General features: G+C 41.4%; 4 protein-coding genes across 5 annotated transcripts in view; 2 read left to right on the forward strand and 2 right to left on the reverse strand.

Annotated features, from left to right (window-relative positions):
* Positions 1-7,722: 7,722 nt before the first annotated feature.
* ctsl.1 (cathepsin L.1) lies at positions 7,723-10,543 on the reverse strand. Of its 2 annotated transcripts, none has more exons than XM_026340420.1 (9): positions 10,404-10,543; positions 10,132-10,232; positions 9,746-9,888; positions 9,428-9,625; positions 9,160-9,351; positions 8,707-8,872; positions 8,516-8,621; positions 8,100-8,203; positions 7,723-7,926 (listed from the first exon to the last, which is right to left on the reverse strand). In XM_026340420.1, exons 2-8 carry the CDS (start codon positions 10,229-10,231, stop codon positions 8,104-8,106), a joined length of 1,005 nt encoding a protein of 334 aa, XP_026196205.1. In that variant the 5' UTR covers position 10,232; positions 10,404-10,543; the 3' UTR covers positions 7,723-7,926; positions 8,100-8,103. The 2 variants fall into 2 exon arrangements, with proteins under 2 accessions (XP_026196205.1, XP_026196206.1); XM_026340421.1 differs by having other exon boundaries at positions 10,408-10,542.
* Positions 10,544-15,805: 5,262 nt separating this feature from the next.
* On the reverse strand, positions 15,806-20,742 carry vgll2b (vestigial-like family member 2b). Its single transcript, XM_026339135.1, has 4 exons — positions 20,467-20,742; positions 19,707-20,052; positions 17,459-17,905; positions 15,806-16,870 (listed from the first exon to the last, which is right to left on the reverse strand). Exons 1-4 carry the CDS (start codon positions 20,551-20,553, stop codon positions 16,827-16,829), a joined length of 924 nt encoding a protein of 307 aa, XP_026194920.1. The 5' UTR covers positions 20,554-20,742; the 3' UTR covers positions 15,806-16,826.
* A 6,228-nt stretch (positions 20,743-26,970) lies between these two features.
* On the forward strand, positions 26,971-34,850 carry ythdf2 (YTH N(6)-methyladenosine RNA binding protein 2). Its single transcript, XM_026339908.1, has 5 exons — positions 26,971-27,422; positions 28,605-28,684; positions 29,820-31,514; positions 32,987-33,052; positions 33,382-34,850. Exons 1-5 carry the CDS (start codon positions 27,374-27,376, stop codon positions 33,403-33,405), a joined length of 1,914 nt encoding a protein of 637 aa, XP_026195693.1. The 5' UTR covers positions 26,971-27,373; the 3' UTR covers positions 33,406-34,850.
* A 17,202-nt stretch (positions 34,851-52,052) lies between these two features.
* Positions 52,053-72,089, forward strand: part of si:ch1073-358c10.1 (mitochondrial peptide methionine sulfoxide reductase) — a 28,700-nt gene continuing 8,663 nt past the window's right edge. The window contains 5 exon segments of the mRNA XM_033325849.1: positions 52,053-52,112; positions 52,282-52,330; positions 59,233-59,305; positions 59,465-59,559; positions 63,121-63,225. Of these exon segments, the coding sequence (XP_033181740.1) occupies positions 52,053-52,112; positions 52,282-52,330; positions 59,233-59,305; positions 59,465-59,559; positions 63,121-63,225 (382 nt within the window).

The raw sequence follows: 72,089 nt of genomic DNA on the forward strand, positions 1-72,089 counted from the left end.
ACATAAAGCTGGAAAGGGTTATAAAGTGATGTCACAGACTTTAGAAATTCACCAGTGAACAGTTAGGACAACAATTTACAAAGAGAGACAGTTTGGGACTGTGGCTACAAGGAGTGGGCGGCCAGTCAAAATGGCCCCAAGAGCAAAACAAACACTCATTAATGAGGTAAAGATGCAACACAGAGTGACAGCTAAAGATTTCAAGGCATCGTTGGAACTGGCTAACATCTGTGTTCCTGAGTCTACACCAGGTAAAACATTGGTCTAGCAGGGCATCTATGGCAGGACACCACGATGGAAGTTGCTGCTTACTAAAAAGAAAATTGCTGCATGCCTGAAGTTTGCTAAAGAGCACATTGACACTGCACAGCAGAATTGGCAAAATGTTTTATGGACTGAAACTAAGATTAAACTATTTGGAAAGAGCTCACAGCACCACATCTGGTGTAAAAAGGGCACTGCATATCATCATGAAAACAACATCCCAACTGTATGTCTGGTGAAGGAAACATCTGCTTTGCTGCATCAGGACCTGGCCTGCTTGCAGTCATTGGGGGGAAGATAATTACCAAGGAGTGGCCAAGTCAGAGGCCAGACCTCAACACAGTGGAGATACTATGGAGCGACTTGAAGAGAACAACACAAGAGACATCCAAAGAATATGATGGAGCTAAAGCAGTTCTGCAGGAAGAATGGACTAAAATTCCTCCTGAACGATGTGCAGGTCTGATCCACAGCTACAGGAAGAGCCTGGTTGAAGTTATTGCTGCCAATTGGGGGTCAACATACTTTTTCCACTATCACTATGAGGTTTTTATGGGTGTTCTCAATAAAGTCATAAAAAATTAGAATTTGTTTGTGTTATTATTTCAGGCACGTTAGCTCATTTTTCAATTGTGCACTTAAAAATACACAAAGGAGTAGGAATCAAACCTACAGGAGGGCTGGAGTTTGATGGATTTGATTTGATATTCTAACAATACAGGACAAAACCATAATCCTGCCTAAGGTGCCAAAATGGCTGTAAACATCACTGAGACATAATGTGTCGATAAAGAAAGGTTGAATGAAGGATTGCCACATGCACAAACATGCAAAGGCATGTGAGCACAGGCAGGAAAACCTTTTCCCAGAACAATTTATTTGTAACACTTAAACCAAACTGAAGCTGAATGCCAGTTGAGAGCAGACTACAGAAGAGATCAGGCTACGGTACAGAGCTCTGTGCGCTCAGGTTGCTTGCTGCAGCTTAAAACATCACTGATGGCTGTTTCACCCTCTGACTCACTAAATTAACTCCAAATCCATTTACCAGCGTTGCAGCTTAAGCCCTCCAGTTTGGTCTTGGTCTTCAGCGGTTTCTTCTAATTGAGTTTCTAGTAATTACCACAAGGCTAATGCATTGTAAGTGCCTTCTAAATCAGGGGTAAAGATTTTGTTTCAGACTACAAGTGCAAGCAGTGATTGTATGCATTGCGATGCAAAAGAAGCTTTGTAATGCATGTGTAAAAAAAATAACATAGGTTCATCAGAGACCTTCGTGACAAGCAGCTCACATCACAGAGAGAGGATGATAGTCCCCTTTCGCTCACTTCTCCTTAATCCGTGACTTTGATTCAGAGTGCCAAACAGAGGTAACCTGGCTGACACGCTGCACAGGGTCCTTTGATCTGTGCTGGCGAATTTGACAACAATGAGTGGGCTGATGCTGGTTGGATAAATACACTTGAAGCTGAACAAATTAGCTAGTTACCTCGCACTACCCATGTCTTGACTCTGTAAAAATCGTGATGGGATTGTGTAAACAGTTCCTTTTGGCTTTCAGCTTTGTCGTGATGGTCAAGAGAGAGTGAGAGGGAGCTCACAGGAGTTACAAGTAAATACACTGCTCCCACACCCTCATGAAGTTGCCTGAGACCTTCCCTCTCTCTGAAGACTCCTTTAATTAGGCTTTAATTGCCTTATTAGCTCTTGCTATCGATGGAGGAGGGAAAGCTGTGAAAGAAAAGGGTCAAAAGAGGTGGAGAGGAGGAAAGCTAACAGGGCAGATAAACAAAGCTGGGTAAAAGGGGCAGACAAAGGACTGGAGCTGACAGATGCATCCACACACACACACACACACACACACACACACACGCACATAAACAAACAAACATGCATGCTGCAAACTCATGCACACACATACACCGTATGTACAAGGAGCTGGTTAATGCAGGTGAAAGTGAGGCCATATCCTTTGGGAAAGAGCTGTCAGGCAATATAAAACAGAAAGATAAAACGTAGTGCAGATACAAGAGTAGTCATGTATCTGCACTCAGGCAATTGACCCTTCACCTTGAACTCAGTACAACAGGGGAGATGGACCACATAGAGGACCAAGCGAGAGGTGTGGCATCAAGAAATGATGAATGGGAGAGATGTGGTTTGAAGGCGATGAGAGATGCAAAAGCAGTCCAACGAAGAGGGTAAAGAAGAAGAAGTCCAGAGTAAATATTCTTCAAACCACACTCTGGGTCTCTCAGGTATCCCTCAGTGTAGCAACAAGTCATTCAAATGAAAACTATTGAAATCAAATTAACTGAGCATATGATGTATATGGTTAGCCACACTAGCTTCTTCACTTCCCTGTCTTCCACCCTCCGTCTTACATACGTGCACCTGTCTCTTAAGATTCATACGGTTGGCAGCTAATTTCATTTTCAGTTTTTTTTTTTTTTTTTGCAATCATCATAGCTGGCATTTGTTATCTTCACAGGCCTGTGGCTAGTAATATCCATTACAACGACCATTCTGCTGTGATGGAGAACAAAAAAAGCTTAAAGACGTGAAACTTAGTGGAGTTGAAGCCTAACTCTAAACACAGTGCCGAAATAAAACTAACATCTGTTATACAGGCCCAACAAGAATAACGGCTGACATTTTTTATCACTGCTGTAGGCTTTACCAATACATCTGTTGCTATATCCAACTCTACATGGTGAAGTGATACTATAAAAGGATGCCAGTGGGAGTAAAGCTTTCACATAGGAGCATCTGCAGAGGCAATACAGCAAGTTACCTTTCCACTTTAATATCTCCTCTTCATCTGCCACCCACTGCACGCACTCATAGATGCACACAGTACATACTTTATAGCTGTAAACTGAGAAGGAGAGCTGTTGTTTGCAATCGTGCTGATTTACATATGCCTTCATGTAAGTATACTCCCGTGTGCATGCCAACGTGATTGCACACCTTTGCGCTGTAAGTGTGCATCAATGAGTGTGTTTGAACCTGGATGTGTTTGTGTATAAGTACGACCGTGCGGGTGAATCAATCCATCAGGGAAACGGAGAAGTGTTTCTTCCCTTCCTGCACGTTGTTCCCCAGCCTCATTAGAACCCATTCAGTCAATCAAGCATGAATCCCTAACACAATAACATGCAAAGTGCTTTGTCTGGGTGTAATTGGCCTTGCCAGAGCTGTTTTTCTCAAACAGTTAGCTTCACTCGTCTCTCTCAGACCGCAGCCAGGAGCCCTGTCCAAGAAATGCAGCTGGCTAGAGGAGGATGGAAAAATGAAACAAGGAGGAGAAGAAAAGAGATAAAGATAAAGAAGGAACGATTAAAAAGAGCAAGATAGATGGGCAAGTATGGATTATTGGCCTCCACTGTGGATTCCCTCCCTTTAAAATGATAAATATTTAAATCATCTTTCTTAGGGTTTTGCTTTTTTGTTCCTATGTTCTTACTCTGTGCTTCCTGTGTTGATTAGGCCAGTGTGTGTGTGCGTGTGTGTGTGTGTGTGTGTGTGTGTGTGTGTGCATGCATGCGTGCGCGGGCACATCAGTATCATGTGCGGTCATCCAGAACTCCTGTCTGTCACAATCACACGCTCCCCATTACATGACAAACCAGTTGACATCCCATTTCCCCATGCACGCATAAACACACAGCACATGCAAGGGTCTTCACACACACACACACACACACACACACACACACACAGAAAGGCATGATGGGAGATGGAGACGCAGGAACGAGGCCCTGTCTGAATTCCCAAAAGAAAAAGCTGTTTGTTTGCTGTAAGGGGTGACACGGCTGACTGACACTTTCCTCCAAACCAACCCAACAGCCAGTCTATTAAAATTGTGCACTGACATTGTTGATTAAACAGACATTCAGTTCACGGCATGTGCTTCATTACAAAGTAATGGGTTTATTGGTGCAGGGAAATGTAGTCTTGTTTGTATGTGTGGATATATGGATGTTTGTATGCACTCTGTGTGCATGTGAAGACCAAAGACATGCAAATCAAAGAAATACATCTGATTTTGAACCAGAGCTTTGCATGTCATAAAGGCAGACGGAGCACCTAGCTTGGTCATCATTAGTCAAGTGCTGCCATCTAGTGTCTATCAAAAACAGTTTCGTCTAATGTGGAGTCACATTTAGTGGAAAATTAAACTTAGCTATAGACAGAGCTTGCAACAAACTAATTATTAATGATAAATGAATAATTGGTGAAATTTCAAATGGACACCGGAGGAGACAGCAGGATCACTGTTTATTGTTGTGCCACGCTTCCCGTGTCTCTTTAATCTTTCCTGGATCTCTCAGCCTCTCACAGATCGATAGCTTTGTTTGTTACAGCAACACTTCTCAGTGTTTTCTCTTGTCCCTCTCTGCAGGAAGTGAACTGGATGTCCTATTCTGTGCCATGGTTATGCTGTGATTCAAAAAAGCCAAATTAAATTGCCTAATTGGTTTCCTTGGGAAGGGTAAAACAGATTTAAATTGATTACCGGTAATGGCCTTTTGTGGAGCCGCATTGGCTTCTGCTGTTTGAGGAGGATTTAGTAAAACCAATTAATTTGCCTCACCTCTTACGCACCCTCCTTCTGTCTCCATTTGTCTCTGTCTGGGAGCTTTTGTCATCTTTTGCTTTTTCTACTTCCTAATGCCCTCCTTCATACTCCCAAAACTGTAAAGGATGATGATGATAACGTCACTGGATAACAATCATTCAGGCATAATTGGCTGAATACCGTCATACTGCTGTGCTGATAAAATGGCGTAATGTTTTTTCCCCCCTACATCTACTGTTACAAGACTTGCCTGACAAAAGGTAATTTAAATTTCTCTTTCAATTACCGTGGCCGCGCCTGTTTGCTTCCACATGGCAGCTCTCTCTGCTGCTGCAGCTGAGGAAGGAAAAAGTAAGCTGTCAAGGTCATATTTTGTCACACAAGCTGATTAAATCCTTAATATGTTATCCCCCCCCTCTCTGTACCCCTGCATCAGTGTTTCTCCACCTCTCATCAAATATCATCACAACCAGACCTAATGTGACATTTAGAATGGGCAGATTACAAGCACTTAATGTGATTTCATTAATTACGTTGGGGCAACTATTGTGTGTGATTAAAACAGATGTCACCTACCTCATAGGGGAAGGAGAACAATCATTTTCTCACTGATGACTTCTATCAGCAAAGTCAAAGTTGACTTCTTTTTTTTTTTTGGCAAATTATAAAGTGTCTAATGCCAAATCAAGAATGTAGCATCATCTGTTACTGTGCTGGATGTTTTTCAGCTTCACTGTGTGCAGTAAAATTAAACGCAGTTGGGCTAAATAGCCCATGACAAATGAACAAAATAATTTCAAGCATTGTAAATTTATTTATAGTCGACATCATGAATTACAAATGAATGGAGCAACCTTACACTGCCCTAAGATTCAATAGAGATGTAAGAATAATGACTTAGTAAGTATTGCTGTTTAGTTGGATTATACACAAAACCCTTGAGCATTGCAAATTACAGTTGAAAGAAAGCCAGACTTGATTACTTTACACACATTTGGCATCGGGTATTGTAAGATTGTGTTAACAGGTTATACTGTATGTTACCCTGGAAGCAATGTTAAGGCGTCACGTGAGCTTCACAATAACATTTATCTGTACTAAGGGCCACCAGGATGTTCTACAGCTTTACAGCGCGAGAGAGGGCAGAGTAGAAAGAAAACAGGCTGCTAAACACAGTTTTAAATTGCAAATAATAGTATAGTAATACAATGTAGAAACTGGGAGACACAATTAGTAAAATAATCCTCTTTAACAAAGGATTTAATAATAATAAGTTAAGGCTATGAAGAAATATGGGGATGCAAGTTGTACGTTTCTAAATTGTGATGGATAAGTCACTTTAAAATAACCAAATTTAACTAAATATGTAGTGTGAGTGAGAGGATCCCGTATCACCAACTTCTTTACAGTCTACCAGTGCACAGGTTAAGAAATTCAGGTTGTGTTCAATCATCTGCTTCATTTGATTTGTTGTCATTGCTTGTGACTCATTCTCACAATGCCGGATCACATTGTGAGCGATCCACCGTTTTAATATTCCATCAGTGGTTTTGAAGGATCAGGACAAAAAGAAAATACATTTCCCTCATTCCTCCTTTCCAGCTGTTTCATAATCACAGTTTATATGGAAACCGATTATTGAGGATTGGGTGGATCAATTATCAGGACAGGAGGATGTGACAAGAGAAGAGGATGATCTTGAGAGCAAAAGACGGTCTGTAAAACATATTGATGCTGATAAAGGTCAAAATACATAATGCTGAGATATTTCTCTAAAATCCATATTGGCTTTGTATCATATCAGACAAGAGCTTCAACCACAAACTTGTATAATTTCAGACTCGGTGTCTCTGTGTGTTGTGTTTCACTTCTACCTCTTCGTTTTCTTGTGTCTTTACCTGCAAAATGATCTGAGATAACCTTTTACAAACCACAGAATTCTAAAGAAAGTAAAACTGTATCCTGTATCCAGGAAGATAAAGTGAGGAAATGCTATCCAAGCAAACAAAAACTGCAAAGACAACAAAAAAGACCAAAGAGAAGATATTCCTTTCCCCTAATGAATTTTCCACTTTTGTAACTCCCTGCCCAAAGCTTTTATCTTTGGCCCGGGGTTTGCAAGCCCAGAAGCCACAGCAGCAGTTGATATCTGTGTCTAAACATCAGACTTTGTGAATAACAAACACGGTTGCTTTGAGTGAATAATTTATGTTAGTCGAAACCGGTAGAAGCAATGAAGCCAGATATGACATAAAGCCCCGAGATGTGAGGATGAAATATGTTATCTATAACTGCTTGTCTTCAGGCAAAGTTCTCAGCTGCTTGTTGTGCACACATTTGAATAACTATAAATAAAGCAAGTGTATTTGAGATGTTAAAAAGCCCTCTGTATGTGTATTCATGCACAGAGCACAATATATTGTTAAACAGATAGGCTTTAGAGCAGGTAAATCGTGTAAATCTACAGTGCTGAAGCTTCTTCGTGTACACTCGTCTACAGTATACCACCACAAGTGACTCAGTAAAGACAGGTTAATATCCTGTCACAGGTTGTTGACCTTCTTCTTTGCCCTGTTACCTTTCGTCGCCTTTTTCTGTGAAATGCCATCATTTCCTTTCATTTGCTGCAAGACTCATTCTGATACGACTGCAGCAACAAGTCACAGCTACTGCAGAATTTCTCACACTTATCACTGATGCCTGTTTGCATACACGTAGGCCTGTGCAAACTGTATTTGCAATTGTATGGATAAGTAACAATAACAAATTTACTACTGTGTTTATGTGAAGCACTATTTTTAAGGCACAGAACATCAGCACAGTCCCTTTTTTTATAGCAGACAGTACAGAGCAACAAAATCACAAACACATAAATGTTCTTTTTATATCTTGTTGTAAAACATTTTATTTCTTTACATTTATTTACAATCCATTAAAAAATTATGCTACTGAAAGTGCAGCAGGGAAAAAAAGACTTGAAGAAATATCAGTGGAACGTTTGTTCCCTAACTCAGTTCCTTTATGAAATTAAAGTAAATTATGTGTCATTGTTCTCCTTCTCGCTGAGGAAAGACCTGGACCTGCAAATCCAATAAACATGAACAACAACCAGTTAATAGGCAATAAGTTGCTAAATGTACCCATACAGACTTTCAGGTACATCACTCAGGAATTCAACTTGTTTTAATAGCATTTTAAATAGCTTTATGTCATAAAAGAAGGAGAAAATGAGGAATTATCAGTTTCTCCTCACCTGTTCAGACCAGGGGATAGCTGGCTGCAGTAGCAATGCCACACTGGTTGTTCTTGTTCCTGGACATCATGATGTATCCCTTATCTCCCCACCCTAGACCCCAGCTGCAAAAACAAATAATATTCTGCTGATGTTGGGAAACATAATTATTGTCTTGTCTTGTTATTGTTAACGGCACGTAGAAGTGTTATGATATCATAGAAGTCAAATAGCAATATCAATACATGTTAACAGATGGTTTAAAGTAGAGAACTTCCCAAATGAGTTTCACTGAATTTTTATTGGCCATAAATAACACAGCTTATAACTGCTGTCAGTGAAAACAGTTACTTAGCTTTTTGTCTTCTCTACTGAGTCAGTGTTAGCAGGAAAGAAGCACAAGGATTCAGGTATGAACAGCAGATATGGGCATTTACCTGTTCTTGACCAGCCAGTAGTCTTGACCTTTGTTGCTGCCATAACCCACAGCCAGCACACCGTGGTCCAGCTCTGTGCTGCTGCAATCCGGCTCATCATACAATCCTACAAAGACCCTTGTGTTAGTTAGACAGCCATGCAAGCAGCCACATGTATTACACATTACAGTATTAAAAGAGTAGTTGTCCACCTGATTCATAGAGCTGGAAAGATGGCTGAGAGGCATCAATGCCCACTGACACAGGTCCGATGGTGGCCACAGCTTCCTTCAGGGCATCTTCATCACCTTGAGTTACATCAACGTAACCTGTACATGTAGCACCAATATTGGCAGGGTTGTACCGGCACTGTCCATCCTAATTCAAAGAAAGTAAACCATGATTGAAATGGAATGACACATTTTTATCTTACTGATGTCTTGCACATTGAAGAATGGAGCATTTTATTTCAGGCTTAAGGCGGAAGTGGTTTTTGTAGGTAGTGAAATTCTGCTCTGCAAAGTTTAGTTGTACAACACATTGCGTCCACAAGATGGCAATATTGTACACCTGTCACACCAAAGGTTTTGTTTTGCAGAGATCACTGCTTTTTCCATGATGATGACTGTTTAACAGATATCAGCATACATCCACGTTCTGTTTACCTCAGCCTCATAAGGGTAGGAATCTTCTGTGTCAATTCCTCCATTGGCTTTGATGTATTCAAAGGCATAGTCCATCAAGCCTCCCATGCAGCCCATGTTACCATAGTCGCCAGAGCAGTCAACCAGCTGCTGCTCACTCAGGGACACCAGCTTTCCTGTCTTCCTGAAGTTTTGACCCTCCAGTGAGCCAGTCTAAAAGAGGCAGAAAAGAATTTAAAAACCAGAACGATTCCTGAATTAATGGAAGAACAAGTGAGGTGGTACATACTGCACTGAAGGCCCAGCAGGAGCCGCACTGCTTCTGATCCTTGACTTCAGTGACATATCCCTTGTCCCTCCAGTCCACACTGGTGGGCAGATCATTGACTTCAGGCAACCGGAAGAAGGCAGAGCCATGGCGAGGCTGAGAAGCATTGAAGGAGCCCAGACAGCCCTTGGAAATCAGGTGTTTGTACTCCTGGTTTTCCTGGCAAGACGAGGGGGCAAACTTCAACGTCAGTATCCATCATGTCATTCTTATCTGTATTCTTACAAGTTGATAGCAAAAGAATATATATAAAAACAAGATGTGTTTTTCTGTGCATACCAAGTCAGCAAAGTAGGTCATGCCAAGACGGTAAGACTTTATGCCCTGATCGGCCATAATGTTGTGCACCAGCACCAGTCTGCGGTTGCTGAGCCAGATTTGCCTACGATGAGCCTCCTCTGATGGAGAGTTATAGGATCTTCCTGCCAGTTACAGAAGAAGATAATTAAAGTCATTAAGAGAACAATGAAGAATTAAGATGATGAAAAATTGTAATTGAATCGTTTTACTTTAACATTTAAGGTCTGATTATGAGCACACAGTTCTCTTCAGATTTAAGCCTTACAGACAATATCTTTACAGACAACAGCAACATCTACTGAATTTGAGAGAATATCACAATAAGAGAAACCTAAGAAATCCATAAAGAGTTGCTGTTCTCTCACCGTATTTGAGTTTCCAGGCATGGAACTCTAGGTCTTCCAGAGTGAAGCTTGCACAGCTGGCAACAGCCAGAGCAGCAGCAGCAATCAGCAGCAGTTTCATCCTGAGCAAAGAGATTTTACGTGACTGGAGGGAAACCACACAGGTTCAGACTGAACTCTTTCACGTCACTTCTTTCATCTTTGAGTATCTAGTGCACCTACTCCACAGGAAGTGTGTGAGTGTGTGCTCACGTGTGTGTTTGTGTGTGTCTGTTTGTGCTGCATTTGCTCACCTGCCTCTTTGTCGATGTGCGCGAAGACGATAGAGGTATAAGGACCTGTTGGTGATGCCGGGCTGTGTGAGAGAGCTGTTCTTATATACTGTAGCTGACTACAGTTATGACTTGCAGAATGTCCAGTCAGGTGTCTGTCAGCAACCCATAAAGTCACAAAGAAAAAGAGAGTGTCAGTCATAAAAATAGGGGATGAGCTACGTATGATGTGAAGTTCGCATGATGCCATTCTTTTGGGAAACGTATTTACCAGTCTAAACCTACAGTCAGCAAAACCAAAATCCTCAGTGTCACGAACTACTTTTTCTAAACCACTGGAGTTTTTTTATGAGAGAATGTCCAGTGAGTGTTTTTTGGTTAGAAATCATATGCTCGCATAAAGAAGAAGCAGTTTTGTTTGTTTGTTGATGTGTGACAAACCACTGTTGGAGTTTTGTGTTTGCTCCACTGCCCTGATTCCAGTCAAACAGTGATGGGGATTCCACTCAAACAACAAAAACACAACAGACCTAAAGAAACAATAGTCCATTCGCGTGCTGATATATGCCTTCATCTTTCTGTTTGAGTTCAAGCCTTTCAGCCTGCACTATGCACACTGGAAAATCTACCTAATAGAGGTGTGTTGATTTCTTGGAAACGTAGGTGGCACTGTAGCTAACACCCACCTATTGAAAGTTTATTTGCGTGACTCACCTGAACGATTGAGTTTTATTTGATTATGTTTAACCCCTATTTTTGCCCTCACAGACGATGCCGTCACTTTATGCATTTCTTAAACGGCAACTAGAAACGAACGTGAGATCAAACTGATCTGATCTGATGAAGTGTCAGAGGTACAGATTTCCCTGCTGCTTTACTTGTGTGGCAAAAAAAGGACTGTAAAATAAAGACTAACATTTGTATCGTGTGACAAATTAAATTCATGCTGACTGTTTCCATTAACTGTTATTCATGATTTCCTTTCTGTTTCCACACGCACATCCTGTTTTCAACTTGCATATAAAGTTCAATGTGTTCCTCTCATGTTACCTTCCCTCATTGTCAGGAATTTTAATACAAACATTATTTTGCAACTCGATACACAAAGAGACACTTTGGAAATATGAACGAGCAGAACAGAACAATAAAATAACTTTCATTTCTGAAAACAATGTCAACAAGAGTGTGGATTTGTTCTTTAAACTACTTTTACCTACATGTATGCACGATATCCAATTCATTTTTCTAAGGTAGTTCACAGCTCTTGTCTGACTGTCGCTCTTCCCTTGCTTGTTATCTCTCAATCTGTCTGACAGTCACAAGGTCTTTGTGTCATGATAGTACTTCAGACCATAAAGTCGCTGTGAAACCAGGAAAAACTGAGAGCTCAGCTAAAAGGTTTACAGAATACACTAAACCTTTGCCTGTTTGTGCCCGTTTTTTTTTTTTTTTTCTTTTTGCATAAATCCAGTTTACATTGAAAATGTTTGTACACATGTCTGAGTTCCTTCCTAAACCGACTGTTAACTAACTTATGTCCTGGGTTTTGTCCAATGCAATGTGGTAAAAACCTGAACAAATTAGAAAGTAGACATGAGATTTCATTAAGTACTGATTTCTTATCTTACTATAGTAAGATAAATGTAAATGTATTCAACATGAGCCAAAACATAATTGCAGCGGTAGTTAGTCTAAAAAGGTTTACAAATCACTGTTTAGACAATTTGTAACCAGAGAAACACATGGGTAAGTGCTTCTGACCTGGCACAAGGTTTATCTGCAGAAACTACTGTAGTGACTGATAAAATGTATGAACTTCATGCTGCCGTGAATGTGCTCAAAAATACTTGATGAAATTTTGTTGAACGCTGTAAAATGGAGGCTAATAGATCTAGCTGATTCTGTAGTTGCAATAAAAACAAAACACAATGGAAATTGCAAAACTAGGAAGTCAGTTTGTACAGGAATGAGGATGATATTTCTGTGATAAACAATTTACAATGAGCAGTCAAGTGACAAGTCATGAGTCAGCACAACAATGATAATTCAACGGAAAACACTCCCAAAGTTTACAGGTCAAAGTTTGTGCACTTCTTTGAATTAGGAATGATTTAATGTAAAGGATGTTTTAGAAATAGATTTCACCCATAGGTTTACGTGTATGTAGGGATGATGTGTTGCATGATTCTGCATGGCAAAACAGAAACCAACTAACATCTGAGGGGGAAAAAAACATTGTGTCATGATATTTTATTTGTCTCTTCCAGTTTGCACATGACCGTTATTACTGCTAGGGGTTGTGATGACACATTAACTATGAGAAACGCATGACAAAGAATACCCAGTTATGCAACATTTCTCAAATTAAGGAGAAAAACAAGCCTTCATTTCCTAGTCAATGATGAGGTACAGATTGAATTTCATGATGTACAAAGAAGAGTGCAGATTTAATAAGCATGGTTTCATATATAGTAAATGTAACAATTTTACATTTGCAGAACTTATTCTTCATAAATGTGTTTTGTTTGAACATCTTGTTATGATCTCACAAATGGCATGTGAATATATTAGCATCTTTTGTCTTATGACTTTCACCAATAACCAGTCACACGACACAGTTTTATAAGACTGAATGTAGGTCAACTCAGGCCAACCCGGGGTTTTGTCTTACTGAAAGCGGTGATTCAGTTGACAGCTACAGTTAAGAGAATCAGCTGTCCCCAGGACTGTTATCACTCACTTCCCCACTTAGACATGACAGCACACAGTGGAATTAGAAAGGGTGTTTTCCAAATAAATATTACTAAAAATTAATCATACTGCACTCATGATCAGAACATTTAGATATTAAAAAATATTCCCCAGTCACCAGTCACCAGACAGTAACATGTACATTCAATTTATAGGTGGACCTCAATTTAACCCCTGTGTGGTGTTTGGTCACGTCAAATCACGCGAGAACGTCCTCTCCGCTCATTGGTCAGATGATTCTGCCGCGGGAACAGAAAAAGTAAATACAGGAAGTGAAGTGTTGTGGACTGCTGCACGTTTGTGTGACAGGAGAGAGATGATTTCACTATGAATGTTAACACATCCTGCTGTTTATTGTTGATTACGTTACATCGCCTGCAGAGTCATCAGACCTGGTGTCTGTGAGGCACTTCACCTCCTCAAGTCCTCGAATAATCAGCATGTTTTTGGTGGACAAACGAAAGAAATGGAAACATAAGCACTGCCCAAAGCCCTGAAATCATGCGATTCATAGCGTTTGGTCCCGTTTTGGTTCGGGCCTCGGGTCTTTGGGGGGTCCCGGTGCACTCGAGTGCGATTACCGTGTTCACCCCAGACAAAACGAACCGCACCAAGAGCGAAAACGAACCTGAGTTCGTTTGAATCGAACTAAACTCTGTAGATGTGAAAGCAAGACTCACTGGCCTTGGCTCATTTTCTGTAAAGAACATATATCAGAACATATTTTTGTTGACCACAAATTGAACACCCCTGGCCTAAAAAGAATTCAAAACAATAAATAATAAAAATAAATAAATAAACACTAATAGAAGTGTTGAATTTGTAGTTCCTGTGTGCCACCACTTCGCCCCCCTCCTGTCTGGGCATGCTGTTAGTGTGTGTGTGTGTGTGTGTCCGTGTGAGAAAGAGTGTGAGTTTCGGCCCCGTCATTTAGGCCAAAACAGTGTTGCAAGATTTAAGCACTGACACCTACAGAACAATGCACAAAAGCAAATGAGTACTGTTTGTCTTACTCATGGAGCCATTTTGTTCAGTAGGGCAATACTAAGTCTAATTAAACTAAGTAAGTTTATTCTCTTTAAGGAGTTCTTCCTCTCGACTGTTGCACAGTGTTTGTTGGGATTTCTACATAAATCTGTAAGAGCTTAACTTCACTATGTAAGGTATTGAGATGATTTTGCTGTGATCTGTTGCTATGTAGATTAAATTATTCAGCCAGTATTTGCTGAATAGGGAGTGCGGGAATGAGGGAGACCAACACAACTCATTTGCATTTGTCAGTCAATAAATCCACATTTTAGTTATGTTACTTGTAAGAGGTTTGTAGATTTTATTTAAAACTTTGTCTTACAAAGCAGCGTTACTACAACAACATACAACCATATATGTCTATTTATATTTTCACAACTGGAGTGATAAAAAAACTTTTTTTTCTATTTGAAGCCAGTTTTGGTATTGTTTTAAATACACCAGAAGAGGGCAGCAGTTCCTCAGGCTTTGATTACACATTTGGAGGTTCCCCTGTAGGAAATCTAGTGAGGCTGCTGTTGCTGGGATTTCTATTATTTCTCTAATATCAATGAATATATAGCTAAATAGCAGAAACATCTCTGTGTATAGTTTGATTCTGCATGTTAAATTTTAGATGAAACGACATTTGAATCAACACTCATAAACTGCAGCGTGCACAGCATTTGAGTTGACTGGTAAGAAGAGCTCCTACACATGTAATTGCATTGGTAATGCAATAAATCTATATGCAGTTCTGCTATAACAGATAAAATCAATTGATTGGTGTGATGATGACCTTCATCAATAATATTGTGACAACACTGTGTTAGTGCCACACATGCTGTTGCAATATGAGGAACATGGCTATTATTAATGCTGTGTAGAGTATACCGACATCTTCAGTAACTAAAACAATGTGACAATAGCTGTGAGCACATACTAACATTGGAGAAGATCCTGGAGGATTTTGGAAACCCTCAGGTCCAGTGACAATACATTAGTGTGAAAAGGCAGTAAAATGCTTGGCATGGGAAACCCTCGCCGGTAAACTCTTCTAATTTAATTAATTTACACATTTGCTCAGCTTAAGGCCAATCACATAGTGGTCTGGTCTGTAGCGGAGGTCACACATAACAGTCACAAAACTGTAATAGCGGCTCGGTCGGACATACTTTAAAGCATAATCTGTTTATCAGATCAATAACAGAGTAACATTTGGTGCATAGCTGGGATGACTTGCTTCTTCTCTGGTTACACATTGCTGACATTCAACACACGTTCCCACTTTATAAGTGACAAAGTGTGAATGTGAGTAAGAATTAAAATGGAAGGCCTTTTAAATAAGACAAGTTGCACAGCGTAACCTTGATCACATCTGGTTGTACTGTCTGCTGTAATAATGTCTACTGAAATATCATTGCACTCCTTAGAGACTAATCTACAAGCCCTCATATTCAGTTAGATGTTGAGGCACAGCCCTTGACGTTAATACAAGTATTTATTATCTTGTACTGTATTTCTCTATATCCATCTACTGCTAAAATTCCCCTTAAAATGGAAAAACATATTGATACCATTACTAATTATGGCATGCAAGGAAAACATTTAGGAGATGTTAGAATTTACCATAAAAATATTTATTGACATCACAATCTTCTTGGACACAAAAATGAGAAATGACACACAAAAAAAAAAACATCCCAAAAATATTCAGAATGTCTTAATTCAAAACTTCTAAAAACAGCCATAAAAGAACCAAAATGGAACATCACCATCTATATGAGAAAACACATCTTTGTGACTGTTCAGCGTTAAACTACTTGTTTAACTGAACCCGTTTTTTATGTTTTTGAAAATTCATCTTTATTTTTCACAGATGATTCCTTTGTAGATATAATATCACAAATAGCACATGGTATGGTCGTCTTTATCTCGTCCTTCTTTTAATAAAACACAATAAACTGAACAACAATCATTTCAGTTTAACACTGGCCTAACCAAACATTTTAGAAATGCACATAAACACTAATAAATAGAAACACTTTATTTCAGAGAGCATACTAACATCCAAAAAAAGGCATGATGATAGTCACAAAGCATAAACTGCCATAATTGCTGCTCCAGCTTGTCGCTGCACGTTGCATTTGTGAAATGCAGATAAGTGGATGATGACAACCACTGCACCAACAAAGAGCACGAAACAGAGATAACCAGGGACATTGGAGGGAATCCCTGTTCACCGATATTCATCCCTCTGTCCCCCAGTTCATCCCTCTGTCGCTCTGTGTACCCTGCAAAGTCAGTTGTGATCCTGTCTTTCTCAGTCCAAACAGGTCACTGTGGCTCACACCTTGCCAAAGACTGCGCTGCACCGGCAGTGACAGGAGAGGAAGTGGAAACGAAATGAGAAGGAGAGAGCGACAGCACCGATTATGGACAGTGATGCTCTGCCTCTCTCCCTCTTTCTTTCTCTCCCTCTCTCTGCTTTATCTCCATGGTGCATACACGTCAACCTGGAGCAAGGCTGTATACTGGCAGGGGGGACCAGGAGCAGAGAGAAGGGGGTGGATAGATGGGGATGAAGTGTGTATGGGGATAAAGGGACACGCTGCTTCAATAGCGGAGCAGGTCCAGGGACTAATTGGATCTGGTAATGGCTGGTCAATGTGACTAAAGGGCTCGTTAGAACCAGTATAGCTCCTTGCCTTTCTTGTGCTGCTGGAGGCCTGAGGAAAAAAAAGGACAAGGAAACAATGAGGAGGACAACAGTGAACAACCAAACACAGGTTGTCATGGAGCCTACTTCTGCCAAACATCCTGTTTAAAGGGGGGAAAAGAGAGCTTCTGTAATAATTATTATATATTGTGGATGTGTGTGTGTTTTCAGCATGTGTGGGATTGTCTGTTGAAGGGTCTGGGGTATAAAACATCACAAGTCTTTGCATGTGTGTATGTGCTACTTGCACAAGGTATTATAAGGGTTGAAGGTGGATGCAAATGTGTGTGCAAGGATGCGCAATTGTAAAAATGTACATATTATTTGACGTTTTATTAAATATCAAGAGTTACGATGCAGAAAACCTTAGGAAAAGTGTCATATTACTGACCAAGGGAGAAACTGTTGAATATTTAAAAATCAGTAGTGTACTGATTTTTAAATATGCTTTTTAAGTATAGCACAGTATAGAAAAATATTTCTCTAGCAATGATACTGCCTTCTGAGAAGCTTTTTGCTTTTTCAGATTTTCCTATCTTGTCTGTTCATGAACTGTTAAAAATCAACACTAGTTGCTATACAGATATTATTTGGGTACCTGCATCCATGTTGAGGGCCAGTGTCTGGCTGACGTCTCCTGGGGGCAGCAGGCTGGGCCATGAGGCAGTGGGCTCCAGCTTGCTCACATCATAGTGGCTTGGCAAGGTAGGGAGATGAGGTGGCCTCACCGAGGGCATCAGCAGAGGCCCGTAGTGAGGCTCCAATGCTGAGGGTGAATATAGTTCGTGCAGAGGCCTCGGGGGCCCATAGGCTGGTGCCTGGGGGTATCCCCAACTCTCTGAAGGATGAGGGTGGGAGTGAGGATGAGTGTGTGGGTGAGGATGAGCATGTGGATGAGGCAGACCTGGGTGTAGCCCTGAAGCGTATGGGTCCATGGAATAGGAGGGTGTTCCGGTCTCACAGTGGGAACGGCTTTGAGGTGAGGAGTAGTTACTGTCCCAGAACGATGGGGGGAAGCTTCGTCGGCTGCTAGGCGAAGGAGTATCTATTGGAGGGGGGAGGGAGCGAGGGGGAAGCAGGGTAAACAGCAATCATATTTAGGTTAAGTCACGTACTGTTGCACAACTGTGTTGTGAATCACTTGATTTATTGAGACAAATGGAAAGGTTGCAGCTGTGTAAGAGGAGCAACCCATGCTAAAACATAGATGTCACTCACATGACTGTTACACCCTCAGCCCAGATATCTTCCCCATTGGATCATACTGTCACACAGCTCTAACCCCAACAAGACACAAAAATAAACACAACAACGTTCTTGCAGACAGAGGGAGAGAGAGAGTGACAGAGAGAAAGGTAGAAAGAGAGGCGTCCCTACAGTATATCCTAGAATTCTATATAAGGCGCACATTCTGACCTGGAGGGAGTCCAGTGTTCTCAGAGCCTTAAATCACTTGCTGTGGTGACATCTCTCACTCTCATGTCAGCCTGGTAGGCTAATAGTCTCACAACATACTCATGCACACACACACACGCAACTCCTACCCTGTGCTACCACCCGCCACCCTTCTCTTCTGTCTCCTGCACCCCCACCTGTTGTTTTCTCTGCACCCCCCTCTCCTCGCCCTTGACAGAATGTCAGTGAGCCATTATATGTTTTTAGCAGTATACTTTTATATTTAGATATTCCTCTGAAAAAAGACACCATGCAGCACGGTGAGAGCTAGTGTTTCCCTCTGCCCCTATCACATAGTCCACAGCATGTATAAATCTGACCAGCAGACAGGCAACTAACTGAGCAACCATTGTGGGGCAGGAGCTAGAGCGAGAGTAAGAATGGCAGCCATGGAGACGTTTGAAGGGGATACGCCAGCGAGGCTGTGCGCTTACGGCCATGTATAAACATAGCATCTGTTGTGAGGCAGGAAGTGTATGTTAGAGCCAAAATGAAGGCGTCCGACTGAACTAGGAAAGAGACTAACACCAACAGCAGAGAGAGGGGTAGAGTTGAAGTTATAGGCCCTACATGGACATCCGAGTCACTGGAGGCTACTCGTAGAAAGGGACTTCTGCGTCTTCGGAAGTTTTGCAAATAACTGCACGATAAATTGCTAATTTTATTTATTTTTATACTAAGAAGATTTACAAAAGCTTTACTGACAGGTTGCTACAACGTGCCACAACAATTTCATGCCTAAATTTTAAAACCTAAACTTATCTAACCAGACATAAGAGTTCACATGCTCCCTCTTGCTTTTCTTCAAACCTTTACCCAAAAAAGTCCCTTTTGAGTGCCAACAGCTCCTGACCCTAATGACCTTTAACCCCTATGCCCTGACCTCTCCAGGGACAACAGCTCCAACAAGCAGCCCTTCTGTCCTGTCACCTGATCACATCACCGGTCTGACACTGCTGTGCTCTGCACTGCCATTTCAAAAAAACTCAAAAGCAAGACGCCACACAGAAAGCTGTAGCACCTGTGCTACCAGAAATAAATGCAGTGACATATTAGTGGCATAAATGGAAATTATTGTTGTTGTTGTTACTTAATAACTGTAATAACATGTAGATTAGGCTTTTTTTTTATCTTTATGTTCACACACTTGATATTGGATTTGTTCAAATTAGTTTTTATCTTTACATCCCTCTGGTGTTGCCAACTTAAATGTGTTGTTTTGATAAATCTCTCACTTTAAATAACTGAACACCATAGTTTCCTGTAATGACATGTAGTGATATTGTATAAAAGTACAATATGGGTATATTTGCACTAAAAGGTTTATTACTCATGCAAGAACAGATCTTTATTTGTATAAAAACATTTTTTACATGGACAATGCAATCTACCTGTGCCCTGTTGGTCTGGCGCCCGCCGTTTGCCCTCTCTGTCCATGTAGGAGCTTAGGGCCCTAGAGAAGTGTTCATCCACCACACTGCTGATGTCTCCTTGGTAGTAGGTGAAGAGGACACAGCGTGAAGTTAGGTACTCTGCCTCAGGGGCCTCCTGCTTCTCCTTGGGGCCCTCCTCTGGTCTCGAAGCTGCAGGCGTGTAGGAGGAAGAGGAAGAACTGGATGAAGATGAGGAGGAAGTTGATCCTCCAGTGCCTGGGCCCCCAGACATCCCCTCAGGACCCCTGGGAGTGTCCATAAAATCCCGACAGTGAGGAGAAGTGCTGCTTAGTCCTGTGGGAGCCTGTCAGGAGGGTGTTATAGGAGAGGTGGGGGATGAGGGGAGCAGGGAGAGGGTTAAGACAGGTGTTGCAGAGAACAGTTCTGGAGCTGCCCATGAGAAATTTTGACATCATGTTGTCTTTTCGTGTGTGCTTGCATAAAGATACATAAGATACATAAGATTTGTGCTTGATAAGATACATAAACCGCAGTATTACAAATATAGGTATTTGTAAACAACTACAATAATTAAATTAAATTAAAAATTAAATCACAAACATATAAGACACAAACAATTTTCCATCAGGTGTTTTGCTTTTACGCACACTTTATATGAACAAAAACTAGCCTTACAATAGTTCGGCTCCCTACGACTTAGCAACTCAAAATAAGATGAAATATATCGCCAACATTTAAATATTTGATCACTTCCTACCTGTAAGCTATTGATAAAAGCAGGAGCAGTCGGTGCGTACGGTGCGTAATGTCCATAGGCTGGGTACATAACATCCAAACAGCTCATGGTAAATGAGCGGTGTCTTCACTGTTCTGTTCAAAGCGACCTTGCTGAAAGAGTGATCGACAACATTCCGTTTTTTCTTTGCCAAACAGAAACGACCTCGGTGATCGCTAATCAACGTGAAAAAGCCTGTGGCACACTGGACATAGTCACCCAAGACGGAGCGCACCTCTCCTCTCCCTGTGTGCGCCACAACAGCTGCGGCAGCAAAATGTGGTGAGGTTTATGGAGCAAGCATGAGGGTGCCCTGTCCTGTACATCACTGTGTCAACCCCTCCCACGGTTGCCAGCCCTCTACCCCCCAAATCACCACCTCCAACACTCCCACAACCATACAACTCGCATCCAGAGGTAAGTGATCGCACGATTATTACCTTTAATATTTATTATTAATTGTATGATAACTGTCAAAAGTATAGGTGCAAATCATGTCAAAATATGTGATTTCAAAATTTTTATTCAAAAAGAAAACATTTACACAACAAACACTTTCTAGAAAAAGTCCAGACACAATGTGACTCATCATGGGTCCACAACCTCTTAATGCTGGCGTAAAAGTAAAATGAAATATCATCTTTTTACACAATTAGATTTGAATGAAGTCACTGAGCTGTATAACATGGCACAGAACAATGATCACACACTTGTTTATTTCTTTCCATACCTTATAGACACATTCAAACTTTACACTTAGTCAAAGAGGAACGTGTATCTATGGTCTTAAAACAGCCATCGGTTGCCAAGTAAACCTTCAAGTCATCTAAAGTATTTTGTGTTTTCCCAGAATGACACATAGGTGTCAACTATAGATTGCATACACAAGTTGTGCCAACATGGAGGAGGAAAAGTCTCTGCACAAATCTATGACAAATTATCAGCAATCAGCAGTGCAAACAAAAAGACTTTTACACGTGCACAAGCACACACATTGACCGTTTCAAACACCATAGGAGCACTGAATTCATTATGAATTCACGTACAAAGAGACTATAAGGCAACATTAAACCTGAAAAACAATAATTTAACCACATTCTCTGCAAAGTGTAGTCTGGTGCTCTTGTTTTGCTGGTTTACATGTGCCTAATGTTTGGACATGCCAGTCTTTTTGACAGGCACTTCAGAATGCCTAGGAGAATAGTGTGGAAAATTTGCTGAATTCCATGGACGAGTGTCAGATGAGGTGGAATGTCTCTGATGTATGCTACTGGACAAGCTCCTCGGGAAGTTACATCGTCCCTCTGCTGCGTTCTCTAGATGGAGAACATGACCAGCATCTTGCTATGCATACATTGCACATGGCATGAATAACTAGTGGCAGGCTATTGCCATGCTAATGAACCTAACATGCTTGTAAATATCAGTGGATAAATAAAAATAATATAACACGTTCCCATAGTGACTCCTCTAGTCTCGCTCACTGTCTTGATAAGCTGAATTCACATCATAGCACTGAAGGATAATACTTCAAACTGTACAGAATTGTTTTGCATATGCTGTGGAGTCATTAAAGCTTCAACAGACTGCTATGTTTTTAAACTAATGAACAGATTGTAAATAAAATTAAAGCAGTTAAGGTAACTTTATTTCACATTAGTCTTACTTCAGTCTATCACTTTTGCAGCATGACCTACAATATGGGCTACTATATCTATATACATACAGGGCAATGCAGGACAGCAGTAGAGTCAGGGAGAAAAAGAGTGATGCAATGCTAGAAAGCTCACAGTTACACCAGCGTGATCAACAGCTGCAGCTGACGGAAGGGAAGAGAGGCCACTATTAGTATTAATGGCCATGACTACATTTCTCTCTGTCTGTCTCTCTTTCTGTCTCTATCGCTCCCTCCCACTTGCTTTCCCTAGTGATACACACACCTTTTCTCTATTTAATCACCCTGTGTTCCCATAGAACAGCCAAAGCCTGTCATCATTTATGCATTTGTCATGTCAGTATTTGTGTGCCACTGAGAGTGTGTGCACACATACACGCTGCAACACTTGTCATTAAGTGACCAAACTAGGAAGAGGGCAAGAGATACAACCAGCTTGCAGAGGCATGGCAGTGGTCCTGAAAAACCAGAACTGAAGTCAGTGCATTTGTGTTTGACAATGATACTGAACTGTGCATGCTAAAATCTCTGCATGTACACAGTGTGTGCAACAGTCTACAGTTGTCTCCGTGTGTGCGTCTGTCTACAAGTGCTTGTGGAGGTGTCCGTGTTTCTACATTTACGTGTATATGCTGAAAATAAACATAGGTTACATCACTCCTTGTGACCCTGCAGCACATCAAGGCCCCTCCCTTCTTAAAAGAGATCTGACCAGGCAAAGTCTCTCATTGGCTGAGATGTTGCAGGGCCAGTCGAGGTAGTAATGGCAACCTGGTTTTATTTAGACCACTATTCACATTGCAACACCACCATTAATAGTTTATATTCTATGCTAGAAATACCCATGTACATTAGTTGCGCATATAAACCCTTTAGATGACCATTAAACCAAAACTGATAGTCATAATGTAAGACGCGTATGAAGAACCATATATGTTATGCAAATCAGGAATATGTGATCAGTAAGAGGCCCCTGTAAAGTGGGGCTTGTTGGGATATGAACCCGAAACCATATAAGCTACCTCCTGAAACAACAAGGCCTTTATTAAGGTCTCAGTCTGGCTTGGTCCCAAGGGGGTCAGACTTCAGGATTCCACCGTTGTTTATATGCCTGAATGTGTGTGTGTGTGTGTGTGTGTGTGTGTGTGTGTGTGTGTGTGTGTATGTCCAAGACAGAGACGTACAGCTGCTCCGTTGTCCAGTTCCACACAAACTAATTTCAGCTGTTCAAAATCATCAGTGAGTGTCACGAGAAACATGCACACACACAAAGGGCCACATATGGACAGGTCTGGCTCATTCATCCCTCTACACAAATGTTGGTGATAAATCCTACGTGATAGAACGTGCAACTGTGCAGCTATTTTTTCCCTAAAACAACTCCCTTATTGTCCACACAGACCATGAGGACTCCAGGAATCCATAGACTTAAATGTAGAACTCTGCTGGGTGACATGTATATAAATATAAATATATGGTAAGAATCACGCTTATTTTAGTCCATTCTCAATCATTATTTTATTTTGTAGCTTATGAAATTACCAGCAGCCCACTAAAGCTTTATAGGGTATGCTTTAAGTGTTCAGCAGTATTGTGGAATATTCGTACATTGCAGTGCACAATACATAATAAATTATATCATTATGCAAAGACATGGTTTGTCCGTGGTACATTTAGGTGATGCAAGCTGGAAAATGTGTAATAAAACTGAATTGCAACTCATCACCAGAAACGTAAATGTTATTAATATAAGGAAGCAATTTTCATACTTGTACTCATACAGCACACACACACACACAAACACAAAGAGAGCTTCTACACTGATAAATAGACACTGTTTATTAAAGGCTAACCCTCTGAAATGGACAGAATGTGAATTAACAGCATCCTCTGAGAGGCTGACAAGTGCTACATTCCTAACATCCTATTACTGAGAAAACCGTGCCGCTGGGTCACTGGAGTTATGCACACACAATCACAAATTCACACACTCACATAAAACAAAAGGAATAGGAATAAACACATGAAAGATGCACACAGAAACATTCATCTGGGCACGTGGGATTATCACCTTCCTGCCTGACATTCTGCCTTCAGTATGTCAGTAGAGGCTGCAGTTAGAAGGGCATTATGGGATGCAGAGAGTGGACAGAGGGCAGAATCACAAATTTGGCATGTCACATGGTCAAACGGGGAAGATTTACGACTGATCAGGTTCCACATCGGCAGCATGGTGTTGTGGCTTCAGAATGCCAGGTATGGAAGTGAGATCAGACTCCGGCTTTAGTTTGTACACCCCTTCTAGCAACTGCAAGCAATGTGACTGGCTGAAGATGGCAGTGCTATTGGTGGCTGGCATGGGGTACAGATTTTTTCATTGTCTGGGCCTTTTACATCTTTCTGGTTGTGTGTGTGTGTGTGTGTGTGTGTATAAATATATATAGAGAGAGAGAGAATAAGAGAACAAGATGAATGCAGAGAGATACATGCACTGAACTGATACATATTTAGAACGAAAGACAGAAGTGTGAACTTTAGAGGCATGCAGATAGGTAAAAAAGAAAAGAAAGAAAGAAAGACAATAACAACAGACCCTTTTTTATTTCTCTGATTTTATTTTTCCCTCCACAGTCAGGAACTATGATTTATTCACCGGTGACATCATGGAGACCACAGCTATTTTTATTGGCTGGTAAACAGCCAGGTCTTCTCCGTGCTATGCCACCTGTCCAGTCCGCACCAGTCAACATGCCCCTGGGAAAAAAAGTCAAGCACCCAAAAATGATTATGAGTTGAAAGGCAGAATATGATACACGCATGCCGTGCTACTGTACTAGACATGTTTCACAAGTCAAATGTCTTGTCACTGCTACTGGTTTGCTATCCCTATTTGCCTGTGTTTGTGTGGTAACTATGTATCCTATAGTTCAATTCATGTGTTTAAATGTACATGAATTAAAAATAAAATACTCCTCGGTAGATAAAACCCTGTGATCTATGCCATGTTCAGCTCCCTTGTTACCCCCTGCAGGGTTTTGATGTGGGTGAATATGTGTGTTTGCATGACTCCAGAAAAGGGGATAATCCTGGACATGTTGTGTTGCAAGGTGCGATTCGACTAACATGGGGCTCTAAAAATGATTAGTACAGTAGCTGGGGATATTTGATCACCTCATAGCAAGGTTTGTACTTAAGGTAAAGAATATAAACATATGTATGAGATGACAGTTTTTATTATAGAACATATGTAGAGGTGTTCATATTTCGCAAAATCTTTAGGGATGTTTGTTTGTAAAGATTAGGTTTATTGAATACTCGAGGTGAAGGCTTGGTGAGTTCATAAAGGATGACTCACAATATATCATAAAGACTTAGTTAAATTGTTGTGTGAATGAAAAACTTACAATGTCATATGTTGTGATCGCAGACTCTTATCTTGACCTTACTGCATTGCCTAGATCACAAATTCATGACAGAGACAAGGAGTCCACCTTGTGGCAGCGCCATGAAATAGCATTAATACTTAACAGCATCGGTCTGAAAAGCAGACTGTCAATCTTTATGCAGTAGATAATCCAAACTGTGGTGACAAACTAAGTACATTTGGCCAAGTGGTGTAGTGTAGTTTTTAAGTACTAGTACTTTACTGTTACAGAGTTTTCTGCAGTACATACAGTACATTGTGATGCTTTACATCACATACACTAATTGAACACACTGTTAATAGCGTTTTTCTTTCAAAGGCGGCTTTTATCTATAATTAACAGGCATAGCTTGGACTGAAGGAATTAAAAGGAATATCAGCCAAATTAACAATTCATACAGTTTGTGTCAGTGTGTAATCAGTTAGCTCTTGTTAAAATCTGACTGAAATACGTTTAGTGATTTAAAGTATAGAGATGAGTTATTTGAAAAATTTGTCAGTTATTTATTTAAATAAATGTCTACTATCAGTACTCCATATATTACCTTGTGACAACACACATTTTTATTGTGGCCTCTAGTGAGATCTCAACTTCCAGCTTGTGGCAAGTCTGTTTGAAGATTGAACAAAAGTCCGGTGGCTATTGTAATATATGTTAGGGTACTTTTGTCACATGTAAAGTGTCTAGTCAATATTATGCTGAGCTTCTATTTGGATTATTTTTAATTAATTGTGCATGAACCTTTAAAACTTTCCTGCTGTTTTAATTTTTGTCTGCTCTATTCTGTATTCAGCATATGATAACCTATCACGTGATAGCATGTTTTAATATAAACTGCCATATTTCTCACAGAAACTCACTTATCATTACAATGACAAATTATGAAATAACATTAAAGATCTATTATAGGATATATAGTTGGGTTTCAGTAGCTAAGTTGTTTACCTTTTTTTCTTCCATTTAGACTATTTATTTATTGTATTTAGCAATATCGTTAATTATCAATTACACAATTAAAACATAACAAAATGTCTATAAGTCACAATACCAATATTTAAAAAAAGCTAAAGCATGCTCAAATGGTTGCATTGCTGCCTGCTAAGGACAGTTAGCAAATAAACATTAATCCCACAGAGTTTACAATGACCTTAAAATGAATCTGTGGTTGTGCAATGTGATCTTGCAGGTTGATGGGCCAGAAACCATAAAAGCTTTGTTTAACAATCCATTTATTATTCATTTGCACATTTTATTCCCAGACTAGTTTTTTTTTATTTTTTTTATTGTTTTTAAATGTGATTGAATTGATCCTGACACCTCCTCCGCGCCACTGGGGGGCGCACGTCCTCAGATAATAAATGCCATCGTGGGTTGACGAGGGCCGCCCAGCCATGTTGAGGAGTCTGTCAAGCAAACTGCAGCCCGCCATTGTGTAGACACCAGGCTCTGTAGAGCGATAGGGGCGCTAGGCTGAAACTCTTCAATAGCTAGACAAATTATACACCCTGCCGCTTTTATTTAGGAGTAAAAACAGTTACACAGGCTCCGGGGGGGAAAGACATGTCAGCCAGCAGCCTTCTTGAACAGGTAAAGGGAGGTATTTTCTGAACAATTTACGAGGGCCAAATTTCTCAGCATCGCGACGGCTAGCGAGGATAGCTTAGCTCAGCGGCAGCGGCTGTGGCTCAGTAGTGCAGTAGGCCTGACCACCTGCTAAAGGAACTGACTGCTGAAAATATATCTCTTCATCTATTTTTCCCCTTCCTCTCTTCTCATAAATCAAACCTTCATGAATCACCTGGACCCAATCCAGAGACCGAAAGGCCAAGCTAATAAAGGTAAGAGCAAACGTTGTCCCAACGCTGCGTTACCGACCGGGGTTGAGTGAACGCGAGTCGTTATGCGTGCGGTGCGCTTTGAAGATCTTGCGTGCTCGGATGCGATAGCTTGTCTCCTAGCCTTTTGGTCAAACGGGGCCCGTCTGTGTAGGTTAAGATTTTACAGATTTTTGGCGCAAATAAAAGACAAAACGACACTTTGTGTTTCCCGAGTTGCTCGTCTTTTAACTCGCCATTCGTGAGTTTCCTTAACATCACTGAAACGGCACTTGTAAGCTCAGTTAGCATTAGCCATCTCCTGACTAGCTAGCGTTAAATGGCAACATGATACACATCAGCATCCTTTTTCTGATTGTACGGGGAAGCTATTAACTGCACTGACAAGTGCCAGAATACACTCTTGCTTCTTAAGTTATCTCAGTATAAGCTGAGGTAAAACATTTTTGCAGTGTTAAGCTACAGGTGCCATCCTAGCACGCTGACCACTTGGCTAATGTTAGCCAAGTCCGTCATGTTGAAAGGACTCTTGGCGCTCGTTAACATGGAGACGCTGCGCACTGCTTTCAGCTAACCACACAGTTAGCGTGCTAACTATAGCTGGTTGCTAAGTTAACCCCAAATGACACGTCTTCCGACATGCTTTTCCTGTGTCCAAATGGGCCTTGCACTTTACAGTCATCGTGCCATGCAGTACTGTTTGGTAACATGTATTTACTGAATTGTTTGTGCGTGATTTTTAACTTTGAGAGCGTTTCGGGACACCTTAAAGAGTCCCCTACCATCCAAAAGAGTAGCACAAGCTGTATCTGAACACTCAAAGCTTGGGGGGAAAACAAACTATTGACCATGTTCCTATGTTAAATTAAGTAAATCTGCTTTACTGTCAATATGTGACCAGTGTCAAATGTACATGCCTTTCATATTTCATTATTTTTATGACTGGGTTCATTGTGTTGTGTAATTTGAAGAATATTGAGCAGTTAGATTATGTGATGTCTTTTTGTGCTCAGTTGAAAGGCATTTCCTGTGACACACATAAATAATTTCAGAGCATTATTTTGTTATGCAACAAATGGTGATGATGTCGATATGAACTGAATAATGTAATGTATCTCGCTACTCACTTCATTGCAGTTTCACAAACCATACATTCTGGTAATATCAGTGTTTCCTTCTTCTCAGTGCAAAACGGAGCTGTGACCCAAAAGGATACTTTGAATGACGATGAGTTTGAGCCTTACCTGAATACTCAGGCTAGACAGGTAAGCATTTATTTAAACAGGTTTGCCCACGTGCTTACTTTCAGTTGAATCCCTTAAGTACTCCTGCTTACGCCCGATAATAAACAAAGTTTACACTTAAAGATGATGGTGTTGATATTGACGATACATTGTCAGAAGGTATACCTTATATACCAAAACATTTTCCGAAATTAGTTCATTTCAACCATGAACATTGGGGTTCATTTATAAATGCCTCAATCCTGATACTGATCTTTATTTTACTCAGAACATTCATAAAATTTACACTTGCACACATGCTACCTTTTAAAACTTTCTAAGGTTTTGAATGTTATTTCCAAAGCATTAGCCTAGTCTAGCCTAGTTTTCCATAAACTGGAAATGGTGTACATATTGCAAATCACTGACAATTTGACAAGATTGAGTGTGTGAAAAACGGATTGGATGTAGAACCTTTAATCTTTTCTAAACATCAAATAGGGTTGAGAATTTGATTACAGATAATCTTTCTAAAGATGACGATTTTCTGATTTTATTTACAACTTTAAGAAACAACTCTACAAAATTATTACACACACTTGTTGAGTAACTTGTTTCTTTGTCTGTAATGTTGTGAATGTGTGTAAATCCTAATTCTTTTTTTTACATTCAAATAAAATCCATGTTTAGGGATTTTCAGTTTAATTGGGGTGCTTTGTTTGTTCTTTTATTTCTTTTCACATAGATGGATATCCCCTAGTGTACTAACAAACTGCCTCTGAAGTGGGCTGTAGAGGAAAAGAATGGAGCCTGTATTTTCCTCTAGTTATAAGAATGCATCATTCTCTTGTCAGAAATGATCTAGAAAAGTAGCAGTAATTAGTGCTATGCATTTACAGGCAAAATGAAAGGACAAGAGAAAGGATACAATGGATGAATTGTTTTAAATGTTAAGTTATGATGTTTATTGTTGGATAAAGAAAATAATTCAGCAACTTTGCACGTCTTTCATATTCTCATTTTTGGTTCTGCAACAGTTAAGTATGCAGTTGTCAAACAGAAGCTTATGTCAACAGTTGAGGCTGATAATGACTTGTTAATTAAGATTCAATATGTTCTTGTAAGAACCTGTTTTTTTGTAAAACTTGTCACTAAAACTAAGTATTTTTCTATTTAGAGCAATGCCTATACTGCCATGTCGGACTCGTACATGCCCAGCTACTACAGCCCCTCCATAGGATTTTCCTACTCCTTAAATGAGGCAGCATGGTCCACAGGTGGGGATCCTCCTATGCCTTACCTGGCCTCCTATGGACAGCTGAGCAATGGGGAGCCCCATTACCTCCCGGACGCTATGTTTGGACAGCCGGGCCCCTTGGGAAACAACCCTTTCCTGAACCAGCACGGTTTCAACTTCTTCCCCAGCGGTATCGACTTCTCTGCATGGGGAAATAGCAGCTCTCAGGGACAGTCGGGGACACCACAGAGCTCTGGGTACAGCAGCAGCTATGCCTATGCTCCCAGCTCACTTGGGGGTGCTATGATCGATGGACAGTCCCCATTTGCACCTGCTGCCAATGAGCCTCTTAACAAGGCACCTGGTATGAACAGCCTTGACCAGGGCATGGCAGGGCTTAAGATCGGTGGTGCTGCTCCTGGTGGTAATGGGGACATGGCTCCTAAGGTTGTTGGCTCTGGCTTGCCTGGTGGAGGTGCCCTTGGCCCTGTGTCATCTGTAGGACCTCCCAGCATGCCTCCTGTCTCAGTTGCTCCTGCCAAACCTGCCTCCTGGGCCGACATTGCCAGCAAACCAGCCAAGCCTCAACCCAAGCTCAAAACCAAGGGTGGCATGGCTGGTGCCAATTTGCCTCCTCCGCCCATTAAACACAACATGGACATTGGCACTTGGGACAACAAGGGTACCATGCCTAAAGCTGCCACCCCTCAGCAGGTGCCTCCTATTCCCAGCAATGGGCAACCACCCAATCGGGCCTCCCCACAGCCTGGAGCTACTGCTGCAGGGAACCCACAAATGCCCCTCAGCAATGGACAGCTGGTACCATCGGTTTCCCAGATGGGACATCAGCAGCTTCCACCTAGTGGACAGCCAGGTATGGCTCCAATTCCTCAGCCTCCTCTCTCCCAGGGGCCTCCTCCTCCAAGCCAACAACAGCAACCTTCTCAACCTACACGTTGGGTCCCCCCACGGAACCGGGCCAATGGATTTGGGGATGCCAGTGGGAGTGGTTCTGGCCAGTCACCTCCAACTTCTACTGGTGTGGGTGTGGTTCCTGGGGTCCCCTCTGAGCCTCACCCAGTCTTGGAGAAGTTGCGTATGGTCAACAATTATAATCCCAAGGACTTTGACTGGAATCCTAAACAGGGCAGGGTGTTTATCATCAAGAGTTACTCCGAGGATGACATCCACCGCTCCATCAAGTATAACATCTGGTGCAGCACGGAGCATGGCAACAAGAGGCTTGACACGGCCTACCGTTCACTGGGTGGCAAAGGGCCACTTTATCTTCTGTTCAGCGTCAATGGGAGTGGCCACTTCTGTGGTGTAGCAGAGATGCGCTCACCCGTGGACTACAACACATCTGCTGGAGTGTGGTCACAGGACAAGTGGAAGGGTCGTTTTGATGTGCGCTGGATCTTTGTTAAGGACGTTCCCAACAGTCAGCTGAGGCACATTCGACTGGAGAACAACGAAAACAAACCAGTGACCAACTCTCGGGACACACAGGAGGTACCTCTGGACAAGGCCAGGCAGGTGCTAAAGATCATCGCTGGATACAAACACACCACTTCCATCTTTGATGACTTTTCTCACTACGAGAAGCGTCAGGAGGAGGAAGAGTGTGTGAAAAAGGTAACATAGTTACTGTTGAATGAAGTGATACGAGATGAATGACAAGAATGCTGGCTGTTAAAAGAAATGTAGTATGTGAAATCAGTATGGCTGTGTGTGAACATTTTTTGCATTACAAAGGAGTGCAGGAACATCTCAAGGATTTACAGCTGGACTGAGCAATTGATGTGATTGTACACAGTAGGATATTTTGATTTTTCTTTCCCTCCAGTTTTTCACTGTAGTGTGTTTTGTTTTGTTTTATCACTTGCATGTAATGCTTTGTTTAAAAAAAAAAAGTAACCGACACAGAGAAATGAACATCAGAAATCAAAACTCAAAGATTATATTATGAAATTGTAATGAGTAGATTACATGAGAACACATCTTCAATTTGAATCGATTGGTTTGTGTTGTAGTTGAAGCTTTATCAGAGGTACCTTTTCCTTGATTACAGCATACAGTACACAGTTGTGAAGCCTTCTCAAGCGATGTGACTTTTTTTTTTAAGTCCTTTGTCTTAAAACATTTGGTAAATCTGTTTAGTTTATTGTGTTGAACTATTAGCATTGACATAACAATAGTAAATGCAAATGTGTATTACAGGCTATAAAATAAAGTTGTTTGCATTTCTTATTGATTTGAATTTTATACTGCTTAATGTATATTTCCACAACTCTCCTACATGTTTTATAATCTTTTTACTTTGCAGATGGACCAAAAATATGTAAAGACAACATAATATTGGCTTAGAAGCTTCCTGAACACAGCAGTTTAACCTTATAGTGAAATGCTGCCATTTGTATGCTTGCTATTAGATGTCAAACCAACAGTTTTATTCAGTAGATGGTAATTTTTTATTTTATGGTGTTATTTTAATAGGCTCATGCCAAAAACTGATGCCTTGACTTAAATCCACTTTAAGTCAAGTGGAAAGCTTGCTAAATCCACAAAATATGCTCCTTTAAGTTTATTGTTTCGTATCAATCTACAAGTTGGTCAGCATTTTTAATTTTTAAAATATTTTGCTCATATTACAAATTGTACAATTCAACATTTCCTGTTATTACACTTAAAAAAACACCTGTACGTGATTATTTTTGCAGTGTTAATTGTTTTTGTTTTTTCAGCTATTGATTAAAGGGTGAATACAGGGATGTTAAATATTTGATATTGGAGGGTTATGTATCAGAATATCAATACCTCACTATTAGTTTTCTTTAAAACGGTTAAAGTATGTGTCTTGGAGTTCACTAGCAGTGAAACCAACGTTGTTACACAGTGATATAGTTCAATCCAGAAAACAAATGGTTAATTCGGGTTATACATAGACCATGACATAATTAATACAACACTGCGAGACTGAATGTAGTGATTTCTGAAGTACTTTCTGCTCAAATTTACCGCAAAGATGTGATTTCAGAGAAGGGATTTGTCTATGTTGATGTGAAATTGTTCCAGTGTTGCTCAGTTTTCACCCCTCTGTGTGACAGGTGGAGGTCCAAGGCAGCGAGCCATATCCCAGCAACCCAAGCAACAGGAGTCATTACAGGCTTCAGGTAACTTGCTTTATCTGTCACCGTAGTGGGAAGCATTTGCATGTTTTAATACATGGAGACTGATACTAAAAATGTGTTCATATTGGGTTGTTGGATTGAAAAGCTATTGAATGTTAATCAGAAATATATCTTCTAAAACCTGAACTGTCTTTTATAGTTGGCCAATAATTGCCCTGTTCATAGTGAGCAAGTGTTATTTAAAATTAAAACGAGGATGTGCAGATTTGGTTTCATCAGAATAATAGAGAAGAACTTGTCAGCTGTTAAAAATACATTGATTCTGTCTATTGTGTGTAATCATCTGTTTTGTTTTTTTTATCGTGTTCTAGGAGCGCCAAGGAAGAGTCAAGTAACAGTTGGGGCTTTGGTCAAAAGACTGCAATGCCCCCCCTCCCCTCCCAAAGCCCTATCCACCCCATTACATCGTTACATCCAGATCTCTAAGAAATTCTAATAGGGGTGAAGAAATAACCAAGGACAAAAAACTAAATGAAGACTTTCTTGATTTCTTTTGACTTTAAAGACTTACTTCGAACTTGTAGTAAAAAGAAAAGGAAACGATTATTCATAGGACTGCAACTAAATGCATAGCATCCTTAGGTGAAACATTTTTTGCCCCACCCCATTCCACTACATATGCTTTTTCCCTTGTATGCTGCTTTTTCCTTTGTCCTTTTTTAAGTGAAAGGTTCATCCTCTGTTTTTATGGTCCAAGAGCAAGTCTGTAATGGTGACACAAACACAAATCCAATAGAAATTTGTAGGGCTGGCTTATAGTGACCCAAAGTCGAGAATGGGCGGTTTGTCTCATTATCTTTGTGCACCCACCCCCTAACCCCCGTCTTCTGAGGATGCTCACATTTCCAAACAGGACCCAGTGGAGTATCCTCCTCAGTGGATTTTCATCGTAGGCAGGTGTCGACTGCGCTCGCTCCAGAATCTGTGTTGTACATGCTTGCCATGTTTTTGGTTGAGAGGACTGCAGATGTTCAGAATGGCCCTCGATTTTGTTTTCGTGTGTGGTGTATGGAGTGTGTGGGGAAGGGAAGAGTAGGGAAGGGGGTTAAGAGTTTGAAAGCAGAAGAAATGTTAAGTTGAGCCTTGCTCAGTGTATAATTTTATGGTCTAAAAAAAAAAAGGGGCCCTCTGTTAACAGTCTTCATTGGACTTTATTTACCCTCTTTTTTTCTTTCTCTTGGACAAGTTAATTCATCGTTGCTATTGGCTGCTTCCTTGTTTTTGTTTTTTTCTCCTTTCTCCGTTTTTTCTAAAGACAGTGATGCGAGTGGCCTTGCCCCCACTCTTTCTATTAATCAGTTCAAAAGTAATAAATGTGGTATATTCAGCAGAACTGGTGTGCATTCCCCTTGTTTGACTGTGTAAAGCAATTTTTGTAATGCAGCATCTGTGCATTCAATTCATGTTTTTCTTATCCCACATGGTAAATGGATTTATTTTATTTTTTTTCTTCTTTTTCTTTTCTGCTAACCATACTCAACCCGTCCACTCCCTGTCCTGACTTTACGCTCTTCACCACTGTTCCATGCATTTCTTACCTCTGCTTTGCAAATGCGCCTTGTCTGCCACAGTCCCACCGTCCCACTTCTGAATGCTCTTCCGACCATACATACTATAATCTCACAATTAGCTTCCACCATTTTCAGAATGTCATTGTTGGTGAGTTTAAAAAAAAACAAACAAAAAAAAAAAAAAAACGCAAGGTCCTCTTTCAGAACTACTGGCTTTATTTGTGGCATAATAAAGATGCTCCACAAAGTCATGTATGGGGTTTTTCTCATCATTAGCTTTTTTTTTCTGTAGTCATGTGGGTGGCCTGTTGTGATGGATTTTATTTATGTGACATTACTGTTCTGTAACACTGTATGTTTGGCTGTGTAGAAGCATTATTGTGGTAATATTGGGGATACTACTTATTTCAAATAGGCTCCTGACTTTATCTGGCTCACGATATATATATTTTTCCCTCCCCTAATTCATTACATGAAAGGTAAGCAGTTCTGTTTATTTAAGGCATCTATCGTCGCGGTTGATTTCTAGATTAAGATGAAAATGATTCGTCCTGTTTTCATGTACCTACCTGTGTGCAGATGACAAGCCGCCATTTTCTGTCAGACAGCGCAGGTGTGCTGAGCGCAGCGGCCACAAGAGGGCGACACAGCATTGTTTACTGCTGTTCATGTGCTGATCAGAGGACGCTTCATTTCGGGGTTAACGGGTTTAAAAACCGGACTCAGCATTAAGGACTTTACTATCATACTGTACATCCTATATAAATATGACCTCTATTTTTATTTTACTTTTTTTTTTTAGCGCTGTTCACTCAATCACCGACTTTCAAGCAAAGATATCTTCAAAATAAAAACTGGAGGGAGTTTAGTGCTATGATCTAGTCCATATAGTAAGATTTAATAGTTTTATAGAATCTGATGCAGAAGATCTCATTAAATTCTCCAGAACCACAAAATTACAGGACACAAGATGGAAGTGAATATATGAAGGACACCATCAAAATTAATAATTTCCCCAAATAGTCGCGCATAGGCTACAACTCGCATATAAACATGTTTATAATATTTTTTTACCCAGGTAGACTGTCTTTTTTATTTTGTTAGATTGGTCCATATGTCAGAGATTTTCAAATTTGTTTCAGGCCTATTAATGATTTTCAGCCTACTTTGGAGTGATGCACCATCATCCTCACATCTAGATGCAGGATTACCATAACCTACAATAACAATCTGATAATAAAATGTATTAACAGAGTTGAATCTAATCTATAGTGAACTGTCTAAACTGGTTAAAGGAAATCAGAGGCGACGCCGGAGCATCACTCAGCTTTTGGCTCTTTGGGGGAGTGCGTGTGCCCGAGTGTCGGCTGTTCACAGGGGGGGTCGACGGCACGTGTCGTGTCTGCGCGGTGGGTGCGTGGCATCCACGCTGCCTCGGGGGGGATCTCCTGTGACCCTTATCCGCGCGTCTCTGGGGACTCCTTTTTCCACCTTCCTGGGATGCAAATGAGCGGCATGAGCGGTGAAAGAGGCAGATCCAGAGATCCAGCCATAGAGGCCAGCATCTCTGAGCGCATGACGCGCAATGCGCGGATGAGATGGAGAAACAGAAGTTGTCCTGTAGAAGCGAAAGGACAGATTCCTCAGTGTTGTGTGTGTGTGTGTGTGTTTTACATGAGCACATTCTGATTTGAAGACCCATCCTTGGATGCACACACGCACACACACACTGGTTAATCAATTCGCAATTCAAAGGATTATTAATATATTTTCTAAACAAATTGTTTACTAGTTAAATGCATTGTGTCTGTGAGTCCACGTTGCACTGCAAGGTCATGGTTCTGCTTTATTTTGCTCCTCATTATCATAAAGCATCAATCTCTTTCCTCCATTAGTGACGCTTCACCATGTCGCCAACCCGACCTCTATTTACATGTCTAAATTAGATTTCTTCTCTCTTTCTGTGCATTTTGTTTTTGAAAAGCCTTCAGCCTATAGGCTGGTCTAAAAAAGAAGAGTTAACTGGGTTCAATCTTAAAAACGCTGCAACATAAAATAATAAATAATTCAGGATTGCTTTATTTTATTAGGGAAACTCGTTATATTCATGGAGCTTGATTAGTTTCAGTAACTTTAACTCATTTTTATTTAAAATTATTTCTTGCAAATAGGTTCCCTACATGTGGCAAAGTATTGATCCCATATTAGATGTTAAACTACATTTTTACCTTGTCGTGGAAAATAAAATGTGCCTTCGTGAGGGCCTGTCTTCCACCTGCCATCAGTTTATCAGTGCAATCTAACTAACAGCAGTAGCTGCTAAAAATATGTAGGCTATTTAGGAATAAGAATATGTCACGGTGATGGATGTTTTTATCATGGGGTGGGGGTGGGGGTGGGGGGTCTATATGCAGTCACCTGCTCTCCATTGTGAGGGGTCCTGCACTGTTGACACACTTAATATTACTCCCTCATTTCTCCTAGTGTCCCAATTCTATTGAGAGTTTGGAAAGTGCATAATGTGTAGACAGGCGCAGGGGCCTGAAAACAGTTGATGACCTCTGTCTCAACATATGTGGCACACTTGCCCTCTGCACGCTCTAATTGTGTGGAGATGACAGGCAATAATGAAATGCCATCTTGTAGTATATAAAAACATTAAAATAAACACGGGCCTAATATAGATGCATCATGTATTGCAGGAAAACCGTCCCTTAGATTTTGAATGTTCTTATAATCGTAACCTTAGCAGCACATGTTTTATATTTATTTACTACAATATATGATTATGTTAGTTTATGCTTCTTACAAGTCCTGTTTTGACTAAATTAAAGCCAGAGAAAACAGAAAATTAAAGCTACAGCTGTAAGTAAAAGCAAGAAATCTGCGCAATTTATTTTATTATTATTTTTTATTTATTTATTTATTTTGTATGTTCTGCCTCCATCATCTGCGATGTAGGTCAACTTACATCCCTATCGCCTCCAACTATTTGCAGCTGGAATGATTTGATGCAGCTCAATGAATATATGAGTGGAAATGTAGCTCATTATTTAAATTACTCTTACTTTGAAAAGAAATACTCGATAGTACAAATAGAAATGTAGTCCATGTAATGATTTCTTTATTGAGGTTTTTTGCAGAACAAAAACGCAAAGATGTGATTGTGAAACAACTTAGAAACAGAAAAAAAAAATCTATTTTAAAATAAAATGCAAATGGATGTTTAAGAAATATGTTCCAATAAAGTAAACGAAATCGGTATGTGAGGATGTTTCAGGAGGGTGTTCGCCTTCATGATAGGCCTAATGGACGACTTAAATAAAAGCAATAATCTCCTACAACAGCACATCCTGTTCTTACAGCATTCTCACCCTGCATTTTCATCTTCAGGCAAGTGTACACTCATGCGTAATCACACGGGCCTTTGAAGTGGCCCTCTGTCACCACATGGCAAATCCCCCTGGTGTGATCCCTCTGTCCATTTGGCCACAGGACTGACACTGGTAGGCTGCCTACGGCTCTGGCTGTTCTGATATTATGGAAACCAGTCTATTAGAGCTGTGCTCAGTGATTCTGGTATATTTCTCTGAGTTATGTTTCCTGTGTGTCTCAGTAATACCTAGTTAACTGCATTAACTGATCTGTACATCTATCTCAGGTCAGGTTTTGCCATATACTTCTCCTCCTGCTTCTCTGTTACTATAAACGTCATTGCCTGTTAATCTCATAGGATTGTAGTGAACCTCCATCTGTGTAGTTATTAGTGCCACTTCCCTGTCCTGCATAGCGGCTTGATTGGGTGCTCTCAGGTGAGCGAAGACTGTGGCTTTTCTCTTGGCATTCACCGCGTGCCTTAATTGTATTGAAATTAAATCAAGGTCCACTGTGAACACAAAGAGCTGAAACCCAAACTTCCCATACGTTCTCAGGTCCTTTTCACACGTCCTGTTCTCCACTGCTTTTAGCATCACTCTCCCTTCCTCATATTTTTTCATATATTTTTTTTTCCATGGACTCTATTTGGCAAACGCTGTAACTCTGTTGATCTCAAAAGTTTTTTTGTCAGTCCGTCCCTGTTTGACTTGCTTATTTCGCTTTTCTCACCTGTGATCTCTCTTCCCTGTGGGCTCTGAGGCAGCTATGCAGTCCTTTCACACGCCAAAGTGCATTGCATGCTAATCCTACACCAACATACATTCTCCCTTTGTACTGAAAACAGATTTTCTAGACAGACAAAACAGAAAAATAAAACGTATGTGATACAAACCAAACCTGTGGTTCCACTGATTGTACAGCTTGGAGTGTGTAAATGCCTGCATGCATATGTGGATGTGCAAGAATGGATTTCCAGCAGTAAAATGTGAAAAAAAAAATACACCTGGTGAAAGCAGCATTCACACCACTAAGGCTTTCAGTGTATACACATACATACACACTGCATCATTAAAAAGCACCACAGAGAGAGGAGAGTACAGAGAAAGAGGGAGTGAGATAGAGCAAGCGAGCACAGCTACCTTTGTTGCACCAGAGAGAAGCAGCCCAGCTACCTGACTGCTACCATTCCTGCAGACCAGCTTCCCCCTCCGAGCAAAACAAAGGATGACGACTACATATTTACACACATTGAAGGCATCGCTCCGGCGTGTCCTCACCATAGCACTGTCTCTGCTGTTCCTGGTTAAGAGCTTGGTACAGTTTAACGAGACCAAGCAGTTCTTCATTACAGTTGGTAAAGCTGTGTCGTTATCTCCCCCCTTACCCTCCCTCTTCCCGCCTACTCTCCATCTCTTCTCTACTGTTCTCTCTCTCTCTCTGTGCACTCTGCGCATGTAACTATAGCCATGTACAGACTGGAAAACAATATAGAAATAACAAGTCTCCACTCTCTGATTAAAATCTGCATGCACAAATTAATAAGTATAAACAATCATGTGCAAAAAAAAAAAAGAATTTAGCTTATTTGCAATTATACAAGACTGTCAGATCCAGAAAAGCTGCTTTTACATTTACCAGTCAATCTCTACCTTTTTAAATTCTTGACCACTGTGCTTCATTCCTCTCTATATTTGTCTAGGGAATACTACTGTAGCATAAGCAGAATAGGGTTTGATCAGTTCAGATCAAAATACATCCTTCCTCTCTAACGACGAGGCAAAAAATAGCACAGAAGCTGCAGAGTATTTCCTCCTTCAGGTCCTTGGTCCTGGTTTTGTTATTGTTGTTGCTGTTGTAGCTGTGACTGCGCAGCTCCATCCTGTGAAGGTCCTTGTGGGTTGGGAAGAGCAGGGGAGCAGGCACACGGGGGTGGTGGGATGGCGGACAAGGGGGCTGAAGGGACGGGAGGCAGGCAGGTGTCACACATGCAGTCAGGGGAAAGAGGAGATAGGGTAGCAAGAATAATAAAAAAAAAAAACTCAGCTAAATTCTACCCAGTCATCACCATTAGAAAATTCCATTTGAATCTGCTCAAGACAAAACCAAAAAGGAAGACAAAAAACCCAAGATGTAAAATATACATATATAAGCCAGGTAGGTATATATGTATAAGGATCCAAGGGAGAAGGAGAAGGAGAGAGATAAGGGATGGACGGACGAGGAGGAACAGGCAACTGGCTCACACACAGACACACTGCGCCGAGGCGAAGGCACAGGCTTCAATTTATGCTTTCTGGTCGACACCACCCCCCAACTCGCACACACACACACACAAATGCAGACACACACACAGAGCGTCCCGCCCCTATCTGCCCCTGTCCCTGTCCTGTCCCGTACTGGATGCGTGGCCCAGCTTATCAGTGCAGAGGGATTAGCCAACGGGGCCAGCTGGCAGGGATTACACAGGCAAAGTGGGGGAGGTGTGTGTGGGGGGTGGTGGGAATGGGAGGGTGGACATGGGGTGAGGAGGGTAGGCCTAATGCTGGGGGGATGGGAGGCCCTGTCTAGTCCTGCACATACACACACACACACACACACACACACACAGATGTGCACACATCCATTTCCACATACAACAATATCACAAACACATTTCATGCAGATGCACATCATGTATCATGCACCAGTGCCTGAACACAATATAAAATGCTTACAAATATGGCTTTACTGCGAATGCATGGGCTGCAGCGATGCAGACCGCAGGGGTAGCCACGCAGTAATGCATGCGGCGCATCCTCTCACCCGTCGAGCAACGACGGCACATGGTGTTGATAAATGTATGTAAATGTGCAGGAGCCAGCGGAATAGATGGAGGAGGGGGCCAAAAGAGGGAGGGAACCCCCACGGGAGAGCAGGGCTACGCTGACAATGCAAAGCTCTGACCTTTGACCCCTCTCTGCTCCATCATCCGCGGCCATCAGCTGATTCTGGGGAATGGACAGCGGCAGTAAAACACCATCCCCTTCTCTTTCATACATGCACACACACACTCGACCACTAACAGCCCTGAATCAACCAAGGCCTACCTCAACTCTTTTTTTTTTCTTCACCAATCCCTCTCCATCTCTCGCTCCCTCCAGCCCCCCATTGCTCTTTCCCGTCTCATGCCTCACTTCACCACTTAGCTCATCCCGATATCTCTACTCCTAACCTCTCTCATTATTTTGAAATGTGTCAGCATCTACAACTGCCATATCTACACCGGAAGAGATACATTCTGTCCAACTCTATTTTTTTATCACATTGCATCTAATAATTTCTGCATATATTGACTGTGATTCCTAGAACAGTTTAGACCTCTGCCACAATCATACAATATTTCATCTCCAGTGCTACAGTAGTAGTTATAAAGCATGTATTTTTACTGTTTATAGTAATATTCCAATAAAACAATTTCAATAAATTAAATTACATTTTTGTATCTGAAAACTTAAAAAAAAAACTACTGTTATTGTTTTATGATCATGAAAAAACCCTAAAACAGATTTTAGTATAAATATACTGACTGTTGTGGTGATTACAAAAAACATTAGAAGCACTGTTTTTAATGTACAGTATATATTGACTATGTTTATTTTCTGGTATTTGTTTTATCTGTAATACAGGCAGTGTAGAATGATTGTCTAGTTTGGTTATTTGTTAGTTATTACACAAACCATGTAGGTTTAAGCATTTGTATATCCGCCCTGTAGCGATTTGACACACATTCACACCCCTTATCTCCATTTTGGTAAAACCGCAAAATGTTTATTTCAGTATCACGACGAACTCCATACCTTAAACATGTCTTAGAATTTGATATAAAATTTTTCATGGAATATTTTGTCATGTGTTTTTAGTCTGTCACTAAATCTGAACGAACTGCCTGCTATATTGGGATAATGCAGAGACATGTTCAGTTAGTGTTAGCTGCGTCAAGTGTTATTTTGTGAAAAGCTAAATGTCAAAATGTTTTGCAGTCTGTCAACAGCAGTTTGAGCTATAGTATATAAGACAGAGACACGGCTCAGTCCAAACACACACCCAAACACATGAATACACATGCAACGCATCACAGATGCACACACTCACACACACACAGAGGCAGACATAGAGTGAGTTCTGTAAAATCAAAGAGACATGTTGCAGGGCCTCGCAGGCAGAAAACAGCAGCACTGGTCTATAGTAAATATATAGAGTAAGACATGGTTGATGTGCAACAAATAGTTTAGATCTGTTTACATAAAAAACACAATAACAGTGAAGCTGATCTTTGCGGTGGAACGGTAGAGACAGCTTGGCCTTCCATTTGCAAGGCTTGGAGAGACAGATTTTAAAAATGAATGTGAATGACGATGGTTTGACTGAAAGCATGAACAAAAATGAATTGAGTTTATTTTCCTTTTAAAATACTTGTTCACTCTTTGCAATATACCATATATTTTAAAAATCTATTTCTTGAAGAAAGCTAAAACTTACACAACATAAATGGCATAAATGTGCGTAGTGTACTGTATGCATTTATATGTTTATGTTAAACATATTTACCCTGTGCATGTTAGCATGAAGAAAGGGGGATTTGTGACTGCATTTTTATGTCCTTCCACCCCGTCCTCCATTTTACAAGCTTGTACATGGGAGGATGAGAGCGGGCGAACAAGCCTGCACACCCTACCAGTAGACGGCTAGAAAGATCACAGAGAAGCAAGCAAATATATTTTTTTTATCATACAGAAAATTAAGACGAAGCATGCAGTTATAAAAAAAAGAAAAGCTGGGAGAGACAGACAGGCAGGAAGACAGAGAGAGACAGTCCGAGACAAATAGACAGTGCTCGTCCCTAGTTTGGTAATCTGATGGAGAGATTAGCAAGCAGGCAGCATTTGGGTCGGATTATCGAGTCATTAGAAAAGACTGGTGCTCCAGAGCCTCTCTCATGTGTTAATGTGGTTTTACAGATCCTCAGCGCAGTCTGTGCAGATAGTCTAGATTGTGCTGTGGGTGTATACAGTAGTCTTTCATGTAAACGGGGCCACATGAACCTAATGCTCCGCAGCGTGATTTGTTTGTATGCACGTCTATTATTGACTTGCCATATGAAATTTAGATATCTTTGTAGTTGAGCCTCCCACTTTGATAATTTCTAATTCTTTTATTTATTTTTAAAATGTCCCTTTTTTGTAAAAATAAAAACATTAAAAAAATCTTTCTTTTTCTATTTAAGTTGATGAACGTCCACAGTGCAAAGCTTGAGGGAGTCTTTATTGCACCCCTGAAATGTATCACACAAAAATGTCTATTTCATAATCAGAACGAATCAATACAAATCTAACTTAATTTTTGTTTCAGGTCAGACAATATTTATGTATACATTTGACATAAACCTTTGCAATTCACAAAATATAAGTATCATAGGAATTTTTAAAATGAAAAATACAACTTTTTTCATTGTGAGCTTTCCCCCTCAGAAACTAACTTCACCTTAGATTTCAGGAATCATACACAAAATTTGGCCCAGAGGTAGGTGAACCTCAAGACAAATGAAGTCTCTGAGTCTAACAGTCAAGCTAGATAAGCTATCGCATTTAGTGCTTTAGGTCAGTGGTGAATATAGAGGTGTATGGCCTTCATGTACAAATCACACAGTTGTGATGTTTAGTGACGACAAGATTTAAACAAGACCTGGAAGCAGCCAGAAAGCCTAAGTGTGTGTGGGTGCCTGTGCAAGGGAATGCACCAATTTACAGTAGGTTATTTGGTTTAGGCATTTCCTCTGTAAATATGAGTGGTGTTATACACAGCTCAACTGTGTGTGTGTGTTTTGTTGTGTTGGGATGGTAGTAGCTGAGCAGTTCATTGACAGCTGATCAATGCTGCTGACACTCTGTGTCAGATGTGCTGATATGGTCCACTGACTGCGATATCAGTTTCAATTTCACTAGAGTGGGCAAGTGTGTGTAGGTGTGTGTGTGCAGCTTGTAATATTCATTAAATACCAAAAAATGCACATAGACAATTTTTTCAATTCCACTTTGATTAACTCTTAAAAGCTTGTAACTTTAATTTTAGCCTGAACGTATGCACGATCAATCACTTTTGCCCACATGCAAACACACTATCTGATCTGTGTTCCCAAAATCTCCCCTTTTGCTGCTGCCTCTGCATACACCATGCTCCAGTTCCCCACCCCCACCCCTTTTTGTCAAATAAATTGCTATGTGACCTACTTCCCATTTTGCACCATTTCTCTCATGTTCAGATATTATTGTTTGAACGTGAGTGATTTGCTTTGGGGCATACTGTATCAAAGAAAACATGGCGTATATAATATAGGGCATACTCTACTGTAAAGTGTAATGAATGAAATGTGTTTAAAAATAAGAACACGCAATATCACCACTGACGAGGTTCGGTGTTGTTGCACCATCTTTTAATGCGTGGGCAATGCAGGGTTTTTATTTAAGGCTCTTGTTTTTAAAATTGTCCTTGTATGATTTGTAATTAAAATATATGGTTCACATATTTTCTTATTAACACACACACAATAATACTTATAGCCTTCATAATAACAGGATGTCTTTGTGATGGTCATAGGCTGGGGAAATAAGGTAAATCAATTTTGCAGCCTAGTTAAGCAGAAAGCACAGTGGTAATTTTCAGTAACAAGCATGGCTAATTCATTGAACCACATTGCATTTATAACCCAGTTAGGTCTGCACTAGTTGGCATCCAGTGTTCTTGTTTGGACTTGAGGTGCATTTAAAAAAAAAAGCTCTTTGTGATGAAGCAAATCTTATGGCGCAACGTGTTGGATCCCAAATAATACATGTAGGCAGATTATACAGCTTGAGTGTTGGGGGGTACGGCAGTGACTTACATTTTGAATCGCTGTACATTTATTTATACATCATTTTATGGGTTACACACGTTTTACTGATTCCACAGATTTTCTTCCATAGGATATATTAAGTCATAATTTGTATACACTCACGCACAAAGAGCCATCTATTCACATTTTGGACAATGCTTATCACTTTTTAAATATATATCCTTTTCTTGCTTGTTTTGATTTTTGCTTGTTTTATAAAATTTAGGTTTACGACACAGTCACAGTGTGTGTTTCTGTGTTTGTGCATATGTTTCTACGTGTGCCGATGTGTGTCTATCAGATCAAGACTGCATCCTGCCTTTTCCCAGCCATGCAGCGATGGCTCTGGAGAACACACTGACCCTGATTTATTGGGATCAGAATTCACATGACAGCAATTAATTTACATCCATTAACTACATTGCTCACTCTCTCTTTCTTGCTCTCTGTGGGCATTTTGCACTCTCGCAAAATCACTTTGAGGATTCTTCGTTTCTCCCCTCACTTCTTCTTTTCTCAGCAAGTCTTGTCGCTCTCTCCGCTTTAGTCACTCTCACTCCACCAGTGACTCCTGAGTCTGGATCGCATATTTCTAACATGTTGAGAAAACCTTTAGCCGCTTGTCCAACAACTATGCACTTACTCACATGACAATATCAGTGTTCAATGTCATCAAGTTTTACATGTATTTTTGTTTCTTTGTTTTCATGTCGAGTGTGTGTGTCTTTTGGACTCATGAGGAACCTCTGGCTGGCATTGAGTTACATGAACAAATGCAATAAATAATCATTATATTACATGTATTCAGACTTTTTAATAATAAGAACAAATTAAACAATTTTCAGCAAATTGGCTCATGATTACACAAAGAGTTCGACATTAACAGTATAAGCTCAGCATATTGTGATCATGGTAACCGACACTCCATGCCATTTTCTCATTAAAACATCTATCCCATACACATTCTCATGCTCAAGGGTCTTTCTCTCTGCCCCTCACGATAAGGCATTTTATTGCTGGCCCACATCTTGTGCTGCCTCCCTACCTCTCACTCTCCATTCTAACAGTTTCTGTCTGCCAAATGCTTTTTTCTGGCTTTTCAACTTAAGAAAGGAGACTTTGCTTGAGGGAGAATTTGCCATTTATTTCCGGAGACAAAAAAATGAAAAGGGGCTTTAGCACTTTGTATCTTTCTCCTTTTTGTCTTCATTCTCTATGCATCTTTGCTCTCTGCACCATTGTGGAGTCTCTTCATCCAACTCGAGCTTCCAAGCCTTCACTCTGCCCTTGGGGTGAGGGACAGGGAGAGCCTGGCTGGCTGAGTGCACTGGGGTCGGGTGACTGGGACAGAAGAGTGAACGATGAATTCTTTTGACTCTTATCTAAACCACTTGTCCAAATAAATTAAACAAACTATCATGAATGGCCACAAAAGATGTACATATACTGTTTGTACACTGTCATATATCTGCTTGCTTATATGCAAATATTCAAGCAAGCATCACAATTTAGCATTGTGCATTTGAAAAATTTAACAGCTCTTGCCTAATTGTAAATTTATTCTAAAGAGGACGGCGATGCAAAAATCCTTTGCTCACATCACTTCACCAACATAGCTCGGGGACAGGTTCTAGCAGTAACTGTTTAAGGATTGGCTGAGGATATGGCGCGGGAGGAAAAGTTGCAGTTGGCAGCAGGCAGAAAGACACTGGAAGGGGCGTGGGGGTTCACAAAAAAGGATTTTAAACCAAAGCCTCTTTGGTAAAGAGGAGGGAGGGAGGGAAGAATGGGGATGTGGGGGTGGTGGATAGATACAGGATGACACAAGGTCCAGATTAACCCTAATCTCAGGCCTGGTGGTTTAGGTGAGGTTGAGAGACTGGAGGAAACTATCCCATGCCAGGTGGTCGTGAGAAGGTTAAAACTAGGAGAGGGTGGGGGGCGCTGGGAGGATGGGGATGGGACAGGGTGTTGCTAGGGAAGACAGTGAAAAAGAGAGAGAGACAGAAAGGAAAGAAAGATGTAAGTATTTTTTGTAGTATTTAGTATTTAGATATTTTTACTTCGAGCAGGCTTCATTTGGATATTTTAAAATAAAAATTTAAATCCAGAATGACCAACCAAAAACAGGAGCAATGTCAGAGACAGTGGTGGGGGGTTTGCACAGCTAGTGGAACAGAAGGCACTGTGATGGTGGCTGCAGGGTGATTGGGTGGTTGGTGCATGGTGACAGTGGCACATGCCCTGGTGCATGGGATTAGAGGGACAGTCAGTAATCTGCTGTTTAGGCTGTATGTAGGGCAAGAGTGGCTTAGCCTAGCCACTCTTAGCACGGGTGGAGTGTCAGAGCTAGAGGGAGAGGAAGTGGACTGGTGTTATATAGCTGCACTCTGCTAATCTGAATCACCTCTTACTTTCTATATGCTACAGTATCTATCTACTTTCCCTTTATGTTTGTGAAATAGCCCTAGTGGTCATTCAGTCATTCATGTGCACACATGTATATATTTTACATTTCACTCACCTTTAAATGCATAACAAATCAAATATGTAATTTGTTGTGACCCAACATTATATAAAGCAGCTACACACAGTTACAGGTGCAAATTGCCCCAGTTTATGCTGAAGGTCATGCTCGAGTGAAGGACCACGTCATAAGCTATGAATTAAACTATCACACTTAACAGCCCCTACACCGCCTACTCACACTGTAACCCCCACAAAACACTTTTAAGGGTCTGCGAAACACATATAGACTAATTCAGCAAACTCCCAAAACCCCTCAAGTAACCTTAATAAAGTAAAGAGTTGTTCCACTGTTCTTCAAATCTCCACTTTACTTCACTACAGATTGTAGAACAACTTTATTATAACACCAACGTGTTGCAGCTTAAGGCCTTCATCAGGGTAAGAATTACATTAAAAATAATATGTAATCAATCTTATACAAATGCATATATAAAAGCCAGTAAGACGTTTTTCCATGAACGGGTTAAAGTATCATCATGGGATTTCTGACCAGTGAACCTCTAAAATTGACAAAGAAGCAGGAGTGTAGCAGGACAGTCAAGAGTCTGCATTGTTCTGATTTAAGGGTCAACAGTTTATCGATACAGTCCTGTCTTATAATTATAGTAACGACCACACAAGTCAAGCAATCCAGAGGTGTGCCCATGGCAGCCCAATGATGTCAAGAGCTTTCAGCACCTCCAGATGAATCTCAGGTATCTAGTCTATCTGCCACCAAGGAGCTTTTTAACTACTTCAGAGACCTCTGCCAGGGATATGAGTGAGGTTTCCCCCGAACACTTCAGACTCTGCTTCCTCCTCAGGGGACATGTCAGTCAGGTTCGGGACTTCTTGAAAGTGTTCCTTCCACCGTCCAATGATATCCCAAGTCCGAGTCAGCAGTTCACCTCCCTTGCCACACCCCAGCAGTCCAGCCCTCTATCCAGGAGTTAGTTTCCAGAGCCAGTGCCGTGCATGGATGAAAGGAGAAATGAGAACTGGTACTGCTCATCCTCCCACACCAGCAGTCCGCTTCCCCGACAGTGAGGTGACATTCCATGTCCCTGGAGCCAGTTTACAAAGCCAGGGATCAGCACGCCGTGGTCCCCCACGTTGCCTGCCACCTGACTTATAATCATCATCCAAAAGCACAACAATCTAACACTAAAGAAGCAATTCTGCATAATAGATTTGATGCTTGAGAGAACATTTTCTACCTCTTTACATTTACCTGAACAAATATTTTACTGCATTTTTTTTTTTTACTTGTAATGAAAGAACAGTATAATATTGTGGCCGTCTATCAAAAACATGATCTAAATTATTCAGCATTGTAATGTAATGTGTAACAACACCATCAGATTATCTACAGCAGACAAAAATTAATTCTCCCAGATATTTTATTAAATTTGATAACATTGTGTAATACAAATATTTGTAGCACAAAGGTGGTGTAGTGGTTAGCACTGCATAACAGCAAGAAGGACCCGAATCCACGGCCTTTGTATGTGACGTTTGCGTGTTGGTCCTGTGTCTGCGTGGGTTCTCTCCGGGCACTCTGGCTTCCTCCCACTTCCAAAGACATACATGTTAGGTTAGAGTTAGGGTTATTGGTAACTCTAAATTGCCCATAGGTGTATATGTGAGTGTCTGTGGTTGTCACCTGTCCAGGGTGCACCCCACCTCTCACCCAATGACAGCTGATATAGGCTCCAGCATTTTAGCGGTTACGATAATGGATAATGAAGGCCATGTATTACCACAACTACAAAACTATATGTGAAACTAAAGTGTAGGGCTTAACAAGTTCATTTTATTAAAGGAACAACGTCCAACAGAGATTCAATATCTGTGCAGAGAAGGATCCAGCAGAAAATGTCCCAAGTAATTTATGTCTAGAGCAGAGCTTCTCTTCCTACTAATGATCAATATTGGAAAAGGTTTATTAAAGTTAAAATCAAGTCACTAACAATCCCTGCAATACTCTATAAAAAAACTTCAGTCACACGGGGCCCTACAGATTTACAACATAAGCGCCACTTACACTACAAACATTTTAAAATGAACCAAAAGCTCTGAACAAATTAAATGAAATGATTTAAACGACTGAAATAACAAATCCAAGATTCGCGTTAAAATAATATGCCACATGGCTCTAATAAGAGAACAAGACAAGACTATCTCTGAGGCGCATCACAACTCAGTATAGACTCTGATTGTTTCAGATGAGACAATACGCAAAGTGGCATGGCTGCCTAAACACTGTATACAGTATGTTATGTATCAGTATTAAATAATATAGTGTTTTCTGTTTTGCTACCGCTTGTTACAGGTTTTGATGAAATTAAAAGATAAAAAAGGTTTTGATTTGCATTTTGCTCTGTTGTTGGAAAACTTGAGACATTTTGAAGACATTAACCACTGATTCTGGATTTTCATTATTTAATTCTATTGACAAATTTCACTCAACAGTTAAATAAAAGTAGCAGCTCTACTTGTCGGTGCTCTTATAATTGCTTTTAACTGACTGTATCTTCAGCCGAGCAATCAACCCCTTTGTTTTTTCACACCATCCTACAATCCCACCTGCTTCGGCGAGACGATGGAGGGCCCTTTGAAAACAACGAGGCGGCATGATTTATTATTCTAATTAGGCAAAGTGAGACTTTAGCAAAGCCACAATTACACTAAATCGCCAAAACAGTTTTCTGGTTGGCTGGCTCCTGTTCTGTTCAGATGTTAATCAGAGGCAGCTATTGAGCCGAGTTGCAAACTGCTTGTGAGTCACACTATTGCTTGGTAATATCTTCCACAAACACACAAACAATCAAACAAACAAACTCTAGAGTCCTGTACTGAATTACAAATAAGGCATTTTGGTTTATTAAATAAAATTGCATTAAACTTTCTACACAAGCTATATAACATACAGCTTTCCAGCCTTCTCTCATTCAAACAGAGGGCTAAACGTGCCAAGATACCCAGTTAAAATCGACTGCAGTGTTTAATGCCAGGTCATTTCATAATCTCTTTGATACTCACTCACATCTGCACATCTCTTTGCTCTCGCTCACTGACAATCAAACAGCTGCAAGCTGGCATACTCACTAAATCCTCCGATACAACGCACAAAACTACACACGCAAACATATGCATGCACCCACCACACACACACACACAAGTGCCCATTAGAGAGGATAACACACAACACAGGCTCATATACACACACCTAAGAGCACACACACACACACACGCACCCAAGCACTTGTGCAAGTGTACACACACACTTCTCCTCAAACTGCTGCTGCACTCAGGCAAGAAATGGTTTTATTCAGATATTCTTCTGAATTAGAATCAGACACATGCAGGGGGAGAAAATTAACACAGACCGTGGGATCTCTGTATGCATGTATGTGGCTCTCATCACCTTTTCATCCCCTCCTTCCATCTCCCCCTTCCTCCTCCTACAGTACATCTCCACACACCTCCAAAACACCCCAATCATCCTGCATCAACAGGCATCTGAAACCAGTGTTTGGTTCATCTCTTTCTCTCTGTGTATCTCTCTTCCTCTCTCACTCTTTGCCTGCTCTGTTTTCATCTGTGTGCTTCCACTCTCCTAGCTTTCGGGTAATTACCTGGCATTTGCATTGCAAAGTCCCCTGTGCCGCCCTCAGCTCCTCTGCAGGTGATTGAGCTTCATTTCCCCAGCAGATAAGAGAGAGAGAAAGAGGAAGAGAGAGAGAGAGGAAAGGGGAATTGCAGCACGGTGTGATGTTATTCTGGCTTGCAGGATATAGGAACAATGCCCTGAATGCTTTGTTACAGGTAGATTGCTTGGTTCAAAGCGTGCACACGAAGTTCCAGTTCCCACATGTAAATAATCATCCTCATTACTATCAAGTCGCTTGGCCAGGCTGCTACTGAAAAAAGAAGCAGGCACAAAAGCAGTGAAATCACTTCCGAGTGTGACCTGGCCAGCAACCCTTCAGATTATTAATGGAGGGCATCTTTGTTATACAGTATGTCTTTGACGAATAGGCCAGCATGATTCCCAACTCTTCTGCAATTCATGTAACTAACTCTTACACTGGTATATAAAATTAACATTTTCAGTGTAAGGTGATATGAATTTTTTTGTTTGAAAAGTGATTGAATGCTTCAAACTGCAATTTCCTCACAGGTAAACTACAACACTGATGATGCTCTTGGTGTGGCCTGAAAATACCACTACATAATCTGGTAACTTGAAGGAAAGTGTGAGATTTATCATCAGATCCCTTGATTGTGATTTTAGAAGGTGGAAGGCGTAAAAAGGTTGTCCTCATGTGAGTTTTTGTACTTTTAAGTTCCCATCATCACCAGTACTAGAACTATAGGAAGATGAATCTTTCCAGATGCCTCAAGTTAACACAGTCGGACCTCTTTAAATTGTTACTTATGCAGATTAACCCCAAACATGCGTCCCCAGATGTAATATGAACCACAAAAGAAACCCTGCCATCCCTATATCCATACCCCACACTGATAAACCAGAAGCACCTCCTACAGAATAATTGGCGAGAGCTCATTTGCATGCCGAACGGTGTGGATATTTATTTAAATTTAATTTCGTTCCCGCACACGGTGCACTGTAGGCTTTTGTGCCAAAGTCATATTAACCCCTTGACTAGTTAATATGCATTGCACGCGTTGCCCACGCACGATGAATATTCATACTGATGGCGTTCTCGCCGTGGTCCCTCCACCCCTCTCTCTCTCTCTCTCTCTCTCTCTCTCTTGCGTCCCCGCTGTGAAACGCAACAGCGTGGCGCCATGGAGGTATCCCGGAAGACCCAGTCTTTTCCACAGTTGTTCTCTCTCAATCACAAACACACCCCGCTGTGTCCCCTCGGACTTACTGGCAGGTGAGACTCAGAGAGCGCGCTCTGGAAGGAAAAGAGGAGGAAATGGTCGAGGGCAGGTAAAAGTGGGAGACATGTAGTGTTGGCCAGAGCCATGGAGCTGCACATCACATCAGTTCATCTAGAAAAAAACAATCACAGAGTTATCACCCGCGGTTTTATTACGCAGGTTAATAATTGCAGATGCAGTGGAGTTCAATGTTCAAATCTTTAGTCGTTACTGAAATGAGAAAACGCGTAACAGGACGGAGACAGGTGGAAACCCCCTACCCCTCCCACATGTCCTCATGTAGTACTGAAGGTGCATACTACACGTCATTTATAGGGACTGGTGTCTCTTTTTGGACCTAATTGAAAAGTGTTATCATCATTTAGAGTCTTTTTACTGAGCTGTGGGACTTTAAACAAGACATACAGTATAAACGCTCACCTCATATTGAGGCTCCTGATTACTTGGATCCCTGAACCTGTGCCCAGTAGGCCAGCTGACTAATTCATTCACTGTTATTGTAAGTTGGAGAACAGCTTTTGATTTATGTTTAAGTACTGTGAAAGTATGTTGACACACGGATGCTGAAAAAAACACACACACAACAGCTGCTGTAGATGATACACTTTCTTGACAACATATGCCGGCACCTCAGCCTACCAAAATCTGCATGTCGTCATGGCTTTAAGACATGTTCTGCACCTAAAACTTCAGTTTTCCTAGTGATGAATAAATGATTGAAGGCTTCTAGTGCTTCTATTCTGCAGAGAAAACAATACATGACATGAGAACAGTCTTTGTCAGTCAATCTTGACTCAACCCTTGATGAAGTCAAACATGTAGTGTGTCTGTTGGATGCATCCAAGGGCCTGTACCATGAAGCAAGATTAATAGGTTGTCAAGCTATCTTTGGACAAAACGCTGGATTCCATGGTACCGTGTAGCTGACTCTCTTTTAGCCAAATTAGACACGAACATGCTCATAGTCTGATAGGAAAGTCCAGGCTTCAGGACAACCAGTGTTAGGCACCGAGAAGCCAGATGACCCCAAGAGAGCCTGACAGCATGAATATGTATAGTGTGATGCTTTTTTTTTTCTTGTGAACTTTCTTAAGATGCCAACAAACAGACTTTGGTCATGTGAATATTGGATTAAGTATTCTTGAGAGAATATTTTCACACAGTGTAAATTTACTTCCTTCATCAACAGTGATTTCCTTCCCTTTGAGATTCGGCTGTCGGGAACCATTGGGGACCTAATACAGCATGTTTAACTGTATATCCAAGCATGTCCAAGACATTTGCTAAACTACGTTTTAGTCTGTTAGGGCACAGTAATCAAATCTCTAATGCAGCCACAAAATCAGCAAAAGCCTGTTGGGACGTATGGTGGGATTGTGTTATGAACAGTTGATGATTAAGCCAGGATAAAACAAATCTTTGTGGATCAAGTTCTCAGCACTGTCAGAGCTATTGTAGCATTCAGAGAAAATATGGTGTTTGACATGTTGTGTTTAAAACCTTAATATCTGTTGGTATAGATTGAGGTTTTGATTGGTCGTTAACATTTTTTCCCCACATTAGACTCTTTTGCTTGCCTCTTTATAATGTGATTCATATTTGATTTGTAGCAGCTAGTCAAACCTCTCTTTCACATTTCAGTCTGTCTTTTCTATTTATTCAACTTTTTAATCTCACTATTCTGGTACAGGAAGGCTCATAGGCATATGCGAGAAACATAATGCAATCTGAACTCCCAGTCATCACCTATCCAGATATGAGCATCCACAAAGTGCATTGTGGGAACTGGGTGTGAGTTCATAAGAGGAAGCAGTGCTGCAGCGTCCAGGGGCCCATCTGGGCATTATGCGCATGAAGGCTCCGCCCCGTCGTAAGTTCCTGCTCCGTCTGTCGAAGCAGCTCGGAGACTCCGCATGGCAGAAATCTGTTCCTCCCCTTTCACCATGGGGGGCAGCTTAGGTGGAGACGTGGTTGTTTTAGTGTGTATGTGTGTTGGACTTGCATGTATCTGTGCTTGTCAATGTGGGCCAATAAGCATGAGTAATTTAGCCATCGCAAGGACTGTCTCCACATATGCCCTGTGCAGTCCCAGCCTTGTTTGTCACTGCCCACATTTGTCACCCCCATCCAATCAAGATCACTAAAACTTGTTTCATGCACTATTTTAAAAAAGCTCCTTGTTCATTGTTCAGACGCCCAGGTGCTCCTACATTCCCTTCTACGCTACAGTCTGTATAATGTACGCTGTGACCTTGGCAAGAATGATCCAGTGGCAGATTGCTACATGGTAGGGGCATAGTAGCTATTATTTTGAGTCAGTGCAGGGTAGACTGCCAATATTTCTTCCAAACAGGATGGGGGAGGTCAGCTGACTAAAATCAATCTCTGTAACATGCTTCCCTATAACTCTTTAAAGCAGGTTCATGGCGAAGATATATTTCTGGCATTATTTCTCTGTTGTTTTCTCATCTCTGCTCTCTCCAGATGCCCTTCCTTTTTTGACTTTTGCAAAGAAAATATGTGACTGGGATAGCATGCAAATTAAAAATATGAAGTAGTAGATAAATAAATGAAAGCTATTTGCTCATGGGCAGCACTGTGGCTCAGTGATTAGCACTGCTGCTTCAGTGAAGGAACACTTTTTGTTTGCATCCAACTTGTGAAGTTGTATATCGTGCGCAGGCCTGTACGGATTTCCTTCAGGTGCTCTGGTTTCAATCTCAGTCAGTGGAATTGGACACCCTGAATATTGTACCATGCATCTTGCCCGGTGTCTGCACTGATAGCTCCCTGTGACACCAAAGAGAGAAAGCCGTACAGAAAATGGATGGATTTTCTGTGGTATGTATACAAAGAGAGAGTGTGAAAGTAAAATTCATTCATGCTGACCGGTTGGGTGCCCACCCCTTCGTTCTCGTCATGTCAGCTTTTGAGATAAGGCTTGTTCGAGATGAACTGCACCTCGCCTGGAAAACAGACAAGAGCAGGCGGCGGCAGCAGGGGGCGGAAACAAGATGCTGCAATGAAGAGGGACAGTTTCTAAGTTTTCCCATCGTCCTTCAAGCGGCTGTTTGTGCCGCAAGTAACAAATACTCACATCCTGTGGGGTCGGATACAGGATTAAAAAAATTCTATTTTGTACTCCGGTTTCCAGTAACTATGGTTTGTTGTTAAAAAAGCTACACACAAGATGGTGTGTTTCAGGTTTAATTATATGATATTTGACATGAAATGAATTTATATTATAATAAAACACAGTCATCATGCCACTTTGCTGATTAAACTATAAATGTATAACAATCTGTCAGTAAAAACCCAAGATATGCAGAATTTTGCTTTGTCAGGGCTGCAACATCTGTGCAGATGTTATTTTAGCAATCTAAAAAAAATCCTTCGTTGTCTAATTAAGTCACATTTATTTTGTAATAAAATGGATCTTCATAGTGATAAAAATGACACCAAAACATTTCTCTAAAACGTCCTGTTGTTGAGCCAACACTTGAACCAGATCGTAGATCTGGTGAAAACCAGGCATTTCCCATCATGCCCGGAGGTCTTGCTATCCGTTGAGAGCAACTGCACGACCTGGCCTCCACAATCTGTGGCCGCCTTGATCTTAAAAGGTTATCATTACTTATGGGTGACCTCAGAGCAAGTCGGGATCAAGTGGGACAGAAAACTAACCACTGATCGACTTTTTGCAGAACAGCCTACAGACCTATAGACATGTGAGCAGACCCCAGCAGGATGCGACTCCATCTTGCTGAGATAATGAAGCCCGCGCTATAGTAGTCCTTTCCATAGCAACTGTTTCCATTGCTAGGATACAGTATGTATGCTATGCATGGATGGCTTGAAAGGTTTATACTCCAGAGTTTAGACAATTTCTCCATCCTGAACAGAAACAGCTTCTTGTTTATGTATGTCACCGTACCAAGTTGGGCAGATTGTTTTAAGGCCACAGCAGCATCATTTTCTTTACTTACCCTTTGCAGTTGTTAAAACTGGACCACCTCCTACCAGCCTTGCCTCTTTTCTCCCCTCCCTTTCCCTCCTTTGCCCCACTCCTTCTCACCCCTACCCATCCACCCATACAGCAGAGGGTAGTTGGCACCGGTATAAAGCTCCAGCCTCCTCCGACGACTCGTGCCTGACTCTCTGCCAACCTGTGTGAAGCTAGAAAGAGGAATAGTGAAAGGGAGGGAAAAGGGAAGAGAGAGGGAAAGAGAAAAAATTGAGTTTTGGAAGGAAACAAACAGAGCAGCCTGGAAATCGACCTTTCCGTCGCCAATTTTGGCATCCATGGATAGAACCTCTCCCGTGCCTCTGCATGAGGGGGCAGCAGCACTTGGACTTCAGTTTTACGGGTGAGAAACACAGGACAACTGGTAGAACCAGAGGGTAGCACACTAAATACCCATTGAAAGAAGATGTTATTATCCGCTAAGCAACAGATTGTTGTGTCCTTGACTGATGGTAACCACGATACAAGCAGCGTGGCAGGGCGCCGTGTCCGATGTTTGGTTCTGGTCCAGCCGCCTACAACCACCAAGCTAATAACAACAAAAGCTGACCACAGTATTCCACTTCGGTCCTGCTGTACTGTATAGCTTGCACTGCGCTTTTCAGATATCCTCGAAAACAAAGCCGCACAAAAGACATTACGCCCATATCTCATCCAAGTTGGAGAAAAAAATCCTTTTCATGAATCCTTTCCCCATATTCAGCCTGTTTTCTTCTTTTGTAACCACAGTCAGTCACCCTCCCTGCTTGTTTTTTGTCGTCCTCTGTTCTTTCTTTTGCTGGCGTAGTGAGGCAGCGTAGTGAGGGTATTCAGCCAGTTTTTTCTCTGTCTGTGTGTGTTAGGTGGGGTAATTCTGGCAGAATGGGGTGTGGGCGCTGGGCTGGCAGGGGGGAATGCTGGGATAGCCACAGTGAAAGGAGCCAGCCTGGCACTGCCTGGACCTCTGCCAGCTGCTCCATGGGAGAAATACCCACAGCAGAGGTTGGTGTGCGAACAATTGTGTGGCTGATTGCGTTCTTGCGGTGTGCATTTGTTTATAAGAGGAGAGTGAGGGATGATGGGAAGGTGGTGTGAGGAAGAGAGTGTGAAGTGAAGATGGAGAGCAGCTGAGAGAGACGAGAGGGTGGGGAAGCTTGGCTCTGTGTTGGCTTCTCTGGACAGTGCTGTGTCGGCGTGTTCTTGGCTGTCTTCATTTATACCTCTCTTTTTTTGTTTGTTTATTTGTTTGCTTGTTTGTTTTCTCTCTTGGATGGAGTGCTTGGTCTTTTCATATAGTGCCCAAAGGCATGGTGGTCTGAAAGCCAAAATAATCCTTCACTGCCTCTCTGCTACCCTCATCTGTTGCTTCTCACTGGCTATTTACTCCTTTTATTGTTTTGGCAGGCTGATCTCTCCTCCTCCCACTCCTCCTCCTCTATCGCACACTTCTCTCTCTCTCTCTGTGACTTTCTCATTTACAGTTTCTGTCTTTTGACAACTTCAGTACTTTTTATCTCTCTGGCCAGGAACGGAGATCAAGAGGGCAAGAACGAACAGAGAAATGCACAGAAAGGGATGAAGATTTCTGCTGTCTTCCCCCACGTTGAGTCACCCCCGTGGACTTAGGGTGTTTAGCCGGTACAGTCACTGACACAGATACACTTTGATTGCAGCTGACTGCTCCCATGAATGTGACCTGGTAGTGCCAAACAACCTGCTGCTAAAAGACAGAACCATCGCACAACAGGAGGGCAGGAAGGGACTGCCTGAGGGCAGCCAGGCCTCTGTGACATTTCAGAAGTCCTTTATGCTTCTGCAATCTGTTATTACACAGAAAAAACAAACAATTTTGTCTAATATCAAAAAGTGCCCTTAAGGTGGCACACCGTTATCAGCTCAAGTGCTATGGTGCTTCTTTTGCTTCCTATATTCTTCAAAACACTTGTTAATCTTTGGAGTCCCAGCATGGCAAAACTGTTTTTTTTTTTTTTTACAGTGCCTCTGTACTCTGTGGTATTACAGTAATCACGTTAAGTCTGTAATAAACCGCAGGTAGCTCTTGGTTTTTGGCCTGTTGTCACAGTTCAATATGATCCCAGGCCTATCTAGAAAATGAATTATGTCTGTATCAGATTAAAGATTGTTTTTATTCAGGTCAATGTCATTAGATCTCTTACTGGCCACAGTGCAGTTCACATTGAACTTTGTGCAGGAATCCATTATTGGTTTGTGCCTAAGCTCTTAGTGTATCCCATGGCCTGTTTATCTGTAGACTAATATTAGTGGTTGCAGTAAAAACCAGCCTTGCTTAGTGGAGATTTGCACGCTAAGTCACCTCAGTCTTCTTAAACCCTAATCCTCCTCACGCATCTGTGGGCTACACAGACACACACACACACACACACACACTTCCTTTTTAGCGCTCTAATTCTATGCAGCACAGTTGGCAGTAGAGTGCCACCCCCCTGCCACCTCTCAGCACTCCAGTTTGTTTTACTTATTGGGTATTTTTAACACAGCAAAGATTAGGAGGGCTTGAGAGGCCTTCCCCTGCATGCAGGGTTATACGGACGTGTGCCCCTAACGCATCATCACTTGTGCACTTTGTGGGTGCTGATCTTCGCACTTCATGCACTCTAATCAAAGACATACAGTAGAGTAAGAGAGACATCAGAAAATTACTGTGTGATTGCGTTTAATTGTGGGTATTGAGGAGAGGACAGCAGGGATAGAACAGCAGTCAAAGCCATGTAATCTCTTAAATGTCTTCCAGCACAGAAGCCTTTGGCTCTGATCCGTTGGCCTGGGTCAGCCTGTAACGAAGTGCAGACCTATGAGGCCTAGTTAAAGCAGCTAATGGGCCTCTTTACTTGCATACTGTAATTTGTACTGTTGAGACTCTGTGTTACAAGGTCATAACATATTTGTGCACTGTTTCACTTCACAGAGAAGCATGCAGTCAATGGGAATCCCACTGTGGAGCCTTTTCCAGAAGACATGGAGACAATCATGTTGGGTGCAATAACATAATAACAGATATACTGCATATGTTTTTTTTTTTTAATCAGAAGTAACACAGTAGGAAATTCTGTTGTTGGTTTGTGATCAGCAGGACAGGAGAATTAATACTGTGCTTTTTTTGTGTTTGCATTCTGTCTTTATGTTCGATTATGTTCTATTGGCTGTTTCTGGACAGGGGTCTTCTCCACACAGGTGGGCTACACTGTTGGCTTTGCCGCCAACCCCACATACCACGAGGTCTGCACAGGTATCACACTTTGCCCTTTTTTGTGTATTTACAACTGTTACACACTGAAATACGGTATGTTACACAATCGTGCTGCCTTCTGATGAGGAGGTGAACTGAGTTGGCAGGACATTTCTCTGTAAGATGAGTCAAGGATCAAGAGAGAAAAGAAAGCAAAACATAGGCAGAAATGGTGTTTTAAGTACAGCACTCTCATCTTCTCAGCACCTTCCCTTCATCTGCAGTCATCTACTCAGAATGCACCGCTCCAGATGGGCTGTACCCCCCATCCCCACCCTACCATGACCTACTTGTAAGGATTGGGCTCTGTACTGTGCTGTACTGCAGCGTTTTTACCAACAGAGGTTACTGTGCATGAAGCGCCATAAATGGGCTTCTTTCCCTGAGACTATGATTTGGCAAACATGATACTAAATATACAAGCTTGAATTCTGTGTATTTGCTATCAAAGACATTTTAACATGTTTGGCCAACTGTCTGTGTCTCTGAAGTTCTCTCATTTTGTTTTCCTCTTCATGGGATTCAAATAGATCATGTAGGCCGTTGATATATAATTCAAATGAAGATGTCTAGGCTCTCTCGCATTTTAGGAGTCGTAAGCTGCGCCATGTGAGGGCACTTCATTGCAGAGAAACGTGGAGTCTAGGTGCAGGCACAGCATGGGGGACGTGGAGATGAGGGGAAAGATGCTTTGGGCTTTGCTGGCAGACTTTCTGAGCAGAGACTTTCAAGGGATTGTATGTTTCCTATCTATCAGCCTTTCAGTCCTTCTTTCTGTCAGCTGCCAAGCAACAAGATGGTCAGCTACAGAGAAGGATGGAGATGGACAAAGATGACAGAGAGATTGAGCTGCAGCAGGCGAGGGAATGAGTAAAATAAACTTTTGAAGGGAAAGAAATTTTGAACAGAACTGTGAGAAAGAATGGTTGCCTGTCCATCGTCTGAGAGAGTGCAGGCGTCGCTCCAGTGGCCATGACGGAGCAGAACACTACGACGGAATGAGACCAAGGAGCTGTCAACACAGCCAGGACAGGACAGACAGCTGGCCAGACAGACGGATGGACAGAAAGAAGGGGATGATGGAACTGTCAGCAGAGCCAGGGAAGGATGGAAGGACAGGCAGATAGGTGAATGGTCTGACAGACAGCAGTAGGAGAAGTTCAGGTGCAGTCGAGGTTTTCTTGGGAGAACAGATGAGAGGTGAAGAAAATGAGGTGTTATTAGCAAGTGGCATCTTTTTGTATTGGCTACTTTACAGTACAGTGTGATCTAGATTCAAGAGGTGATGCTCTAACCTGTTGCCGATCATCTCCAAAATGACTCGTATCATGATTTCCTGGTTTGCCAGTGTTTAGACAGCTAACTACGGGTTAATGTCCTGAAAAGACTGTGATCATACTTATAAGAAGCCAGTGTTGACTGTTAGCCTAATACAAAATAAATTATGATTTTCTTAGGTCATGTTTTGTTTACTCAACAATCCAGTCTTAACTTCCTGCTAGAGAATATTTGCAGTGGCACTGAACATCACACTACTTCAGCCTTAATGTTTGATAGAGTTCGACATGCAGTATGCTGCAGAAGCCTGGTGCAAGGATTGATTTAGAATTCAGTGTTAGATTACACTTGTTGATATCACACTACACATGATCGGCATTGTGCTATGACTGTACTCCCAACACTAACAGTTTACAGTTTTTCACTTTGTCTCTCAGGTCGGATTGTTGTAATATTTCAGACAATCAGTGCTGCGTTTCATGAAGTGTGATAGAGAGTAGTGAATACTGTGAGCAGAAGATTTGCAGCTAAAATGATTTTGCTATATGTGCTGCTAAAGATGGGTTTTTTATAGCTAATTGTACCTAATCTGATTGTATGAGAAACTCCACTTCATGAAGTCACATATTATGGTTTTGAACAATAGGACCAATTAAACAAAAAAGGGCAACAGGGGGACATGTTGATTTGGGAGGCGGTCATCACCCAGAAGGCCATTCACCCTGCTGAAGTGTCCTTCAGCAAAACACAAAATTTCTAGCAGCTTTAGCAGTGCAACAAGTGTGGGAAATCATGAAGCATAGTCACCTTTTTCAACAAGCCATGGCTGCCACTTCGCATTTGTATTTTGGGGATTTTATTGTGTTTTATATCATTCTTCATGACTTTCCTGTGCTATAGCTGCTAGCCTTTAACTGCTTGCTTTAACCACAGCAGAATATATGAACTCCCACATGTGAGAGACTGTGTGTATGTACAACATACAATCACATAAAATACTGTCTGTGTATCATTTATGGATTAACCTTCTGTCACTGTAATGCGGTAAAAATCAGCCCCACCTTGACTGCTGTTTTTGTTTCACAGCATGTAGGTAACAGCAGCTTTTAGTCCCAATTTTCACCTTTGAGAATTTGTCAAATTTACCTGCACTAGACTTAAACACAGCAGCAAATATAACACTGCTAAAACACACAATTTTCTTAGTGGAGTACTTTTACATTTGTATTTTCAGTAAAAAATTAGAGCATGCTGCTTTAGTACTTCCTTGGTAAGAAAGGGTACTTTTAGCTGTAGAAAAATCTCAACTCAAGTATTGAACTTGTTTACTTTATACACCTCTGCTCCGGAAAACATTCATATGCACTAAAAAGTCTGCCCATTTAGAACTGTTTAAACGGGTGAGGTCGTCTATGTTCTTTTGGCACAAGATTGAGTGCTTGAGACAGAAAGTGGGTCTCAGGCCAGATGCATGAATTTGGCAGCATTTCCACTATTGTTTAAAATGCACCTGATGCATTTATATGTATGGGCCAATCTACTGTACCTGAATCTACACCTGTTCGTGTAAACTAACACCTTTGGATTTATTTTGGATTTACATTCACGATACATTTACTATATGTTTGCGTGAGGTGTTTTCTGCTCAGCTTCGTGTGTGTGTGTGTGTGTGTGTGTGTGTGTGTGTGTGTGTGTGTGTGTGTGTGTGTGTGTGTGTGTGTGTGTGTGTGTGTGTACCTGCATGTGACACCAAAAGCAACCTCCAGGTTGAGAATGCCTTTAGGCAGCTTGTTGAAGCTTTGGGGTCCTGGCAGCTGCAGACAGGAGCGAATGTCTGTGTGCTTTTGGCAACCTCCACCATAAGCTCCAACCTTTACTGTGCCTTCTCTCTCTCTCTCTCTCTCCCTCCATCTGAAACTCACTCAGTCACTCTCTCTTCTTCTCTCCTATTGTGCCATAAGCAATAACAGAACTCTGCGTGTATTCAACCCGAATGTCTTCCGCCTGTGGCACATACACTCAATGACACGTACATCCATGCTATTCATAAGCTCCACTTTGCAAAGTTGAACGGGCAGTTTTTTTACCATAAAAATATTCATGTGGGCTTCTCTACGTTGATTTTGGTGTGTCCAGGATTTGCAAAAAATTTAGGGAGAGGAAAAAGGACAAGAGAGAGGTCAACTAGATATCATAAACATAAACCTAAAAAGAAAAGAAAAGAAATACAACTCAATTTTTGATTAATATAAGTTGGTTTCTCTTCTCTTCTCTTGTCCTTAGGTGTAACAGGTCACGCTGACGTGGTGAGAGTGGTCTTCTCCCCTGAAGACATCAGCCTCTAGGAACTGCTCAAACACTTTTGGGAGAACCACGATCCTATACAAGGTAGCAGCATACATACACATTCACACAAACCCAAAAGTCGCCCTCAAATCAGACCGACCCAAGGGGCACGGGGTGTATTAGAGCAGAAGGATGATGCCCAGACGTGTGTGTCTGTGTGTGCGTTGCGGTGGGGGAGGTCTCAGGGGTGTAAGTCAACGCCAGACACTGTTAATGTGTCTGAGATCCAGCCATCCATGGCAAGACACACCAGTGTGGTGCATGTTCAAACCCCAACTGCAAAAAAATCTCTGTGTGTTGGAGCATACGCATGGAATGTACCTAGTCCAACATGAGGCAGCATTGTCATTCGCTTTACGTGATTGTGAATTTTTGTTTTACTGTGCGCTTTTTGTAAATTGAAATTGTAAATCACGGGAATTGCTGTGAGGGTGTTTCATTTTTACCTAATTAAATCAAATAATTAACAGGGTTATGTGGTTGGGTTCTGATCCTTATTCCCATGTTACACGTTTTGCACAGCATGCCATATATGCATTTCTTCTTCTTCTTTAATAGCACACGTTTCTACCCCACCTGTCTACTCTGTCCCCATCCCCCATGACCCATCTCTCAGCTCTTCAAGTCTCTTGCTCTCTTGTTTTCTCTGCTCACTGGAGGAGGTGATGTAAGAACATTAATGCATCGGGAGGGCACAGGGAGGGTGTGTGTGTGCATGTATGTGTGAGAGAGAAAGGAGAGGCAAAGAGGTACTCTGCTCACTCATATTGAATGTAGGGAGGGGCATGACAAGTTGGGCAGAGATGGATGAAAGATTCATAGGCCCAACCTTCAGTCTTAAACCAGGCTCAGTGACGTTGCCCATGACAGTCCTGTCATCTCTTTTGCATCTGTCATGATCGTCTGTGACCTAAATACACTAAAATGCCAGCCGTGTTTACAGCTACCGATCAAAATGCATAATCTCACAGATCAGATGCCTGTTTTCGTACACTATGTGTTTCGCATTACCTGTTCTGTGAGAGGCGGGTTTACGAGAGGAGGCAGAGGTAGGAGAAGCCATTGAGTATTGAGGTTTATCTGAGAACCACATCGTTCCTATCAGAAGAGATTCTTCTCCTCTTTATCGTAGCCAGTGGCAGAGACATGTCTTACTACCGGCAAAGACACAGGCAAAGTTGAGCCGACACACCATGGGGCAAAAGCAGTGAGGCCAAAAGAGTAGTCATGCATTTCCCCTGACTCACTGCCTTGTCTCATCTCATGTTTTATTAATAGCATGCAGCTTATTGTCTATGCACTGCACTACTTGTTTTATTTTTTAAGACCAACATATTCCGAAATAACTCCAAACTTTAATGTACAGAATATATATATATTTTTGGCAGGGAGTGTGTGCGTGACTTAAATGCGAATCTCTGCCGTGTCTCTCTTCTCCAATTCTGGGTTCACGTGCAGCAGAAATTCCTCTGATTTGACAAATGTGGCGTGGAGTGGTGGAAAGGGGCCCGCTGGCTGTGCCTTCACGCATGCTTAAGCTCCAATTTATTCTGTCCACCTTAGAGCTAGGCTTAAAAGAGAATGGAGAAATTAAGGAAGTTTGCTCTCTTCCCTTTTAACTACGCAGATTCGCTAGAGATCGTCACATATGGCGACTAGCCCAGGAACATTCTGTTTTCTCCTGACACGTATGAACACAAAGCTCATCCTGACTCATATATAAATTATGTTGGAGTGCATGCGGAAATATCATGTATAGATGCATGCTCAGTTGCATGCAATACGTCCTTTTAGCGTGTGTGTATGTGGGTGTGTATCTGCAAGTGTGTGTATGCACATGTGTGTGTGTGTTTCGAGATCTGTGCCTCTCTGCGTTGCCTCAGTTCAAAAGGGTTTAGTCCCGACAACGTGATGTCGGGCTGCGTCAGCTCCACCAATCCTGGCCTGGATAGCAACATTAGCAGCCAATCAGAAACTCCCAGCAGCCTTTGCTGTGTGCCCTCTTTCCATATTCAGCAACACTAGTCTCAATCTGCTGGCTTCTCTGGGATGTTGCATAAAGACCCCCCATTCTACACGCTCCCATATAATAAGTTTCTTATGTCTGTGTTATGACAACTCATCAGTAACATACCTTCACACACGAGGGCATGGAAATTTGTGAGCGCAGACGAACTTCTCAGCATCAAATGTCAACTGCATGTCAGAGGGCAACATCAGCTCTGTGTCATCATGACGGTTGGAACCATGATTTGATGTATTTCGAATGATCACTGCAAACACATCTTGCTGTTCTTTCATACGCTGCAGAACAATTGAGCGCACATTTTCATACACAAGCATACTGTTCGCTTCACATTATGCACAAGTGCTCATTATGCCTACTCACAGACAGCTTTACTCCATTTGTGCATACATGTGAGTAGGCAAAACACACACACAGTACATGCAGAGGGTGCACACAGCTGCACCAATGGTATGTCAGTTTGTTGTCTGAATACTTCCTTATTACAGACGTCAGTAGGCCTCATTTCTTTCCCTATAACCCCCATCACCTAAGCACCAACTAGAGGATTGATTTATTTTATCTGGCCACATCTTTATCTTGCTGTCAGTGTCAATTCATCCCTTTATGTTTTTATTAGTACTCCCAAATTCACCCACCACCACAGCTTAACCTATTTAAATATATCAGGTCTTCTTCTCCCTTTTCCTTTGATTTTCAACCCTTCACTTCTTTCCCCCATCAGTTTTTCCCCTTTCTTTCCCAGTTTGCCGCTTTCTCCTGTCTGAATTCCCCTTCTCCACCTCACCATTTTCACCTGCCCCCCACCCCTGTCCTCTTTGCAGTGAGCGGAGCGGAGGGGCGAAAGAGTGAGCAAACGGCCTAGAGCCCGTCAGCACATCCGCAGAGCAGTGCAGTGAGTCGACCGCTCCCTGAGGCCATCCGCTCATCACACAAACACACTTGCATCCACTCACTCCTCTTTTATCTCTCTCTCCTCCTCATCCTCCCTTCCCCCTTTCTTCTGCGCTTTCCCATCTTTTCTTTTGCTCCCCTTTCCTGCCTCCCTTCATCTAAACAGCCGACATATTTCCCCTCTTCTGTGTTTCCTCCTCAGTTCTTTTCCTCTCCTTTCCTTCCTCTTCCCTCGTTCCCTGCATCCTCTATTTTTTTGAGGCCATGCAGTATTTATGGTGTGGGCTGCTGATGCTGCGTCAGTGAACAGGCATCACAGGCATACGCTGATAGACACAAATGCACAAGTAAGATGGCCGATGCGGCAGTCCTCATTTAATAATGTGTGCACGTACATACAGACACTGGTGGAATCACATAGTAAAACAAAAAAAACATATATACATATACATAATATATATATATATGTGTGTGTGTGCATGGATATAGATGTATGTAGATATATTATTGGTTTATCAAGCAGGGAAATAAAATGTCATTTGAGCTTTTTCTTTTTTTTTCGGCTGTGTTGTGTAGCATATATATATATATATATATATATATATATATATATATATATATATAGAAATGATGTGTCTCAGATTTAGTATACATGCGCACATTCAGAATACAAAATATACATAAATCAAGTAGTCTTCCATCTGCTAAGTCATGCTGGTGGCGGTTACTGAAATGAGCATGAATATTCCTTTTATATAATATCTTCAGCCCAGGTGGCTGCGACACACGCCAATTCCCTGTTGGGGTACCCCAGTGTCCCCCTGTGTCACCACATCCCTCAATTTAGGGGTGCCCCTAACGTCTAAAGCCAAACCCCATAGGAGCTGACCCTGACCCCTGACTTGTGACCTCTGCCACCCCCACACTTCTAACCCATCCTCTTGCCTCTCCCCTGGTTGGCTTAGATTGGCTTGCTCATTACCAGGTGTCAGTTATTAAACCCTCACACACACTGACAGCTCTAATTTATGGAGATTGTGGCACGTGTGTGCAGCATGGGGGTTGGTGTTGGGGGAAATGGGGGGTCTGCGTGTCCATTTGATTATATTAAGTTTATAACTTATTTCCTCCTTGACAAGCCTTCTTGTGTTCATAAGGCTAATTCTCATCATTTATATGCACAAGTTCAGTTTGCATGGAAAAAAAATACTCACTCTTGATTGAAACAATATGGGAGAAAAACTAAATAAAAAAACAAGGGTGAGAACAGTAATAGAATAAGTAGTAATAAGTACAAGGGAGCAAGAAAACACAAAAATGGTTACAAATTTAAAAAAAAAAGAGCATAACCAAAACAGCTTCCATCTTAATATCAGTTTGTTGGCATTAAAAATTAATGATGAACCATACTTCACTAAAAATCATTACATATGGAGACTTTTTCTCTGACTAAAGATGTGCAGCATCTGAAAAATTAATACTTTCTTACAAATATACTGCATGCAGAAAAGGGAAAGTTACTTTATTCTGGACAGAGAATTGAAGATGTTGCAGCAATTTTATTGATAATTAACAAATTTTAATCACAGTCACAGTGCTCTGACAACATGCCCAGAACCATGAAGTGATCATGCACTGCTCCAGTACAGATAATAAGATGGAAGTTAAGAAGAGAAACAGAAAAGATTCTTTTAAATATAGATAGAAGTTACTGCAAAATTTACACAATGTGCACATATACCTTGGAATCATTATTCTTGTCGAGGTGCAGACTGTTTGCTGTTGATTGTCTCAGTATGTGTCACATCACCACGATCATGTCATTTTCTGTTTTGCACTGTATATTACATATACATATAGTGTGTGTTTGTGTGTCTTCATGCACGTGTTTACTCGTGCACACAAGTGTATGTGTGTTTGTCCGCTGGGGATGCTCTTACCATCCCAGCTCTGTACTCTGCCTCTGTCTCCAGCGCGTCAGGAGCGGCTTACATAAGAACAGGGCAAAAATAGCAGCTGAGAGAGGAGAGGAGGAGAGGGCTCTGCTGGCACGCACACAGTCGTAACGGGACCGCAGGGCACGGCACAACCCTGAATACTATCACGCACACACACACACACACACACAGAGGGAAAACTGCCTTTATCAGGAATTTTATTTCTTTTTTTATCTGTAGTGTTCATTTTTTTCTCAGAAAAGTAGAAATGGTGATAGCTGGTCAGACTCACCAAATGGTCAAAACTGCCAAATAATCTCTATGCTTGAAGTGGGTGAAGTTAATATTGTACTGAATAGCAGTGCAGCGAGGAGGAGGTAAAATAATAAACAAAAAAAAACTACTAACATTAGATTGTTCATTAGTACTAATTCTGCTGCAGTCTAATTGGTGCGCACTGCCGAATGCAATGATTCAGAATTCACTTAAAATTTTATCCCCTCCACACTCAGAACAATGCCAAAGTCACCAATTATGCAGAAACATTTCCTAATTGCGGATACTGACAATAGCTGAACTGCCGAAATGTTTATTCTTTCATCTGTATAATTAAATGATTTTTTTTTTTCCCCTGCTCATTTGCAGTCTTTTCTTGTTTTACATTTATTCGAGTGCTGACTGCCCTTCTGAGATACAGAGGGAGTGAGAGAGCAGAAAGAGACAGAAGGGAGGGAGGGACAGTACATAAAAAGGTGGAGAGGTGAGTCTCATCTCAGCTTTTACAGTTGTTAACGGATGAAGGATCGTTGTGTAAAAGACACCAAGGGAGAGTAGTTCGGGGTCAGGCCAGCGGTTCTTTAGAGGGCAGGAAGAAAGGGGCACATTTAAGGTGCAACACTCATCAGTACTGTGTCCTTACTCTTTACCAACCTGTAATTCCTACCTTAGTTTCTTTCATCTCTCCTCCCTCCTTACCAGTTTTTCACAGCAACCAGCATCCCGTTTAATCGGATTACTTTATTATTGTTTGTGCCCACCCCTCATTTCCTGCACACAAACATACACGTGTTAGGTTAGGTGGAGGAAAGGAAGAAAATCGGTGTGGGGTGGGGGGCTCAGTTTCCTTTCCAGAGAGGGAAACAGAATGAGCATGAATTGCAGAAGGGAGGATGGAAGGTGAAGTTAGAAGTGGGAGAAATAGGAAGTTTTTATCCACAACACCAGCAGGGACATGCTGAGTGGAGCCATTTTTCATGTAAACACTGGAAGAGATTTTACAGAGTTGCAAGAAATCTCAGCGGGTTTAAACACAAGCCCCCAAAAAGTGTATGTGCGTGTGTGTTTGTGCACTCAGGTTTGTGCATGAATATGCCTGATGGAGAAAGTAGCTACTCCCTCAGAGACTTCAGATACCCCACCACTCTCCCACTTTGTCTGATTTTGGTTTCATTTGTGTTGAGGGGGCTACTTTTAAATTTTCTGCTTTAGGGAGGCCATTAATTAATATTTTTGGCTTTGTGGGCGTAGGTCAGTGACCCTGAGAGGCTGTTTTTCTGCGTGCGTGTGTGTGTATGACCCGTTGCCCCTCCCCTTCTGCCCACCCCCCCATTACCCTCTGCTTTCAGAGGCGAGGCTCTCATGCATAATGCAGAGAGAACAGGGAGGCTCTCATTAATAATTACTGCCGCCTTTGATGGATGGAGAAAATAACGAAGGGGGCTGTTAAAAATGGAGAGTGGGAGAGAGGCAGCGGAGGCAGGAGGGAGAGCCAGAGTTTTTGGGTGGTATTTGCGTTCAGTTTGGAGTTAGTATAACCAAATGCTAGACTGATGTTTTGAATGGTGTTGATATGTTGATTAGGAAGTGACTAGTCTCCTGATGGTGGAAGGATCTCAGAAGATGTGATGACTCTTAAGTGGTGACTCTTAATTGTCTTCTCTTGCCGGAAGCTGCTCTTAGTACTCAGCTGTGTTCTCTCTGCTGTTCAGACATTTCATTTAGGTGAAAGCGTTTAACATGTTATAAAAAGTAAAGATAACAAAGATCCCTTTTTTTTTTATATTCTAATTCAGCATTCAAGCCAACAGTTTTATTAAAGATATTTTGTCCATGCACAATCTTGTATACATAGCATGTATATGTGTGTCTGTGCATGTGTGTGTAGATGGGCTGGTCAGAACCTTGGGGTCAGCAGCGAAGGTCGGGGGGAACAACAAAGCTTCAAGACCCCTGCCAGCCAGCCAATCAGAGGGAAGACTCTGGTGGACAGCCAGTGGTAAAGTAGCTCGGTGGCCTTTGATGGAGAGGCCACCATTAGCCTTGTCGCTGAACAACACCACTAGGGGCAAGATGGCCGACATCCAGCACTGCAGAGTCGAAGAGAAAGAGGTTGAGTGTAAAGCTCATAAAGAGAGGGAAAAAAAGGGATGTGTTGAATGATAAGCAGTACAATAATAAATTATTTCAACAGCTGTTGGGTGTATTGTCATATATCATTTAGTCTCAAGTCTACCCAGTTTCTATAGTGCTAATTACCAAATGACATTATGTTTTACCAGACACTAGGTTGTGTGAGAAGTGTTCTGTTCTGTGGTGAACCTAACTGCAAACTACAAAAACATTTGTGCAAACATTTCTCTTTGCTTAATTCACGGCTGCTGCGGCAGAATGGTAATTTTCATGTCATTTATGCAATGCATCTTTGATAAAATGAGACAATGTTGAAGGGAATAAGTTCTGAACAGAGAGTTATCGCTTCCACACAGTTTTGTTTTGTTTTTGTTTTCTCTTCTTTTATCATATTTGGAATTACACAAGCTGAAATTTTCATTGAAGCAAATTCTGCGAGGCAGCAACATTAGTTATAGAGAGTTTATTCAGTGTGTGTCGGAGAGCAGGCGACGTCTGCTTGTCTGCTCTGATTTGAATGAAGACCAGATGAATACTTACAGCCTTTATATCTGAACAGACTGTGTCAAGGATAGGTTGTGACATTATGATGTAAGGTAACATTTGATCTAAAGAGAATAAGATATGCTGATCACTGTGTCGGGGAAATGTCATTATCTTGTGGCTACAGCTTGTTTGCACATTCAGTCAAACTCAACATTAAGTCTTACACAACCTATAAGACATAAAAAAAATACATGTATATACTGTTACCACACAAACGGACAACCCTTAGTTTAGAGAGGCAGAGTTTTATTAGTTTAAACCGGCAAATCTTTACATTAACAATTATTATAAACAGTGTAGTTAATATATAATAATGTTAGGTTTATAGCCAGCTGCTTTTTTCTTTTGGTTCACTCTGATCATCATCTCACTGTCCACTGCACTCACTGAGCCAAGCACAAAATGTCTGGTGGACAGAGTTAGCAGTTATCTGGTGAACATACTGAAGAATTTAGCAGCTATATGCCAGGTATTTCCCTCATGAGTTAGTGGAGAGAAAACAGAGCTAAGAAGAGAGTGAACGTTGGTCTTTTGTTTGTCAGATGCACAAACACATGCTTATGTGTCCAGTTTGGCTCTGTCTCTGATGTGTTAATAGGCCACTGCTTGCCCACATCTTCACAAATCAGCTAAATAAGTTAATTCTAATAATAAGTAAAGTGATAACAGTGTCCAAACAGTGAATGGCCTGAATACTTTAAGTCACTCCATGTAACATGTACCATTTCCTGAATCACTGATTCAGGAAAAAGGGCAAATCACTGTCAGTGGACCAAAAGGCAAAGCTGCAGACGAACAGGCGCATCTCTCAGGCCAAAGATAGAGAAAGATGTATAAGGAAAATAATGGTGCTCTTCAGTAAAGAGGAGAAACAAAGACTGAGTGGGAGATATTAAGAGATGAAGGCAGAGAGAAGGCTGCCATAGAGAAGTACATGGATGCCAGAGCCGCTCAGGATTGTAGCATCTGAAAAGCAGAGAACTGGTGGCAGCTATTTGGCCTCTCAATCAAGGTACACTAGGCCTGGGCCTCCTCCAAGCACACTGATGTAAAGCTGATGAAAATGTTGACAATGCCACATAGATGACAAAGAA

This window comes from Anabas testudineus, chromosome 22 (assembly GCF_900324465.2).
Source record: "Anabas testudineus chromosome 22, fAnaTes1.2, whole genome shotgun sequence".
NCBI classification, from domain to species: domain Eukaryota; kingdom Metazoa; phylum Chordata; class Actinopteri; order Anabantiformes; family Anabantidae; genus Anabas; species Anabas testudineus.

Bases quoted from the DNA above. Each gene is read 5' to 3' on its own strand.
- vgll2b (XM_026339135.1), bottom strand. From the start codon at position 20,553: ATGAGCTGTTTGGATGTTATGTACCCAGCCTATGGACATTACGCACCG. The intron at 17,906-19,706 runs GTAGATTGCATT...CCCCTCCAATAG, and splicing joins GCCAGACCAACAGGGCACAG to ATACTCCTTCGCCTAGCAGC. The intron at 16,871-17,458 runs GTACCCAAATAA...TTTTTTCCTCAG, and splicing joins GGCCCTCAACATGGATGCAG to GCCTCCAGCAGCACAAGAAA.
- ctsl.1 (XM_026340420.1), bottom strand. From the start codon at position 10,231: ATGAAACTGCTGCTGATTGCTGCTGCTGCTCTGGCTGTTGCCAGCTGT. The intron at 9,889-10,131 runs GTGAGAGAACAG...TGTAACTGGCAG, and splicing joins TGCCTGGAAACTCAAATACG to GAAGATCCTATAACTCTCCA. The intron at 8,873-9,159 runs GTAAACAGAACG...TCTTTGAATTAG, and splicing joins CCTACCCTTATGAGGCTGAG to GATGGACAGTGCCGGTACAA.
- ythdf2 (XM_026339908.1), top strand. From the start codon at position 27,374: ATGAATCACCTGGACCCAATCCAGAGACCGAAAGGCCAAGCTAATAAA. The intron at 27,423-28,604 runs GTAAGAGCAAAC...CCTTCTTCTCAG, and splicing joins GAAAGGCCAAGCTAATAAAG to TGCAAAACGGAGCTGTGACC. The intron at 33,053-33,381 runs GTAACTTGCTTT...ATCGTGTTCTAG, and splicing joins GGAGTCATTACAGGCTTCAG to GAGCGCCAAGGAAGAGTCAA.